This window comes from Silurus meridionalis, chromosome 10 (genome assembly GCF_014805685.1).
Source record: "Silurus meridionalis isolate SWU-2019-XX chromosome 10, ASM1480568v1, whole genome shotgun sequence".
In the NCBI taxonomy this organism is placed as follows: Eukaryota; Metazoa; Chordata; class Actinopteri; order Siluriformes; family Siluridae; genus Silurus; species Silurus meridionalis.
In genome coordinates, this window is record NC_060893.1 from 1,081,007 (window position 1) to 1,153,095 (window position 72,089).

The 72,089-nt window shown below is 40.7% G+C and overlaps 3 protein-coding genes and 1 long non-coding RNA gene across 5 annotated transcripts in view; 2 read left to right on the forward strand and 2 right to left on the reverse strand.

The window, feature by feature from the left end:
- Positions 1–4,029: 4,029 nt before the first annotated feature.
- On the reverse strand, positions 4,030–13,100 carry LOC124392667. The gene is made up of 3 exons (XR_006927192.1): positions 12,894–13,100; positions 9,539–9,655; positions 4,030–4,712 (listed from the first exon to the last, which is right to left on the reverse strand). It is a non-coding gene; the product is annotated as an uncharacterized LOC124392667 (long non-coding RNA).
- A 1,281-nt stretch (positions 13,101–14,381) lies between these two features.
- Positions 14,382–38,873, forward strand: cspg4 (chondroitin sulfate proteoglycan 4). Its single transcript, XM_046859731.1, is given in 12 exon segments — positions 14,382–14,469; positions 16,462–16,527; positions 16,530–16,624; positions 18,184–19,102; positions 19,105–21,707; positions 22,242–22,712; positions 24,907–25,083; positions 29,752–29,950; positions 32,511–32,642; positions 33,013–33,173; positions 34,637–34,820; positions 34,914–38,873. Coding segments are annotated over 12 exon segments (6,915 nt in total). The 3' UTR covers positions 36,734–38,873.
- Positions 38,874–49,712: 10,839 nt separating this feature from the next.
- Positions 49,713–65,023, reverse strand: snx33 (sorting nexin 33). The gene is made up of 2 exons (XM_046859001.1): positions 62,648–65,023; positions 49,713–52,061 (listed from the first exon to the last, which is right to left on the reverse strand). Exons 1-2 carry the CDS (start codon positions 64,053–64,055, stop codon positions 51,808–51,810), a joined length of 1,662 nt encoding a protein of 553 aa, XP_046714957.1. The 5' UTR covers positions 64,056–65,023; the 3' UTR covers positions 49,713–51,807.
- Positions 65,024–65,782: 759 nt separating this feature from the next.
- The window catches only part of snupn (snurportin 1), a 6,891-nt gene continuing 584 nt past the window's right edge, over positions 65,783–72,089 (forward strand). Inside the window, exons 1-9 of one of the 2 annotated variants that reach the window (XM_046859003.1) lie at positions 65,783–66,411; positions 67,715–67,879; positions 68,213–68,387; positions 68,837–68,941; positions 70,479–70,575; positions 70,673–70,770; positions 70,851–70,928; positions 71,023–71,103; positions 71,910–72,089. The exon at positions 71,910–72,089 is cut by the window's right edge and continues 584 nt beyond it. In XM_046859003.1, the coding sequence (XP_046714959.1) occupies positions 67,722–67,879; positions 68,213–68,387; positions 68,837–68,941; positions 70,479–70,575; positions 70,673–70,770; positions 70,851–70,928; positions 71,023–71,103; positions 71,910–72,089 (972 nt within the window). In that variant the 5' untranslated portion in view covers positions 65,783–66,411; positions 67,715–67,721. Of the gene's footprint in view, positions 66,412–66,931; positions 67,600–67,714; positions 67,880–68,212; positions 68,388–68,836; positions 68,942–70,478; positions 70,576–70,672; positions 70,771–70,850; positions 70,929–71,022; positions 71,104–71,909 lie in introns of those variants that run through there. The other variant, XM_046859002.1, reaches the window with a different exon arrangement.

The following is a 72,089-nucleotide window of genomic DNA, read 5'->3' on the forward strand; positions in this document are numbered from 1 at the left end:
TCTGGAAATGTCCTCATATCTCTAGCATGCATAAAATTTTAAGTTTGCTATGCGTCTTAGTCTAATCTAAATAGCGTGATGACATGACTAGAGTTGGACCGGATTTGAAGGGCAATCGGGTCGTTTTTTTTTTCCCCTGCTGGGAGCAATACACAGCTGTTAGCATATTTAACTAGCAGAGCTTGTTCCAGTGTAGATCTGCATTTGAGGAGGTGTTTTTAGAAAATTTGCAAATCTCTATTTCACACCCCTGCTCCCTCAGAGACGAGGAAAAGCTATGGAATGAGATTTTGACACTTTATATATCCAGAGTACTTAATAAAAACACTGCCTCACAAGCAGTTATAGAAAAAAGGGTCTCTAGATAGAGTGTGCTGGGAGCCGGAGCATACAGAGACTCCTATGTTCACGATGAGAGTCGTGTCGTCATCAGGAATGTATGAGGTTTAAAATAGAGGAAATGGCAGGCGGCACGCTCGACGTCGAGAAGGATGGGTCGCTGAAATGCCTCTGCTTCAGGCGTCAGCGACAAAGCAAACAGACAGCGACTAGTGCTGCTTTTTATACATGTGCCGAGGACCGACACCTGATTAGGGCTGATTTTAAACATGGCTGGCAGTTGTAGCATGTTGACCGAAAGCATCAGAATGGAGCTGAGGATTTTAGAAGTTGTTAGAATGTTACAGATGTTAGAAGTGCTGATTTTTAACACACAGACATGTTCGAATAGAATGGTGCGAAAAACAAAAAAACACCCACTGAGCAAAAAAGCTGCAACAACAGAAGACCATGTCAATTTCTACTTCCGTCCACCGAGAACAGGAATCCGAAGCTAAAAAGGACACAGGTTCACCAAAAAAAGACAATTCCAGATGGTAGCCTGGTCTTGTTCAACCGTCTGTCATAATGATATGACTATATTTGGAGACGCTCTCAGCTCAAGCTTGCTGACATAAGCCATTGTGGGCTTTTTCACACACATCTACGCTAATATGGTAGCATTTTAGTTCAGGAAAATAAAAGCACATGTAAAGAAAGACACTCAAATTCTATTACAAGATAAGGAGATAAGCTAAGAGCATGTTAAGAGCTTCTTTTGTATTGTTTGACATTAGATCGAGTCCCAGTGATACAATATGCCACATTGTTAAAGCCCTAATAAAGTGTAGTAAGTCACAATTGGGTGTTAATATCCCCTGATTTTACTGCTACACCACGTGCAGGCGGTTAATTAGCAGGCAAGTCAGCTGTAAAGCAAGTCCAAGGACCTGCTCAGACCTTTAATTAACGTGTGCATGTCTTCAATACAGCTGTAACCAGATGTACATACATAAGAACATAAAACACTCAATGCTGGAGCTCAACATGTGAAGTGCGAATGGGATCCATAGTCTGAACTGCATTGTGAGATGAAGTGGCAAAAAAAAGAAAAACTACAGATCTAATCATCTTGAGTACGATTTGCATTTCTGACTCTACAATAATGACACCTATTGAATCATAGGCTACGACGAAAGTTAGCATAGAAGAACAAATCGGCATTAGCGTGCACTATTGCTAAACAAATAGAGTTGAATGGCGCTTCGGCAATGTTTATGCGCGCACAACAGATGATAAATGATCAATCCGACTATATTTAGTGTTCTTTTCCATGGTATTTAAGTTTGTGAAGTTTATTGCCTTGTCAGTAGACATGCATAGGTCATAGAAGCGAACACACCGTGTGATGGTTTTCCAAAACTTCTGAATCTGTCGAAAAAAATCTCACACGCTCTTTTTGGTCAAGGACAACAACCGTCTTTGAAACCCTCTCAATGTAGGAGCACCACAGAAATCAGCACAGTTGATTCACATTAATCATCTTTTGTCTGGAACATGTTCAAAATGTACGATTTAAACCAGGCAATAGATGCATGAAATGAAATCATGAAATTTCTACCCTCTTCATAGGTTGGAGTGGAAGATCTTGAATGCGAATGATGCGAATGATGCGAATGATGCGAATGATGACTGCACTCCAGGCCTCCGCACCTCACTTAAATCAGTACCTGATTTTACCAACACCCTTGTGGCTGATGAACACAAATCTCCATAAGCGCACTCCTTAAATCTAGTAGAACATTCAATTCAAGGTTCTTCTCCTCCTTTCGAAGAAGCTTCTTATTAGGTTCTCAACAATCCTTTCTTTATTCCCTCTTAAATAGGCAACTCTTCAGGATATTTTTCCCCTTCTGAACGCAGAACACCAAATTAGATTTGACCTTTTCCTATTTATAAAAGCAGAACAACAATGTGCTAATTGTGTGATTTTTTTTATCCAAATTGACCGTTTGAATCAGCTAAGGATTCAGTTTTACTGCCAACATTATGCTTCAGCATTTTTATACAAGATAAACAAAACTAGCAGGACAGCCTGGTTATGGTATTAAACACACACACGGCTCAAGCGATGAATACGTCGACTTCTTGTTGTTATTCAAACAAGATTTTTGCGCTCGGCCTGTGCATCATAAGCAGGAAGCGTATTCAAAATGAATATCTTAGCATAGAGAAAAATGAAAGTTGGATTGTAAAGAAAGTGTTCACTGGAGAAGAAAATAAGGCTATTAAGCAAGTCCATTTGAGGTATATAACAAATTGTAAATATTGTGTTTGGACATTACCGATGTGCATGGCATACAGAGGAGCTTCAGCATGGCTGGGGTTTTTGTCATTGTAAAAATAGCATTTAATAAACCGGTTATAAAAGCGTTATTGGGTTGAGTAGCTGTCATGGGCAGTAAGAGTCACTGTTCTGCAGACAGCTAACGCCCTGGAACTCGGAGCCAGACCGTCTGGCGGTGCGAGGGGATCCCGCTTCTGGAAACGACTGTTACTCCATTACGTCTGCTACTGACTGGCTGAAAAAAGTTCTCCCCTTTTACAGTAGTTTTGAAACTGAAATTTTCTTTATGCCGTTTTCCCTCGGGATTCTTTTTTGGAGACGCAGCACTCCAGCCAGGACAAAGCCTCTTTTCTTGGAGACGTCCAGTGAGTTGTTTCTTTGCACGGTTTTCCTACTCCACCCTGTCCAGGTGAATCGCCCACTCCCTTGTAAAGGAAAAAAGCCATGAATACCTCAAAGTCTGAGTGAATGAAGTCCATATGGTACCCATAGTACCCATTTTATATCAGCGTGATATCGAGGAAAGGTCAAAAGAGGGGTGTGTCCACATTTCCACTTTCGCCTTATTATAGCTTTCTCAGTCTGATGACACAGTTAAGAGGGCATGTTTGCCTAAAGCCCAAGATTTTACGGTTTGATTTACTCTAATGTTCATGTAATAAAGGGGAAATTAGTGTTCTTCGAGTGATGTTTAGACTCTCAACAACCACATGGTCATATGGAAAGGACAAAGTAATATATGGACAAATGGACCACCGCTGAGACAAAGAACCAGACCAGAGGCTGTGCAAACACAGATCTGTGCAAACACAGATCTCCATTTAAGAGCTTTATGAAGTGTCCTTTGGCATTGTTTAGTAATGTGTAAGCCTCCGAAAGAATTCAAGCTTTCTCGAGCTCCTCACACATCTGTACAGGATTCAGGCAGAAAGACAGAAGCCTACACATCACACACTGTGTAACTTCTACACAATGCTTTATATACACCTTTTCATAAGGACGTTTAGTACCAGTGGAAAGGGTGGTTCACAATTCTCCACTCGTCATTATCTTTGATCAGCGGCAAACAATCTTTTCTATTCATTGACCCAGACCAGATGATTCTCCCACTACGACAAATCAGCATGTGAGAAGTTCCTGCAGCTGCCAGATGTTTAGCAGTTTGTAGAACTGCTGAGGAAAGGCAAACAAAATCCAAACAAGTTAAGAGATGAAGATGGATGGAGCAAAAAACGCCCAGCAAACGATTTCATAACACTTATTTTTTTATTTTATTTTTTTGACATTTGCATTGCAGATCAAAGAGTATTTTTTTATTATTTATTTAAGTATAGAATAAATTATTGACTACTTGTGTTACAGTAATTAAGTTATTCACTGTAATAGTACTGCTTCGATAAAATACAAGGTTCGCACATGAAGCGATTCTCCTGTTGCTGCCGTAGCATTTGCTGTTGTCGGTAACTGGAGCAACCATTAATATACTTTTGATTGTGAAAACAAATCAGGAGACTGATGCCCGATTCTCATTGAAAATGAACTCTTATCTCAGTCATTGTGACTCTCTTTACTTGTGAACACAGCACGATTTAGAAAGTACAAGTTTTCAGGATACAATTCAATTCAATCCATATATAGTGGAAACATGTTTCACCCACTAGCTAGCTATTTACACTATTAAAGTATGAAGATAATTAGCTGTTCGGCTTCAGCCTTGTAGGTACTGTAACGTTCAGGATATTTAAGAAGAAGCATCTTTAGCATGATAGCCAACTGTTTATTTTAAAACTTGCAAGAGTTAACATGAATTAGCATGAATTAGCATGCTAAGTAACAACAGAACTTAGCAGGATACTAAAATCCTGCATTTTACTAGACTTTTTTTTCCTGTATATACTCTTGATATTAGAGGTAGTAATGACTTCAGAGAAGGTTGTTTAAGATAATTGCTCAGAACTCAGAAGTTTAAAATGTGGAACCATAAGCCAGAACAGGGCGTATTTCCCCCCTTCCTCCATCCATCCTTTCTTTCTTCCTTTTCCGCTACCTGGGAAAAAAAAGTTATAATGAACATATTGACATGATCAAGACTTGGAAATGATCCTAATCACGATAATTCACATGATCTCTCAAATGTCAAGGCTACAATAAAATGGTGGATTATTTTCTTTTACAAAGAAATGTCACTGACCAATGAGTAGGAATTGATGAACTCGTGACTGTTTTTTATTCCCCTTCAGATTAGATCAGTGGACCATTATGTCACGTTGTTAAGCGTTAATATGTACGGTCTTCAATGATTGGACATTAAGTTTAGTTGTGCAATTGTGATTGTATTGAATGGACATTCGGTGCCACCGCAGGTGAGGACGGGGTCTTAACCAACTGGACCACAGATGCACTTTCTATCACAAGCAAATGTGTACTGTCCTCTATGCTTGGTCATTCAGATGCATTAGCTGTAATCATGTCCATGTCGTCTTTCAGTCCAGGTGCACGCATGTTAATTGTGCACTGTTTGTTTACTCAACATGGAAACAGAATCTTTGTATGCTCAATGCTTTGTATGGGCAATAAAGAGGAAAACTGATGAACTATGATCATCTCCTTGTTACGTGTCTGTCTGTTCTTCCTGAGACACGGGTTAAACTCGAATGAAGAAAAAAAAAGGCAAAGAAAAGTGTTTAATAAGCAGGCGGCGTGTGCTGGAGGCTGCTGATCCGGTTTCTCCTAATGAATGCTAATGGATTTGCCTGAATGTGCGTCCTTCTCTATCTCGTCCTCACCCTACCCCTCCTCTCTCTTACCGAACCAGGCACACCTCAACGCTTCCTATTAAGCACCCGTGAAATTAGAAATCGCAAATTAGAGACCCAGGAAGTGTTGCTGCTGCTGCTTCTCCAGCAGGCACCTGAATGGGACAGAATGCAGCAGAAAATGCAGGAGAAATGTTAATAACGTTAAAGAGCAGCGCAAATTTGTTCCATTCGTCTGTTAATTGTGTTTAACCCACGTGACATGTTGGTCTCTGCGAGAAGAGAAGTTTTAAAAAATGTACAGAAATACACAGCGAGTTGTTTTCGCATGTGCGAGTATTACAGGCAAGTTCAGTACAATACAATACAATACAATGCAAAGTCTTAAAAACGAATAAAGAAATAAGTCGCATTTCGATTCATGTCGCACAGGCAGAACGTGACTCGCTTGTGTCCGTTCACAATTGTAGCTCGGTACGCGAGGACGTCCTTAAAAGTTCTCTGGGACCGAATTCATGGTTACAGACCAAATCCTTATCTTTTTCTCATGTCTTATAGGATGAACGTGCATGATGGTTGCTAGTGCTCCACCTTTCTAGTGATTCTAGAGACCACCCCCTGATGTTTGAACACTAAAAACATATGCAACAAGGTTTTATGAGACATTTAAAATGAGACCATTTTTGAAGACTCGGTCGTAAATACTTTCGTGAGGTCCTTGGAGGAGATCGGATGTCGAAAGACTTTTCCTCCTGGAAACAATAATATGATAATAAAATATCTCTGCGTCCGAGTTAAACCAAAAAAGTCAAGGAGATATAGGTTTCAAACTAGTTTTTCTTTGAAGGAACACCTTTACGAATCAAAGTGCAATACAACGATAAAGATAGAAGTCGTGAAATGCATATTTGGAATACAGACAGCGATCCGACGGCATTTGTTTTGCAGCAGGGGCTGCATCCCTGGCGTCTGTCTTGTCTGCTTTCTTGCAAGTTTAGTGCTTTTGTTCTCGGACCATCGACCAATCAGTGCAGTAGTTTCCGGGGTGCGATTCCCCCTCCAATTCAACAGATAGGATTAAGTACAAAACTTTAAACAAAACACAGATTTCAAAAAGTACACAAAAGAACACAATTACAGTAACATGAGTAAACGTAATCGGTTACTTTTCATCTCTGCTGTCCAGTATTGGTACTTGAACCCAGGACCTTAAGATTGAAAGTTTCATGCTTTGCTAACTGGTCTAACCAGAAAATAATGAAGAAAAATGTGACCTTTAAAAAAAAGCCTTTAACATTTATCCATAGGAGAATTCTCACGAAGTTGGTAATTATAGTCTCGAAGCAATGATGTTATCTTAAAAGCATACATGCGCGATAAGTGCACTTATGTGGGTCGGGGGGGAAATAAGGGATCGGGTGTATAGCTAGTGACAGCAGACAAAACACAAACACCAGAAGACTTGACTGTGGTGTTCAAAAACCAATTGCTCGTTCCTAATCATCCACCACCGATAGAGCCGTTTCTGTTCTGAAGGGCTATCTCGGCCTTTTATATCTGTTTCTCACGTTAAACTTACGCCAGTGTTGTGAATTTAAATCAATCCCAGATTTCAATACCATGAGATACAAACTGGCAAGAAAGCCACCCAACCTGCACAGAAATCCCCTGAGAGCAGCAACGTTCATCAGAATAAACATGTGATTTTGTCAATATAAAATGTAAAACTGTGTTTATTAATGTTTTGTATGTGGACGTCTGGCAGCCATCTGCAGACGGTGCATACGTCAGTTACTAGAGAACAGAACAGCCATCTGAAAGCCATGAAGGATGCCTAGGATTTGATGAGCATGTATTTCCTACTTCATCTTTTTATTATATATATATATTTCGTGTTCTGACCATGTTTGCAAGGGCCTAGTCATGGGAATAATGAAAGACGGCCTGCAGACAGACGGACTCGGTAAATGGAAATGGGGATTTGGAAATGAGTGGCTGTTAAAGGAATGCTGGGCACCCCGGATCCCTCGCTGTGCACATGTTTAAACCATGAATCTAAATCTCCCAGCGGAGTGCTAGTGTGATTCACAGCTGTGCAAAGCTAACAGAGGTTGAAATGTAGCAGGTTGCTCTGTCACCTCTTATCACAGCCTGATAGGGTGTTTAACAATGCGCACTTTAAAGGGGAATGAGCCATGTGCAGTTCTATTGGTGTGAACTTTTTTTTAGGGAAGTATCTTACACGGCATCGGTAATCTTACGAGCCTACTTTAAGAGAACCGGGTGTGTAGCATTACTAAATAAATCCTGGATTGTGAAGACCTAATGTGGTGTTTAGTGCTTTTATTTAGCACACAGCAACTCTACAATGTCCAAACCAGTGTCCAAGCTATGTGCTTTTTGAACATCCCAGTCCACATTTAGTTCTTATTTGCTCTTATAATAACCTCCACTCTTCTGGGAAGATGTTCCACTTGATTTTGGAGCGTGCCTGTGAAGATGTGTGTTCATCAGCCACAGGGGTTTTAGAAAAGTCAGGTAGTGATGTAGCTGAGAAGGTAAGAAGACCTGGGGTGCGGTCAGTGTTCACATTCATCCCAAAAGTGTTTAATAGGGTTTAGATCAGAGCTCCATAGAAGGTCACTCAAGATCTTCCATTTCAACCCATGATGGTCTTCTAGCTCAAGTGAAGGGAATCCAAACACATTCTATACAAATGGGTGCCACATACAGCTGGAAAAGTCAGGTATCCTAGGAATCCTTATAAGTGTGTGTTTTGGTTTGACGTCACTTCTTGAACATGTGATTGAGGAGCTTTTTTTGTCTGTCAAAACTAAATCTTACAGCTCAAGCTGGCATGGAAAATCTTTTGATCCGTTTTAGATCAGACCAGTCAGATTAGACCTGAAAATCTGAAGCTTTACAATGCAGATAAGAGGATCAGTGTTACAGTACACATTCTTTTGTTTTTATTTAAGTAGGCACCAGTGCGGTAATAATTAAAGCGAACTCACTGCACGACTAGTTGTAAACATAAACCTATTTGGCAAGCTGAAGATAGCTTAGCTAACATTAGCTAGTTTCTTGTAGATGTCAGGCACGCTTTGTAGGTTTGTTAAGGCAATGTAAATGAACTATTAATTAACTAACTAGCAGGCTAAGACACACCAGACCGTTATGTTCCCTCGGGAAGTAATCCGTTTTGATCGTATGCATGTATAGTATTTTTTATTGGAGCTTTCAATGAACAAATTCCAGCTTGCTTTAAAAAAAAAAAAAGTCTCCAGGTTTGTTTTCGCAACCAGGAGGCGTGGCAGATGTCAGAGTGACGCGTTTTACTCAGTGGTCTGGAGCAGTCGCAGTCACGCTGTGTCATAAGATGAAATGCTCCAATCATGCGTTTTTGTTTTTTTTTGGTTTGGAGTTTATTTTCAGCAGTATGAGAGAGAGCCAGGCGGCTGTGAGGTCCTAATGTTTTACTAATGACTGGTTGTGCGAGTTGGAGAGAACTGGGTGCGGTGGAGAAACAGTAGCCGAGTGGAAACAGTGGCGTAAGCAGCTACTGCTATGGAGGGAGTTCCCTGAAAGTTTCAGGGAAGGTTTGGGAGCTTGGGGTGCTGCTGGAAAAGCATTTTATGAGCCTTCCTGTAGCCAGAACATAAGCAAGAGGCCTAAGCAGGGTCGCTATGCGTCCTGTGCGTTCAGCTGCAAAGCGTTACGTTCCCATTTTCTGATCAAATGAACCGTAGGTCATAGGCTGCAGGGCGTCCTAATGCTAGTTATATACACACAAACCGTAGAACAGTTTCTGAATGAAGCCACAGGCAAACTAGATAAGGCCTGAGGAAACGATTTCAGGAGATTTATTTCTTTGAAAGCGTTCAGTTGTACACTGTAGGGTTTTTACCCACTGTCAAAAAAATACTCTTTGGGAAAAAGTACAACACAAAGCCTCCATTGTCCAGTGTGATTGTACACAGTTCGATTGTGCAACACAGCTGCACTAAGACACGCTGAGTTCAGTGCAACCGGCATAGTTGCCATTATTTCCAGCTACAGGAGAGACCTAATAAAATGTAATAGGACACACGTGATTCATGTTTGGAAAATTGCTTACCTTGGGGAAACAGGGTCCAGACATTTTCCAGCATTTCCTGTGTGAAATAAAATGGCCAGCAAGCATGTGGTCCCTGATTTTAGGGGGTCACAGGGGTCAGAATGCACGCAGAAAAATCTGCAGGAATAAACATGGGTAAGTTTCAGGTTACAAGACACACACACAGTATATTACATGCAGCTCAAGTAAACACGGCTCGAGCGTCGGCCCCTGGACACTTTCACTTCTGGACAAAATATACACAATAGAGCTGTCAGTGAGTTCTAGACGCACCCCTTTTACACCCACATCAATCCAGGAAAAATCAACATTTGCTTCTCCACCCTGTTTGTTAATAATTACGGTGAATGGAGAGGCACCACCCTGCAGTCCGGTGAGGCAGAACTCTCAGCAGCCCACAGAGCAGCTCTTTGTGCTGAAGAGTCTGAAATCAGGCCTGCACTCTTTCACACAGTACGTCCCTTCTGCCTGCTGTTTTTCTTACGACGCTGAGAGGTGAGTCAGAACATATAGCCAGCGCTTTTATGATGAATGGCACGAGTCTCTCGGGGGGCCGTGCTGGACGTTGTACTGAGCCTGCTTACACAGCATGGAGTTCAGCATAAACACTGAGGAAGCAGAATGTGAAAAGCAGGAACAGTATTACAGTAGTGCAACGGGCCCACGTGTCCCCAGATTCTTTATATACGTGGTCCTGCAAAGTCAACACGAAACCTGACGCTTGCCAGAGCGCAATGTGAATTCGATTAAGGTCTGGAAGGTTTGGATTGTTGTACAAAGTAAACGGGGGAAGGGAACGAGGTTATGGAAAGGTTTTAGGTGATTTTCTCTCCAGATGGAGAGGACTTCCCCTGCACCCGTCACCTCTCACCCTGGCCATCTCACTCATCCCTCATCCCCTAATCAATCATGCAGTTTAATCCAGTGATAAAAGAAAAGAAAAAATCCTATATATCTATCTCTATTAGGGTCCGTCTAAGGACTTGACTTTGATTGGTTGGAAGGTGTCAGTTCAAACCGTTAAATGCACATGGTTTAATCAACCCCAGGATTTTTTACCTCAGTATCATGCGTTATAGTAGTGATGGGAAGATCTGATCATTTTAGTGGCTCGGTTCTTTGAATCTCGTTCATCAAAATGAACAACTCCAAATCATTTAGTTCATTTGATTCCTTAGATCAGAAATAAAATATAACATTTTCAATAAGCAGATCCCCAACACGTCTACATGCGCCAACTTCGGCCGTAGTTCCAATAATAAAAAATATGTAAATATAACTGCATAGCGTCTATGGGAGTCACGTGACAAAAGAACGAACGACTAGAAGAGTCAAGAGATGAACTACTCCATTCTGTTTCCTTTACATAACCTACAGAGATTTCCTGATGCTTTGCTTGTGCGCGTCCAGTAAAAAGAAATCGCTTATTGAGGCGACTCGTTCTTGCAAATCGCATTAAAGACTCGTTCAAAATGAAGGACTCGTTTATGAAGGACTCGTCACTACATTACACGCACCTAGCCTTGAATTTTCCATATATAATATATATTAATTCGTTCCACATGGAGAGAAGCAAAACAGGTTTTACTCTATAAAACAGCAGAGTAACATTCTTTACTTTTATCTATACACACACACACACACACACACACACACACACACACACACACACACTACAGCTGCTTTAAATAACAAACACCTAAACATCTGTAATTATTTCTAATAAAGAGGCCTAGTTGATGGTGCACTTCATTATGAACGCTTTATGGGTGAGAATAGCTGTGAATCAAGCAGCACCACCAACCCCCTCAAACGTAATTAACTGATTATCTGTTTCATGTCTGAGTTCATTACGCAGTGATGCAACTATTTTGTGTTTGCCTGAAGCTAATTCTCATTACGCACAGCGCCCTTTACCACCTCGATCAACTTTCTTTTCGCAGTACATTTTTTCCCCCTCACGAAAATAACAATTCTCCTCAAACTTATAGACACACAGGAAATATCTTCAATCTTAGCAATTCTCACTCTCAATCCTAGCGTCTTTACACTCCACATAATTCCATAGCCTGACTACCAGAACGACGAATCAGCAAACCCACGTAACTGATTTATAAACTCGGCTCTATAATTGTGTACCATTTATTTACACAAGCCACTGTTTAGAAAGTAAATGGTTAGCGACTGTTGCCATTGTAAGCCATCATATAAATGTTTTCCTCCATAAAAATATATTTTCAGCATCGTGTAACGTGAACGAAACAAAAGCCTGGAACGGCTCAAAATGGCTGACTGCTTCCTGCAGCCTTACTGCGGTCGTCTCTTGTTCCAGACATGTGTTAGGCTACCGAAAGCAGAAGTTGAGATTGAGAGGAAGAAGAAGATTCATTGAAAGTGTATACAGAAAGGCATGCAAAAGTTCCCCATAAGATCTATAAATATAAACTGGGCCATTCATCATCCTTCATAGCCCTAGCCAGAGCCAACACACACACACACACACACACACACACACACACACACACACACACACACAGTAAATAGACTGCAGTTCTTGCAGAAAATGTTGCCTCTTGTTTACAAAACTAGGATACAAGCCTATATCTACATTTTAAACACTGCCACAACATGCAAAATGCCTCCCTTTGACCATATACATGTGCACCAGAGAATGAAAAAAAAAAAAAAAAAAAACACATTCTGGAAAAAATAGGATGGAAATAAGACATGAAATGTTAATGGCAATCCATTCGATGACCAGCTTTTGCATTATCATGTGTACATTAGCTGCATACATGCTGCTTTATAGTGTGTTGCCGAGTGTTCCATAAATTCTCATTTATGGAAAATGAGTAATAATTCACAATGATGCAAAGGAATTTGGGAACTGCATTCACCGTTGGGTTACATTTGCTCAATTCAATTAGTTTTTTTTTAACACTGGACATCGTCCCAAAGGAGCTTTACAAAGATAAAGAGGTTGTAAAATGTAAAAGTTTAGTGCCTATAATTTCTAATATTTGTTCTTTATACAAGGTGGTATCAAAAAGCTTCAAGACTAATGGTGTATCTGGTGCTGTTTTGACCAAGAAGAAGGTTACCATGCCCCTGACCATGTGATTTGTTCTCTGACATTCATCATGCGCCAGTTGCTGAATGTTTTTCGGCGGTTGAGCACGTTGAAGGTCTTCCTGATCTCTCGTCGTCCTCCAGTGATGTTCTTCCGCTAGAGGACGACGCGAGAACAGGAAGACCTTCAACGTGCTCAACCGCCGAAAAAACATTCGGCAACTGCCGCATGATGAACGTCGGAGAACAAGCCACATAATTTCACTTCCGCACCCACCCTACTCACCAGATTTTGCTACTTTGGACTTCGCCTCTCTTCCAAAAGATGAAGATCTGGTTTGCCGTTTTTTCTGGCCACCTGAACGAGGGCTGGTCCACCAAACAATACTTCATTCTTGGTGCTCGCAGACTGTTGAAGAAGATGAAGACGATGAGTTGCCAGACAAGAGATGAGCAAAGCTCTCAGCAGACTCCTCTCCAGCAGAAGTTCCAATTCTATACTTTCCTGGTTATTCGCAGGCTCCACACCAGGGCACGTTCAAGAGACTCCATCCCCGTAGCACCCACACCAAGCCCTGGAGGATGTCTATGCAGCGAAGGCAATAAAACGATCAACATCATGGAAGGGGAGAAGGAGGATTCCTTTTCTATAGATACATGCAGGCTTTAAATTAGCATCCAAAATGACCACAAATTAACAAAATACACTCACTTGGTTGAGCTTAAAACTAAATTATTCCAATCCGGACAATAAACATAAAACTAGCACAAGAGGCATCCATGCTCCTTTCTAACAAACATCATCTTGCTCGGTTTTCCCTTGACCGTTATCCCTTTGGAGCAGTTTCCCAGAGAGCCCCCTGGTGTATGGAGAAGTTACTAACTTGAGAACTGCACTGTGGGGCTCCTACAAAATCTTTAGGTTGGTAATATGGGACCATCATCCCCAGCTGTACAGAATGGCCTCCAATCGAAGAGAATGTCATCCAGGGCTAGGGATGAATTGGCAAAGAGAGAAAGAGACAGACTGAGAAGTAGATCCTCATCGTTCTTGAGTTGCTCAGTAACTTCATGGATCTGTATGCAGTTCATTTTCTAACAACCCTGCTCAATGCACATGCATGACAAACTATCAGAATTATGTTTATTGTCTTTATTGGATCTACTATCAAAAATGTAGATCCAATAAAGATCTAGGTATCCTTATTGAAGATATTTCCACTTTTTAAGCTACAGTTTTATTTTACAGTGTGTGTTGTGAACATGAGTAAACCCCTATTTCCTATTCAGTGCACTGTAATGATATATTTAGCTTTAAACTTCAGTATTAATGCAATGATGTACTTCTCCTGGCACACACTGAAACCTGAATGTTTTCTAGCCATTATTTCTGTTATAGTTCCCCCTACTCAGGTTTCGGCTATCATAATTAATATATAGTATATATATTTATATACACCTGCTCATATTAGAGCAAGGGCAGTTGCCTTTTCCTGGCAGCTTAAAAAAAACAAGGCACAAGATCTCGCAGTAAAACCCCTCATATATCATATACCTCTTTACACTCACACATCAACTTCGTTCCGTTTAGCATTTCTCTCTCACTCTCTCTATCTGCTTAGGAGATGAGGAGTACAGAATCATTATTTTTCCTGCTTTATTTGATGTCCTACCGAAGCCGAAAACCCCAGCAGACATGATGTGAAAAGAGAGGTGTCGATTAGCAGCCATTAAAGTTTCATATGAAATGGCTAATCAGGTTTTTAGTAGCAAAATGGCCATGTTCGTAAGAGATGCTATTCAGATTCACTACATGAAATACTGTGATTCACCTATAAGCTGTACTTTGACCAATTATTACTGTAAGTGTTTGGAAGTTATTAAAGAAATTTTTGACATTCAGAGGATTTTTACTGTGTCTGATTAAACACCCTGATTAAATTTTTTTTGGTACATATTTTAATGCATATATATATATATATATATATATATATATATATATATATATAGAGAGAGAGAGAGAGAGAGAGAGAGAGAGAGAGAGAGAGAGAGAGTCCAAACGTCTTTATGCTGTGTTAGTACATGGAATGGAATTTCCAAGGGTCATGGTAAAGTGACTGTAGTCTGTAGAGTGTGTAGGCGGTGGTGAAACACGCATTAATCTCTATCTCTTGGCTCAGGATTTGGAAACACTTGCCTGGGAGACCTAGTACTGTTGCTCAGTTTAGTTCAAGAGTGAAAGCAATAGGAAACAATTCATTTCCTGTGTGTATAGTATTGGTAGAGGGAGAAGAGCGCAATTTATTTTTTTTTCCTGAAGAGATTTGTGCTGAGCAGGTGGCTGAATTTGCACAGAGTCAGACATCACACAGCCAAAGCCTGGGAAAATCTGTAGCACTGCTGGCAGCCAAACATCCTCCTGAGGTTATGAATCATCTAAGAATTTTCCACAACCTTTCCAATTTTCTTTTTTTTTTTTTTTTTGTGACAGATGTGTAAGATTTAATCAGCATACCAGTCATACATCCATGGTGTATCAAAGCAATTGTCTTACAATACATTAGCAGTGGATAAAGCGAAAAAAAAAAAGTTTGTGATTTTCCTTCGATTTTTTACTATTTTTTTGATGTAAATGAAAAAAATAATTTTTTTCACCTTCAACGTGATTTTCACAACCGAGTGGAAAAACAAATGGAAACGTTTTAGGATGGAAAATAAAGTAAAGAACATGTCTTTCAACAAGAACCTGGTATCTGTTCGGAAGTAATTATCGCTCATGTGCCGTCAAGGAGGTGATTCAGATGAACCTCAAATGAAGATCAGCTGTTTCTCTAAGGGTTTCATCAAGATCATCTTGAATCCCATTGTAGATATTTATTTAACAGGAAAGAAATTCCAAACATTAGATGCACAACGGAAAACCACGTATATCCTATCAGTCAACAATTGGTGAAAATGGGCCACAGTGACATCACCGAGAACCCTCCAAAATTATAGAAAGAAAGAAAGAAAGAAAGAAAGAAAGAAAGAAAGAAAGAAAGAAGGAAATCAACGAGGCTGCCAGGAATTAATGATTACAATAATAATTATGTAATTATTTACAGTTATAATGTTTACATCTGATATAACAGGTGGTTAGATCTAGACCTTTCTCAGAAAAAACATCCATGCCTCTCTAATTCACCCTCAGAACAGTGCAGTAAATTGTGTTGTGGTCTGAAGAGATTTGCACAAAAAAAAAATGGCATATTGCTCAAAAAAACAAAAAAGACTGAAGCATGGTGGTGGCAGCATCATGATGTGGGACTGCTTATTTTCAGCTGTGCCTGGGCCTTTAATCAATATCAAGGGAATCAACTACAGATCTAACCTGGCTTCTGATAGGCAGCTGAAGAGAAAGGATGAGAAATGTCACATTCCAACAGGATAACAAAGACCGAAATAACAAATCTATTACAACAAAGACCAGAACAGCTTCAGAAGATCAGTGTTTTGGAATGTTGCAGCCAAAGCCCAGATCTAAATCCTATCAAAATCTGTGGAATGACTGGAGAAGAGCTGCACACAGGATTTGAAGCATTTTTGCAAGGCAGAGTGGAATAACATTGACAAATCAAGATGCATTGAGTTGGTAGGCTTTTTACCCAAAAACATATAATAACAAGCAAAAGATGCATCAATAATGTATTAGTGAAGGTACTTATCTTGGTTTCACAAAGACCTTTTTTCAAGGGTGTGTAGACTTTTTTTTTGTCTCCACTCTTTTAGTTGCTTCCTTTCCCAACAGAATTACATAAAAGTCTTAGCAGCCATTTGCATATCATACCTCATGCTATCCTTTTTTCCATTTGCAGTTTCATACTTCGGGGATAGCTACTGCCGGATAGATGTGGTGCAGGATCTGTTAAGTTTCCATCTGTCACTCAGTTTAAGACAAGCAAACGCAGCGGGCTGCTCCTCCTAGCTGCTGGAAACAGTGACTACTTGTCTCTGGAGCTCATCAATGGCAGGTTACAGGTGAGAATCACAAAAACATTGCTAAGGCATTAACCAATATTGTAGCATTTTATAGGCACACACTCCTCAAAAAACATGGGCTAATCAGAAAATGGTGAAAATTACACTTTTAGTGGTCTTAAAAACAAATCTTGAGGAAGAAAAAAGGAGGAAATTCATTTGCATAGTCTTTTCTTTTAAAAAGATTTATAATTATTTCTAATTATCTCTTAGCACAAATCACAATATCATCCGCAAACATCATTGTCCATGGAGACTTCTGTCTGACCTCATCCTTCAACCTGTCCATCAACACTCCAAACAGGAAAGGGCTCAGAGCCGATCCTTGATGCAGTTCCATCTCCACCTTGAACCAGTCTGTGGTTCCTACTGCACACTTAACTGCTGTCACACTGTCCTCATACATGTCCTGAACCACTCTCACATACTTCTCTGACACACCAGACTTCCTCATACAATACCACAACTCCTCTCTCCACCCTGTTGTATGCTTTCTCTAAATCCACAAACACACAATGCAACTCCTTTTGACCTTCTCTATACTTCTCCATCAACATTCTAAAAGCAAATAATGTGTCTGTGGTGCTCTTCCTCGGCATGAAACCATACTGTGGTTTCATGGCTTCCACTACTCTTTCCCATAACTTCATGGTGTGACTGATCAACTTAATTCCCCTGTAGTTACTGCAGGTCTGCACATCTCCCTTATTATTAAAGATCAGTACCAGCACACTCCTTCTCCATTCCTCAGGCATCCTCTCAACTTCCAGAATCTTGTTAAACGATCTTGTTAAAAACTTCACTGCATCTCTCCTAAACATCTCCATGCCTCTACTGGAATGTCATCTGGTCCAACCGACTTTCCACTCTTCATCCTCTTAATCGCTGCTCTCACTTCCTCTTTACTAATCCTATCCACATCCTGCTTCACCATCTCCCCATCATCCAACCTTCTCCCTCTCTCTCATTTCCCTCATTCATCAGCTGCTCAAAATACTCCCTCCATCTTCTCAACACACTCTCCTCACTAGTCAACACATTTCCATCTCCACCCTTTATTGCTCTAACTTGCAGTACATCCTTCCCAGCTCGGTTCCTCTGCCTGGCCAATTGGTATATATAACTAATCAGTCCTTATGTTTATAACTGATTATCAAGTTAGCTTAAATTATAAATGTAATTAAATTCATATTTACCATGTTGTCTTAGATAACAAAACAAAAAACTTTTTTATGCCTAGTAACTTAATTCAGGGTATTTTATAAGTAATTAGAGTGAGTCTTGTATCCACCACATATGGATAACATCTCTCCTGGAGTTGAAACAACCTAAACATCTGAGTTTATATCTGTACGCACTTAAAGAAAATATTTAGACTCAAGGCCAAATAACACCACACATATGTCCAAAGCATTTCTACTTTTTTTCCCCATTGCAATAGTCCCAAAAGCCTCAAGGAAAATTCATGATTATTACATTTTTTAATTGAGTCATTCATTTTTTGGAATGTTAATATTTTTCTTTATTTTTCCTGTTTGTTTTTGTGTTTGCTTCCATAGGCAAGAATGGATATGGGATCTGGGGAAGTGGTGCTGAGCTCCTCCCCTGGTGTGCAACTCAACAATCTTTTAGATCACCATGTTTCTCTGACGCTACAAGAAAGCAAACTCATAATGAGCGTGGACGACATATTTACGACGTCCGTTGGCGTACAGGGAGAGGAGGAGTATCTCAGTATTGATATGGGTGTATTCCTTGGCGGTGTAAAAGACTTGGATGTTGAATACATCAGCACCGCTGTCCCCTTCTTCCGTGGCTGTATGAGCAGCATGAAATTTGAGTCTCATCAGTTTAATATTTTGTCGTCAGCTGCAACTGTCTGCCATGACACTGTAGCCATCTGTAGCGGTGAGTTCGAAGCAACAGATGGAGAGGCCATCAGCTTTACAAGTGCAGACTCATTTGTATCCTTCCCAACCTGGACCAGACCCAACACTGGCTCCCGCAATATGGAAATACTGATGAAAACCACCATTGAAGATGCTCTGCTTCTCTTTCACCCAGGTCAGGAGTCTGATTTTATTGCCTTGGGGATGGCAGGAGGGTACCTGAAAGGTGTGGCACAACTGGGCAGTGGCATAGTGATTCTTAACAACTTAAAAGTAAAGCTGGATGATGACCAGTGGCACAGGATTCGAATGCAGGTTGATCCCAACACTTTTGAGATAACAGTGGATAGTGAGTCTGTCTCAAAGCTTCTATTGGGATCAGAAAAACTGGACCTTGTGGGAAATCTGTACTTAGGAGGCATTCAAGGGAAAATGAAGGACGTATTCCGAGATAGCTACCTGGCATTTATGGAAGATGAGATAACATCTGAGTCATTCATTGGATGCTTAGGCGACGTCAAGATAAACCAGAAGGACAGAACCCTACAAGATGCCCTTATAACTAAAGATATCCATACTAAATGTGAAGGGAAGAGTATGACTATTCCACCTATTATGATGAAACAGCTGCAACTACAGCCCCAACACAGATAATAACAGTTTGGTACATGCCAGATGAAAGACACTGTTTTCCATCTGAGGGCATGCCAGAGATCTTTCAAAATGTCTCTAAACTCTTAAGCATCACCCCTTTGCTGGTTCCAGAGGGTGGAGAAGCATTTATTGAACTAAGCAACCTAAACCCAACCTTCAATCTAAATGCTGCAGGAATCCGGCAATCTCAAATCATTTTCACCCTTCAGAGCGATCCTTCGTATGGCCTTCTAGACATGAACATCAACACAAGGCGCACTAAGAAGTTCACTCTACTAGATGTGGCGAATAAGAAGATTAAGTATCTTCATGACGGCAATGAGAAGTACGGCGATCAAATCCAACTGGAAGTGGTGGCGCACGGTTCCAACCTCCCAGAGTGTTTGAAAAATCCCCACCAATACCGGCTCCCAGTGGAAATTCTGCCTGTCAACGACATACCCCAGCTTAGTGTTGAAGACATTGCCATCACAGCAAATGGACGCACTCTCTTAAGCCCCAACCTTGTCAAGATAGCGGATTCTGATAAGCGGTGTGACAATTTGATTGTTACGGTTACCTCAGGTCCAAGCCCTTATGGTTACTTAGAGAATTCAGAGCAACCTCATAGGAGGCTAGGAAATTTCACCTGCAGACAGCTCAAGGATGGACTCATTTACTATGTCCACCAAGGAGGCTCAGAGGATGAGCTCACTCTTAAAGTTTTAGAAGTTTCGGTCACCATTAGACTCATAGTAACTGAGCCACAGATTAGTCTGGTAACAAACACCGGACTGCGCCTCGTTCAGGGTGCCAACTCTAGCATAGGGATACAGAACCTGGCTGTATCTGTCACTCCCAAAAATGACGATATCATGTTCAATGTTACGCAGCCTTTAAGATTCGGAGAGCTACAAATTATTGGACACGATGGTGTGCCGAAGAGAGTGTCACAGTTCTATCAAACTGACCTGGAGCAGAATAGACTCATGTACACTACGAAGACGTTAGCCGATATGGAGGACAAAAAAACTGAGTATATTCATTTTAATGTGCAGCTTGGACAGTTTACACTTCCAGACAATATATTCATCATTGAGATCGTACCTGCTGAGCTAATTATGGCAAAAATCATCCCTCTTAATATTTTATCAAGGGAGCCGAAAGTTATCAAAAAATTCGAGTTAGAAGCGATCGTTAAAGGTAAGAATATCGACCCGGCTTTTATCAGATACATCGTTCTGAGGCGTCCGACAATGGGTGCATTGATGCTGCATGATAGAGAGCTGTCAGATAGAGATAGCTTCACCCAACAGGATATTGAAGCTGGATATATCAGTTACAGACCCACAATCCAAAGGGCTTTAAATGCTGATGACTATTTTCAGTTCAAGATTGTTGCAGATGATCAATACTCTCAATTATACACTTACCCAATCAGTGTAAAAGCTGACTCCAGTTTCCCGGTATTAACCAATGAGAGACTTCTGGTACTGAAAGGGAATGAAAGTACCCTTAGTAAAGAACACATTTGGGTGCAGACTCAAGAGTCCACAAACTTTGTGTACAGGATCATTGAAGACCCTATGCATGGACGTCTCATTCGGGACTCCCCTCCCGGTGTGCCAAGGTTCGAGGGTGCAGTCCGAGTTTTTAGTAATGAAGATATCCTCTTAAAAAGGCTCATCTATAAACACGATGGCTCAGAGTTCAGCCAAGATCAATTTACCTTTCAGGTCCGTGACGTAAGTGCAGGTAGCACTAATGAAAATGGGATCGAAGGAACATTTCACATAGCAATTCAATCCAGAAATGATTATGTACCTCAACGGGTCATTAATAAACCCTTCCACGTAACAAGAAGTGGCCAGCGTCTACTGACCACTGATGACATTCTATTCAGGGATGATGACTCCAGCTTTAATAACACCCAACTGGTTTATGTTCGAGAAGGCATTCTCTCTGGTAGCATAGTGTCGTCTGCAAACCCTTTACAACCCCTCTACCGTTTCACACAGGCAGACCTTAAAGATGGGAAAATTCTGTTTGTCCATCATGGTGCTGACCGGGATCTGTTTCAGCTTCACGTGTCTGATGGATTGCATAGAACCACAGCACTTCTAGAGGTGCAGGCCGGTGACCCATATCTAGACATCGTCAATAACACCATGATTATCATGGACTACGCCAGTACCAAGACTCTGGACACGAGCGTTCTGGGCACAGAGTCTAACATGGACATTAGGAGTGCTTCAGAAATTATATATGACGTAAACACCCCTCCAAGCGATGGCAAGATTATAGTCAGTGGGATTGAGGCGACTCGGTTCACTCAGGAAGACCTCAGGAAAGGTGTGGTGTCCTATGAAAACAGTGATCAGAGTCTCCGGTCCACGGATTCATTCACCTTCACCGTGCATGCGAAAAACATGACTGAGGAAGGCACTTTCAGAATTAAGATCGTCAAGCAAGGATTTTTGTCTAAACCTCAAGTCACGTCTAATAAAGTGATCATTGCATATGAGGCTGAGCATACAGTCATCGACCAGGATCATCTTAGGGTAAGAGTTTAATCCAGCTTTTTGATGTAATGTACATTTCCTTTCAAATATGCACCAAATAATGTCATTTTTTAAATATTTAAATGTTACACACTATACAATGTATAGTGTATAGCTATTGTTCATTTTTCGTAATTCGCACATTAATTTGAGTGCAAGATTTTAATCTCATGATGATAAATGTCAAGAGAACGCTTGAGCTCGTTGCTTTTGTGAAATCTTATTTGTTTATATGAATCGAATTGCCTTGTCCGTGGCATTATTCGGGTTTTTACGCTCTTCACGTGCATAATGGTTGCCATTTCTATGTCAGCTTTCCATAAAATCTGTCATATTATATATATATATATATATATATATATATATATATATATATATATATATATATATATATATATATATATATATATATATAATGGGAGATTAAACTGTCTGGACATGTGTTCATACGGAACTAAAAATATGATATTTGATATATGAGAATGTATGAGAAGGTCTTAACCATGTTAACTAACACACACTACTACCTTTTAGGTGGAGCAGGCCAACATCTCGCCTACCGAGTTAGTGTTTACTATTAAAGAACTTCCACGCTTTGGCCATGTGGTCAGTGTGATTAATGATACTGAGAGCACAGTGTCTCCTGTGATGGACTATATTCAATCTTTTACACAAGAGGACATAAACATGGGGACGATCTTATATGTTTCAGCCTCAGAACACAGTCAAGACATGTTCACTCTAGATGTCAGTAACGGTTTCACCACAATTGAGGACCTAGAGGTGCAGGTAGACATCATGCCCCGGTTTATACCTGTCCAAGTGGCCAACCTCACTGTTAGGGAAGGAGACAATGTGATTCTTACGGAAGACATTCTGAACATCACACATCCTTTCTACCGGTCCGTTCATATCGAATTCATTATGGAGAAGGAGCCTCAACATGGAGAGATCAAATATCTGGACAGGGAGGATGATGCGCTTGTGACTTTCACCTGGGATGATGTGAGTCCATTTTTATTTTCTATGTTTGTAAAAACTCATTCGGTTTGTCAGGACTGTGCAGTTTATTTTCTGTTAGGTTTCAGATTTCAGTATGTTTTTGTATTAATTAAAAAAGGTGACAAGAGAAAAGTATATGACTCGAGACATTCTCTCATCGAGACATTTGGAACAGCCGGGCGTAAAAATATAACATTTTGTAAATCTCATTTATTCGCCAAATGATAGTTATTGAGCCAGACTTTGATCGTGCCACTTGTTTGTACTGCAGAGCATTGGTGTTCTTTGTGTTCCTTCGACAAAGGGAATCAATGTCTCCTCTCTCACTCTGTTCACAGTGATCTTAGAGCTCTTGAAAAAAAAAAAAACCCTCTCAGAATATAGGCTTTGGTGAGGCTGCTAGCTGTGCGGTGCTTACCGCAGTGGTCCAGAGATCTGCTAGTGGAAAGAGTGAGAGTAAAATGACTGGTCTCTGGTGGAAAAGCACTAAGTGCTGAGCAGCATTGCGCCTCAGGGAGGTGGTTAGACACTGTTGCTAACGGTAAAGGCGCGGGGCTTGGCCTCAGCTCCATCTCTGCTCAAGAACCAGTGGAAACTCTGACCGAGATGTCCTGTCGCTCCAAGCCAAAATAAACTCGCCCATATAATCCTATAATAAAGCATTCACTGTGCACTTCCAGCTTGTCGAAGACTCCTCTGTGAGGAGCGACTGTGTAGGTCCAGATCAGGAGAAATTAGGTTTCATTCACTGGAGCAGGACAGAATAATGTGAATTGATGTGGAGCGATTTCTGAATTTATTCTGTTGTATTTTTTTTATTTAATAAGTCTCAAATCTCGAGGGCCAGCATTCGGTCATCAATCATCTCGATGTAAGGAGAGCATATCAAATATTCCTCACTGTGTAGGTCAGGAGAAACATAAACCTGAAATTAGGTGAAAATAAATAATAACCTGATAACCTGAAAATAAATGAACAGAATAATGTGACTTGTATGTGAAATGTTAAAAGAAGTGATTTCTCTCTTGAATAAATATCGTCCAAAGCGCTTATTTTTTGCACACATTTGCGATTGGTGGCATAATTGCAGCTTTGAGATCCTCCTGGTTAGATGAGGGCTGAAATGTCAGGGGTTTCCTGCGGAATCGTGCACCACCTGACACCTGGAAAACTCAACTAAACACTCAGTCGATTGATACAGTCTTCCATTCTCCATAGCGTCCTTTCGTTTTTTCTGTCTTTAAAGAGCGCTTTATTCTGTAACGCCGAAAGCTGTAGATGACAGAATTCAGGAGCACTCTTAATGAGTTCCATATTGAGAGAGAGAGAGAGAGAGAGAGAGAGAGAGAGAGAGAGAGAGAGAGAGAGAGAGAGAGAGAGAGAGAGAGAGAGATTGCAGTCTGGCTCTGCAAACAGCTGAAACATGAGAATAATGTTTTTTTAAATGAAAGAAAGGCATCATTTTCATTATCAGGCATCGTCGAGAATTTCTCCGTTCACTCATGTGGGACCAGTGGCTCTTTTCCTGCTACTGTACTGTGCGTGTTGCTCAGGGAACGAGCACCAGGGCAGTTTGAACGGTTTGTGTATTGCTCAGCAGACTCCTACTCTACTATTAGGTTTGGCATGAAACGCAACAGCCACTAAGACTGGGGATTCACTAACAGAAAGAGTCGAACGAACGTGTACATATTTTTTCTTTCCCCCCCCTTAAAAGACCAGGGTGCCAGATAAACACTCGCAATCAGAGAAAATACTAAGCTGTTCCCTTCTCGAGGAGGCAATCATCTGGAGGCCATTTCAAATCTGCTGTGTTCAATCTGCTGTTGTGGCTATCGCTTCTTTTGTAGTAGCCCCCAGGCAAAAGCAACACATCAGCATTAAATGTCTGCGATAAATGCGTATGCAGGTTTTGGGTTATATATCTGCATGAGCGCTCTGATCGTATGTTCGTATCATCGTCCAGCACGCGTTTAGATGTCTACTACCTGCTAATATCCTTTTATCGCTATTGTAATGTTCTCTTCCATGAATAGGATGTAATTTATAAGGTCCTCAGTTGTTTGTCTCACTATAATATGTTGCGTTTTTCTACAATCCGAACGTAGCCTTTATATGCACTCAATTTAAAAATGATTATCACATGTACTATTCTTGAGTCGCTGATTGGTTGGCTGCTTCTCTCGATCCCATCCAGGTGCAGCAGGGAAGCGTCTACTACTTCCACGACGGCACAGAGTCCACGGAGGACAATTTCACTTTCTCAGCCACCGCTTACGAGTTAAATCGCCGCAGCCACCCGATCACCGTGGGCGTCACCGTGATCCCGATCAACGACGAGCCACCACGGCTGAGGCACAACACGGGCCTGGAGGTACAACACTAAATACCTCAGCTCCTCTTGTTCATGGCTCCTCATAACTCCAAAACCCTTTTTAGAAGTAAAGAGTGACTCAGAAACCTCAAGGGTTCTGTAACAGATATATGGTCGGAAAATACTAACGGGGGAAAAAAAAATCTCTCTTTTTTTTTACTCCGTCTGTGGTCTCACATTAGCTTGGTAGCCGGTATTTTTGGAAAACCATGACTTTCAGGAGACAGAGATCAACCCAGCTAGTCATCATTCTCCATTACTTTCCCACAGAATGTGAAATAATGATATGCCTTTTTCCGTGCATACACACTGTATTCTCTCTCTCTCTCTCTCTCTCTCTCTCTCTCTTTCTTTCTCTGCTCTCTTCATCTCTCATGTGCTCGCTGCTCACTCGTCTGCATTGATTTAAAGCAGGAAGTTGCAGTGTTGTCTGACCTACAGCAGATGATCAGACATGATGAATAACAACGTGGTGACATAGGCTCAGGGCCCAAGATCCTGCCCAGTCAGACTCCAGCTGGTATTCATTAGAGAGCCTCGCTACACACACACACACACACACACACACACACACACTCAGCAACGTCTGCCTTGTGCACTTATTCCCTCGGCGAATGCTAAGCCTTAATCATACGCCCATCTCATCTATTTCACATGCACAAGTACAACACAACCTCGCTCTCTTTCTCTCTGTCTCACATATACATACACTCACACACTGCATGTTCTCACTCCAGCAGCCTGTGGAGTCTCTGCATTATCTCGAATCGAGGAGACCCAGTAGTTCAATCAGACGGCGATTACTAATTGCTCTAATGATGGCTTATTGAGACTGTTTTAAACAGAGCTCTTCTCCCACTGTGAGCTTAAATTCAATTTGCCGCACAGCTTCTGATCAGTGTTGTGTGCGTTATGATTTGTGTACGAATACACGGTTTTTTTTCGATCTGTTCGGACGCAATATTTATATTGTAACGCTGCCACCTAGTGGTGGAGGATGAGAACTCCACATACTGTACTGATGTTCACAAGCACTAGAAGACAAAAATTAGTAGGAAAACCTTTTAGTGAATTTTTCATCAGCGTTCTATAGCTTTTATTTATTTTTTATATGATTTAGCAGCTTCAGAGTATCACTTAGGGGTAAAGTCATCACCCCAGAATTGATGAAACTGTAATGAATGGACATTCGGTGCCACCCGGATGAGGACGGGGTTCCTGTTTGAGTCTGGTTCCTCTCAAGGTTTTCTTCCTCATGCCATCACAGGGAGTTTTCTTCCATGCCACAGTCGCCACTGGCTCGCTCATTAGGGATAAACTTACAGTTATAAGGAACAAACGGACAGGCACTTTTACTTTTACTTGCACACTAATTTATACAACTTTAAAACCTCTTTATCTCCGTAAAGCTGTTTTGAACATATATATATATATATATATATGCACAGTGAGGAGCAGTGAAGCTCCGAACCAGGACGCAGTTGTAGTGCAAGGTACAGAAACATTACATTTGACTGATATATACTAGAAAATATGGAGACTGGCAGCATGACATGGTGCATATCAGGTTTCCTGGGTGATTCACTGCAAATGCAAGTTGAAGTTCCAACATCTGTGCTAATGAACGGTATAAAAGCTCTGGAGCTTACGTTGTATCGAAAAAAAGTATTTGGACACCTGGCCTTCCACAAGGCTACATGGAGAATTTCCTGCAGCCACGCTATCTAGTAAAATGCCTGCATTAAGATGTTTAACAAGCACATATGGGATATGAGTGTGATTAAGGAGTCTATCTATCTATGCACATATATATATATATATATATAGTGAGGAAAATAAGTATTTGAACACCCTGCTATTTTGCAAGTTCTCCCACTTAGAAATCATGGAGGGTCTGAAATCGTCATCGTAGGTGCATGTCCACTGTGAGAGACATAATCTAAAAAAAAAAATCCAGAAATCACAATATATGATTTTTAAACTATTTATTTGTATGATACAGCTGCAAATAAGTATTTGAACACCTGTCTATCAGCTAGAATTCTGACCCTCAAAGACCTGTTAGTCTGCCTTTAAAATGTCCACCTCCACTACATTTATTATCCTAAATTAGATGCACCTGTTTGAGGTCGTTAGCTGCATAAAGACACCTGTCCACCCCATACAATCAGTAAGAATCCAACTACTAACATGGCCAAGACCAAAGAGCTGTCCAAAGACACTAGAGACAAAATTGTACACCTCCACAAGGCTGGAAAGGGCTACGGGGAAATTGCCAAGCAGCTTGGTGAAAAAAGGTCCACTGTTGGAGCAATCATTAGAAAATGGAAGAAGCTAAACATGACTGTCAATCTCCCTCGGACTGGGGCTCCATGCAAGATCTCACCTCGTGGGGTCTCAATGATCCTAAGGAAGGTGAGAAATCAGCCCAGAACTACAGGAGGAGCTGGTCAATGACCTGAAAAGAGCTGGGACCACCGTTTCCAAGGTTACTGTTGGTAATACACTAAGGCGTCATGGTTTGAAATCATGCATGGCACGGAAGGTTCCCCTGCTTAAACCAGCACATGTCCAGGCACGTCTTAAGTTTGCCAATGACCATTTGGATGATCCAGAGGTCATGGGAGAAAGTCATGTGGTCAGATGAGACCAAAATAGAACTTTTGGGTCATAATTCCACTAAACGTGTTTGGAGGAAGAAGAATGATGAGTACCATCCAAGAACACCATCCCTACTGTGAAGCATGGGGTGGTAGCATCATCTTTGGGGTGTTTTTCTGCACATGGGACAGGGTGACTGCACTGTATTAAGGAGAGGATGACCGGGGCCATGTATTGCGAGATTTTGGGGAACAACCTCCTTCCCTCAGTTAGAGCATTGAAGATGGGTCGAGGCTGGGTCTTCCAACATGACAATGACCCGAAGCACACAGCCAGGATAACCAAGGAGTGGCTCTGTAAGAAGCATATCGAGGTTCTGGCGTGGCCTAGCCAGTCTCCAGACCTAAACCCAATAGAAAATCTTTGGAGGGAGCTCAAACTCCGTGTTTCTCAGCAACAGGCCAGAAACCTGACTGATCTAGAGAAGATCTGTGTGGAGGAGTGGGCCAAAATCCCTCCTGCAGTGTGTGCAAACCTGGTGAAAAACTACAGGAAACATTTGACCTCTGTAATTGCAAACAAAGGCTACTGTACCAAATATTAACACTGACTTTCTCAGGTGTTCAAATACTTATTTGCAGCTGTATCATACAAATAAATAATTTAAAAATCATACATTGTGATTTCTGGATTTTTAGATTATGTCTCTCACAGTGGACATGCACCTACGATGACAATTTCAGACCCTCCATGATTTCTAAGTGGGAGAACTTGCAAAATAGCAGTGTGTTCAAATACTTATTTTCCTCACTGTATATACAGAGCCGATGAAATGTAGTTTGAATCTAATGTAGGAGGCAGTGAGTTAAGACCAGTTTAGTGCAAATGACACGGTATACAAATATAGAGGTGCCAAAATACATCAATTCTTTCATTTATTCTTTTTTATTTGTTTCTTGGCAAAACCAGAAATCTGTGTAGGAAACACGATGTTCCACCACTCCAGCTCCACTGATCCTGAGCTCAAGTTACTGTGTGTGTGTGTGTGTGTGTGTGTGTGTGTGTGTGTGTGTGTGGAGTGTCCGTGCATATTCTCCCCATATCTGTGTGGGTTTAGAATGTTCAGAATGTATTTATCTATAGAGACTTCAAAGCACTTTTGTGTTCACGTCTGCCAAATGGAAACATGGTTCATTCTGGGTTCTCTGGTTTCCTCCCAAATCTCTGAAAAACCTGCCAGTAGGTGGATTGGTGCTGGGTGTGAATAAGTGTGTGTATGTTTGCATGTCCTAAATGTCTTAGTGTCCTAATGCCTCACACTCGATGTTCCCGAAATGGGTTTTGGATCCACCGTGAATTGACCAGGATCAAATCTGGCCAGAATTTGCATGCACTAGTCTCTAATCTCTAATAGGAGAATGCACCACTTTAGGCCCACCTCCTGGCTATGCCTCTGACAGACCGATGCCGTACTCGGTGTAGGAATGAGAAAGTATACAGAGGGCAGTGGGATCAGTATTTTACATGGTGTTTAAGTGAGTAGGTGCTGTAATCGCAGCAGCCGTGTGTTGTATGGAAATAGCTTTCTTAAAAGTCCCAGGATTGTAGCGCTTGATTGCTTGTACAGGCCACGGATTCATGAATTTCTCTGCCAACCCCCTTTTTTTTCCCAATCTCTTTGGTTGTGTCTGGAAAGCAGTAGATGAAGGCAGCTAAAGAGAGAAAGGCTGAATAAATCGATATGAGCCTTTCAGTACACGCCTCTCTGTTCTCCCTACTGACTCCTGCTATTTAAGAATGTCTTTCAGGAGCTCTGCTCTCTGCTCAGGCTCTTTCAATTAATGTTCCATTCAGCTCTCCAGCCATTACAGGTCCATTAGAGCTCATCGAGGCCTGAGAGACCTAACCTCTCCTGCAATGCACTTTATCTTCAGATAACATGGCAAAGCTTCTATGTTTCACAGCAAGCAGTAAAATCCATTTTCAGGGAATTCACAGTTGGTGTTTTTGATGTTTTTGTTTTGTTTTTTGTTTTCCTGATCACCTCCTATTCTGTTTTCCGTGCAGCTTCTTATCAGCGAAGAAATGGAAATCACAAGCAAATCTTTGAGCGCGGAAGATCTGGACACCCCTCCAGACAAGCTGGTGTACAACATCGAGGGAACCAAGAATGGAATCGTCGCTCTGAAAGAGTTGCCCGACCTCGTTATTGAAAGATTCACCCAGGCTCAGATCAACAACGGCGAAGTCATTTTCATCCACAAAGGTAGTCCATTACAAATATCCTGGAGCTCGCTTGGACAAAGAGACATGATACAAAAGTCTTTTGGTCAAACTTTATAGATTCAATAAATCCAGTTGCAATAAGAATTAGAATTTTATATCCATTACGATTGAAGGATTTTTGGTCTTCTTGATGTTTTGTTTTATTTTTTTTATTAGAATTAATACAGATTTCAAATGTTTTTTTTGTTGTTGTTTTTTTGTTTTGTTTTTGAAAGAAAATCTTAAGGCACAAAATATTTACCATATACACTATATAGACAAAAGTTTGTGGACACCAAACCATAAGGATTGTATGTGCTTTTTGAACATCCCATTTCATATTTAATCCCAATTTGTTGTTATAAAAAGCTCCACTCTTCTCCACACTAGATTATGGAGATCTGTGCTCATTCAGTCATAGGGGTGTTAGTAAAGTAATAGTAAAATCAGGAATGATGTAGGTGAGGAAAGTTGTCATGTTCCACATCCAAACACTTATTGTGTGCCTCCACATTTGTAGTAACAGTGAAATTGGAATATGTAGTAAATGTTATTGTGCTGTTTTGTTTCACATCAATGCTAAAAAAATTATTGAAAGTAGACACTTAAGGACTATTTAATATTGATGAGAAGTTTGATTGCAATGTTGTTCAGGGGAATATAAACCTTCGAACCACATACCATTCCAGTCTGTGCACAAATGACTGGCATTTACAGTTCTGTGCCTGCGTTTTTTTGTCTTCTTTTTTTTAGAGATTTAGAGCATATGAATTACTATTACCTTGTACTTGTTCTGTAACTATTAATAATGTGGCCAAACATTCCTGCTGCTCTCTCTTTACCGTCCTCACGTAGTTCTAAGACAATCACTTGGTTTTGATTACAGTTCCTGTAGTTCAAACTGTTACGCCTGATCAGTGTACAGAGTCCTAAAGGTAGTGTGGAGTACAGTAGGGTGATGGTAGATGAAAAAAAATCTGCTGGTTTAGTGCATATGTTCCTGTATGTTCCCTCCTGATGGAAGGAGATTGAACAGTTTGTGACTGGGATGTGAGAAACCCCTGATGATGTTTGCTCTGCGCAGATATCTGCTGTGATAAAGGTGGCAGGTAGTTGGGTGCCAGTGATGCATTGAGCCATACCACACATATAACACGTATAAATAACACATATAACAAAATAAAGTTGTTTTCGTACGGTCAGTGATGAAGGCCTGGGACAAGCTAAATCCATGTGCTCAAGCAGGAGAGCATAATAGTGGAACATGCTTACCATGTTTAGTAGATTCTTGGTCCTGGTCCAGGACAAGGTGGTTTAAATAACTCGTTTGTTTAAATATTGAAAAACAGAAACAGCTAAGTTGTACAGGTGCAAACAAAAATAACCGTGTGAGCAGATGGCATTGGTCAACAGTGTGTGTGAGGGTTGGATGGAGAAGGAAAAAAAATAATAAATCCCACACATGCCTCGGCTGTAGGCGCAACTCCACATGGTGTCTTTTGCAGATGAGGAGATTAACTCTGGTCTCAACAGTCTGTTCACATCTGGCCACCTCATTTCCTCAGGCCATGGCGTGTTTGCGCTTGCGTACCGCACTGCTGCACAAATATGAACATTAATGAGCTATCTAGCGAGGTTCAAAAACAGAGTAGAGAACAAAACACACACAAAAAAACTAATCCTGCAGAATACAAACTTTAATAAGCGCCACATTACTCACTTATTATCGCTCAGTTTACTTACATTACAAATATTTTACAGAACATGGTTTTAGATTTTAGATTATAATTAAGTTATAAGATTACATAGCGCTAATAGGCTTCTTTAGTTCGCTTTATATGGACATTAAGATACTTCATATGTGATAAGCAGGACGGGGCTGCAGATTCTATTGGGGTTACCTTGCTATTGCATGGTTCAATTCTTGAAACGGAAGCTCGAAAGTTGATTAGTGACGGCTATATACGTATTTCTATATTAATATTATGTAAGAAAAAAATCTTTAAAATCTTTCAGAAAAGTTTTCAAGAAAGTGCTTTCCGTTTGTATTTTTTTTACTGTGAGAAAAAAATCAGAAGATGGTAAGGGAAGGAATGTTTCCAGCTGCTGAAAGCAAATCATGAACGTACCATCACAAAAACTTTAGCTATTTTATTTAGTCACATGTTGTTGAAACTTAAATCTTTCCACTAGATTTTGGAAAGTGGCTATGGGGGTTTAGTCATCATTCAGCTACAAAGCTGTGAAATGAAATCAGGTACTGATATACAGCGAGAAGGATTTGGGTTCAGCAGGCCCCATGTCTTCATGTTCGCTTTGCAGACAGGAGCATCATCATCATCATCATCATCATCATCATCATCATCATTAACCTGGAACACAGTTTGAACCTCTTTGTCTCAATGAATGAAAATTGTGATGTAACTGTACAAAAGTCAATTCACTCCCTACTTTACAAGCAGACTCAAATATTTCTTCTCGAACGAGGACACTGGAGATATCATATAATCATAAGAACATCAAAATGATGTATGTCTAACAGAACCTGTTTCTTCCATCAGGATCGGAATCTGGTGGATTCAGTTTCACGGTGACAGATGGAGACCACACATCTCCCCTCCACCGCTTCGTCGTTGCTGTCCGGCAGCTGACGATCTCCATGGAAGTAAACGGCGAGCTACTGGTCTTTCCTGGTACGTTCCTCCCGGAAAATACTGTCTCTAGATTTCCATACAGTGGAAGCTCTGGGCCTGTAGACTATACCATGAAGATGTTTTTTCAGTGGCCTGTATTTGTTATAGTAATATCAAATATATATGTCTCTAACTGTTGGAGATGACGTCTGTTATCAATATAAATATATATGAATATTTCATTCGGCCCATGGAGAAGTGTGGCTGAGAAGTCTGAGAACTTTGTGTAGTGAAGCAGCAATCAATCAATAAATAAATAGCAACAACGATGGCAATAAAAAAAAAGTCTCATAAATAAAGTGCCTGATGCAGCATCAAACCTTTTCCATTTAGCGAACGAATTCACGTATGTGTCTCGCTCTCATCTCAGGATCCAGACAAGCCATCAACAGCGATATCCTGCGAGCAGTGACCAGTGAGGATGGAGATGAGATCAGCTATTCTATCACGAAACCTCCACGTCTAGGGCGACTCATTAAGCCCAACCAGAGTGGACAATTTGAGGAAATCAAGCAATTTACACAAACCGAGGTGACTGTAAATCACATTTGTCCTGCTGTTTCAGTCTTTATAAAATGGGTTATGTCTGGGAATTAATGTTTAGTGGCCAGAGTTCAGCTGAGGACGCAATGATCTCAGAGTTTTAAAGAACAGCCCTTTAGTCCAGCTGAAAACTCTCCTGCTATACTTCTGTTCATAAAAATACCACTTTAACCATATTGTTGACAGTCTGAGCAAAATGAAAAATTACTGCCTGTTTATTTTATTTTACAAAAATATTTCTGATGTTAGAAACAATGAAGTGAATTCTGTTATATATCTAGTTTTATATTCTGAATTTCTGAATATTATATATATATCAGTGGCGGGCCGTGCATTTAGTACTTGGGCCTTCAGTGAGGACGCACCCAAATTAATCCACCTCTTAATACACCACAATCACATCACAATTATAGAAACCATCAATACAATACAAAACGCAATATAACAACACGTGGCATTACAGAGAGACATTTCACATCTGGAGGTAAAAACCATTTTACTAAAACAAAAACCCAGTTAAGACTCCAAACCTCTACACTACAACCACAACTGTGAACCTACAACATCTGGAGCAGTTCACAATCAATATTTGTGTAATAACATGACAAAAATACAAAAATACAACCTACTCCTCAGAGATCCAGACTCATAATGTGCAGCACCCCTCAGAGGCTGTAATCCAGTGGTACCGCTCGTATTCACTAGTCTGGAAGTGGAAAACAAACCCTTTCCCGGGCTGAGACATGCTAGCTAGCTTCAGGGTTGGACGACCTCCTCACCATGTCTCGCTTTTCTTCAAAATGGGTTTTTAAGTGTCCGAGACCAAATCAATTTCTCTTCCTCCGTAGGCGTAAAAAAGTCTAACTCAGATGTATTAATGTGTGCAGAGCTACACACGTGTTTTACCTGTCAAACTTTGGGTGTAACAGTTGGTCAGAGGGAAATAGCTGATGCTATTCTGGGCCAGTGAGCTGCCCTGTGAGGAGAATCTGAAATCTGATTGGTTAAAGAAACAGATCCTTTGCTAATATTCTCTAAGGTAAAATGCCAGCAGTACTGACTTTGACGGCTCTGGGCAGATAAGTTTGACATGGCAGCACATAGAGGCTGAAATCTGATTGGACAAAAAAATCGAACATCCACATACATGTACTGGAAGCAGTGCATCCGAGAGAAAAGTAGAGAAAATTTAGCTTGTACTAATAAAATTAGGTTGTATTGTACCTGACTCATTTTCTGAACCAGTATCATAGGTTAAGGAAAGGCAGTGTATTTGTGGTGTTATCAGACATATGAAGATATAATGTATATGTACTCATTGAAATCCTTCACTAAACTGATTAATGACTAAACATGATGGTGCACTGGAGATTATTGCCACTTCTGAACAACCTTTGGTTGTTGTGGTAGACTTATAATTCATTCATTTCTTTCTTTAATTATTTATTTAGCTGGATGCTGGTGCAGTGTATTATGAACACCAAATGCCATCAGAGTCCTTCTGGGTGGTAAAAGACGCTGTAGAACTTGAGCTCTCATCACCCCCAGCGGCAAAGCTCAAACACACTCTTCCTGTGACAGTGTCGTACTACGCCACCAATCAAAATGTGTCCTCGCAGCTGTGGAAGAACAAAGGTACCATACGCCATCTGTTCAATTCATATCTGAACACCTTTCCACCTGGTCTTCTCTATACTGATGATGTTTTGCTTTGAACTTACATTTCAGGTATGTCAGTGGTACAGGGACAGTCCAAGGTGTTCGACATCACCATTCTTGATGCGTCTAACCTGCTAGGCAGTGTCCCACAAGAGAAACGGGAAGGCCAGGACATCGTTTTTGAGGTTCAGCAGTTCCCTAAACATGGCCAACTCACTCTCGGAGGTGACGTTTTTCCCCGGGATTCACCCTATTTCCTGCAAGATGACATCATTAAAGGAAAGCTGGAGTACCGCCATGATGACTCGGGAGCCCTGGCGGACAGATTTTCTTTCCGTGTGCGGCTGAACCCCCGTGGTCACCCTCCTCAGGCTGTTCCAGGAGCCATAGTGCTAGAGGAGGTTTTTTCTCTCTCAATCAGACGAAGAGACTTCAGCCCCCCGGAGTTAGTCACTTTGGACCTGCTGCTGGAGGCTCTGCAAGGATCTACCACTGTACTCTCCAAGCAGCACCTCAACACTATAGACCAAGATAGTACACCAGATGAGGTCAGATTCACCATCGTGAAGGGTCCTACTAATGGGCACATTATCTACAAGGATACTGGGGAGAGGGTCTTGGAGTTCACCCAAGAGGAGGTGAATTTGGGTCAGGTGGCATTTGTGAGCGATGGGAGCTTCTCTAACAGTTTTATGGAATTCACTGTCTCTGATGGGAAACATCAGTCAGATCCGCACACAATGAACATCGGCATCCTGGCCAAGAAACTTCTGCTTAATAAGGTGCAGGAGATCCAATTCAAGCAGGGAGATGATGAGACTCCTATCATGGAGACAATGTTGAAAGCATCCACAGGAGGACCAATAGAGGAAGAAGTCATCTATAAAATTACAAATGAGCCAAAGTATGCAGTAGTGATGGTGGACAGGCAAGCTACTTCTGCGTTTACTCAAAAACAGATTAGAGAAGGGAGAGTGAGTGTCCGCTTCATCAAGTCCACATCTTCAAATGACAGTTTTTCCTTTGTAGCCCGCAGCAGAGCAGCTAACGTTTCCTCCAGCCTTAACATCACGGTAAAACCTTTAGTAAAAGTAGCCAAGGTTCCCTTACTTCCACGTGGCACTAGAGTTCTGGTGGACAGAAAGCTGTTAGATGCCACCCCGCTTGCCAACAAGACCAAAACCTCACCAACCTTCAGTGTGACCAGGCAGCCAAAGGGAGCAAGGTTTGTAAAAAGAGGAGGGCCTTCAGATGGCCAGCCTGTGGATTCCTTCACCCAGAGAGATCTAGATGAGGGGCGAGTGGCTCTAGAAGTCCTAAACTCCACTGGGGATCCAAAGGAAAAAGGTCAAGATCAAGATGAGGCTCGCTTCCTCCTTAAGGCACATGGAGTTCCCCCAGCAGAGTGCGCTCTTTCCTTCCAGACAGTACCTTATGACCCAGCAGGAATTTATGGTGCTACAGTACTTGAGGTGCCTCCTTCTGTGCCCAACTCTGACACGAGTAAAGGAGACCAGCCTGGATTGGGGGTTGACGGGAAATGGCATGGAGCAGCTCCCACCACATCCTCTCCGAGCTCCAATAGATCCCCTGTTTCAAGGCGGAACTCGATATGGGCCATCCTTATTCCCATATTAGTTATCCTCCTACTACTAATTGTGGCTGGAGTGTTAGCATACTACTTGGTCCGTCGCAACAAAACAGGAAAGCACAACGTCCAGAATGCTGCCACCAAGCCCAAAAATGGAGAGGTGGCTCAGGAAACCTTTCGAAAAACCGACCCAGCAAATAGCATCCCCATGTCCAATATGGAGTCTAAAGATCCTGAATTACTGCAGCACTGTCGGACAACAAACCCAGCCCTGAAAAAGAACCAGTACTGGGTATGAGAGCGGGAAATTGGGACTCCTTAATTAGATTGTTTAGATCATGCTGTATTGACATTTAGTGTGTATTCACACAGAGGACGTTGATTTTTCTATCTTTTTTTTTTGACACTTTCTTGAGTCATTCCTAACAGTATTATAAAGAAAAACTCATGGTTGAAAAAAAAGAAAGCCCACCTTTTTTTTGGCAAATAACTTCCAGTTCCATCAGTCGTCATCCATGTGAACACGTCTCACCCGAATCTGCCTCCGTTTTACACTGATACAGGACCAAGTCTTACGAGGACTGGATTGTGCACCTTTTCATGGTCAACAGATTCAAATAAAAGTTCTCACAAAAAAAAGACCCACTTTAGATTGGGCCCAAACATGTTTACATATTGGTTTATTCATTCGTCGGGTAAAACATCGTTATTTGCGTTTGTATAGTGTACATTACAACAAAAAATATATATTTTAATACATTTCGTTTCTGTAGGATTTTTTTTTTTCTGTTAGCAAGAAAACATGCGGAATGAATTTAGACTTAAAATGAATTTGTAATATTTAAATAGACTTTTTGGACATGAACATTGATTGTGTTTGAATTGTTATGTATTTTGAAAGTAAACCATTTGCATACACTATATTGCCAAAAGTATTGGGTCACCTGGTCAGAAGTGCGTGATTTTTGAGCATCGCATTCCACATTTGGTCCCAATGTGCTCTTCTAATTCCCTCCACTCTTCTGAGAAGATGTTCCACTAGATTTTGGAGTGTGTTTACAGATATTTGTGTTCATCAGCCACAAGGGTGTTAGTAAAATCAGGAACTATTGAGATGTAGGCGAGGAGACCTGGGGTGCAGTCGGCGTTCACATTCATGCCCAAGATGTTCACTGAAACTTATGTAAAGTAGATCTGCATGTAGAGTCTCTTTGTACACAGGAACATTGTCATGCTGGAACAGGTTTCAAATTCAAGGGTAAAGTTAATGGTACTGCATCATATCACATGACATATATATATATATATATATATATATATACGATCGTGTGCCTAGAACTTTCTGGTAACAGTTTGGGAAAGAATCAAATATGGCAATTCGTGTCCCAATACTTTTGGAAATATAGTGTATATATCTCTATATATATAAATCTTTACTGTAAAATTGACTCATCAGAACATGTTTCAGTGGGTATATAGGATTTTTTTTTCTGTAGTACCGTAAATTCCCTCAGTGCTTTGGTGATGTTGTGGAAACACTTGAGATTTGATGCATCATAGTACGATGTCTAAATAAGTAAATATAAAAAGGTATATATTAGTGCAAGCCAAAAAAAAAAAACCTGAAGTGCCTCAGCATCTCTGTAGAGTTTATGCTCATTATCCTGAACTAGTGGCTGTAATGTAATCGAGCTCATTCGAAAAAAACAAGCTGTATTTCTATATTTTAGTCGCGGAAAAATACGGAATGATGATTAATCGGATTTGTATTGTATTTGATGGAGAAAGGTTTTTTACCTTTCCAGTCGTGTTATTTAGCAGAGTCTTGAGGTATTTTCATCCAGCTGATTTGACTGCATGTATCGTTTATTCTTTGCTTAGAAATTTCCACTTCCATATTTTCTAGTATATAAAGTACCACTTCTGTCTAGAGTTTAGATAGATACCTGCTATAAAAATATGAATAGAGGTCTGTTTTTTTGCCCGATGGACTTGCTTTTTAATAAACTTGTCCAGTACACATTCCCAAACTGACCTAGGTCGAATTGTTAGTTTAATATACAATATTTTAGAAATGTTTTATTATATAAAGAGCCGTCGTCACATATTAGGCCTTCCTCGTCAAATATTTTCCTTATTCGAGCTGTAAATTTTTATTTGTCCACGCAGGACAAGTCGCATTCCTACTTTTTTTATAACTTACGCGTCAATATTAAGCAGTATTTTAAAACGATCAGTCTATATCTTTAAATCTTTGCATTATTTCTTTCCTCTGATAGAGTACGCTACTTTATCTTTAAAAGATCGTCCACATCGTTTTTTCAGCAGATGATCCCTGGGATAACTATCATCCATTAAGAAGTATTATTAGAGGTCATTTAATTAGAGAATGAAATATAACTCAGGTTTTAGGTTGATAGAATTTTTTTTTTTTTTTATCATATTCATATGATGTATCAAGAATAATTTTTTTCTCTTTCACTGCTGAGCTTCTTTGTAAATATTATCAAAACATATACATTTCTGTGGTGTGCTCATATAACTATTTTCCTTTTTTTTTTTACTCGAGTAGTATTTATTTTTGTCTTCTACGCTTTATATGCTTTTGTCAGTATTGCGGAACGAATGAAATAAAATTTAAAATTTAAAAAAAGGAAAAAAATTTATTTCGGATTCTATGGTAGTGATTTGTTTTCAATGATGTACTAATATATAAGCAGATTTTGATGCATTTAATACAATGGTACTAAATATAATTGCAAAATACTATTGCTGTTGAAGGTCAGCACATTCTACAGTTTAGTGGTTAAAGTTCTGGGTTACGGAACAGAAGGTTCCATGCTGCCACTGCTGGACCCTGGAGGAAGGGCCTTAACCATCTTCTCCAGGGTGCTTTATCATGTGCTCTGACCCTATTTTTTTTTTTTAACAATTTCACTGTGCTATAATGTGTATATGATAAGTATTTTTTTTGTTTGTTTTTCTTTCCTTGCATGCAATACACGCAGTGACCAGCAGATGGCGCATGGGACACGCGTGAATGTTTTTTTTTCCAGCGTGTGGAACAAGTAGTCATTCGTCAGCTTTTAACAAGCCTCTGAGCTGCAGTCATTCTTTCCTACAGACGGCATTTTGCTGCACTTTTTAGCATTTTGCCCCTTTTTTTTCCTCCTGGAGCTAATCCATAATAGCCAACTGGCAACTCAAAGTGTCTCAGTCTGAGGGGAAAAATAATCACGCCGAGACCCAAAAATGTGCTTTCTACCAGGGAATAAACTCAACATCTAACACCTTACTTACCTACTGCATATATATGATGGTTTAAACCATTTAAAACATGTACACACTGTAAATTTGACTTCATTACCCCCTTCAGGTGCTCCATGTCAGGGGTCTTCAACTCAGACGGACTGTAATTAAAATTATTGGTATTTTTCTATTTACCTGAAAAAAACAAAACCCCAGCATGAGCCTGTATCTAATAGTCATTTCTGTATTATATTTATTTTTCCACTTTGGTTTTAAATGTTATAAATGAGTTGTTTTTCCACTCTTTCACTGTATTCGGTTTGCAGGAAGGAAGCGATTTAACAGATTTCGAATTGGCTTTTATTTGTAATCGTAACGAATAAACTGACACGAAGTGAATATGTACATAACGTTACATAAGAGTTGCTATAAAGCGTTTCCGATGGCTTATTAGCTTTTCGAAAGACATTTGTTCGTTTTTGCCTTTTGTTTCGTTTTTTTTTATAGTTTGCACTGCTAATCAGAGCAGAAATCGCAGTGTGTTTGTGGAAGGATTTACTGTTTCAGACAGATTTAGCATCTGAAATGAGCCCATGCAGTAAAGCTTTGAAGTTGGCTGACTGCATCCAGACATGAAACTCCATACAGAGAAAAAAGGAGACGGAAGACTTGCAGAAAAGGAGTGTGTTCGAGTGCATGTGGTTGGTGTGAGAACGATTTTTACAATGCGTTTATCGATTATAAACCGGCAAAATTATTCAGTTAACCCCCTAATACCTTGCCTCTAAATGTGGAAAATTGACACATAACATGGTCATATAAATGATCACAACGTGTCCTTAAAGATTGTGGAGTTCTTCAGCAGTTCCTTAAACATCTGTCAACATCAGTAAAATGTGGCCTATAGCACTAGAACATATGAGTCTGAAGATCAGGACAGCTGGCGAACATTGAAAAGTCTTAGAGAGACTATGCATTGCTGAAGCGAGCTATAAAACATGGAGTTTTGAAGAAAGGGGGGGCATTAGGGGGCATCAGGGTCAAACACTGGGCCTGTGTTCACTCAGAAAAGGAATAAAGCCTCATTCTTTTCACTCACCACAGCAGATATTCCGCAGCCGTTCCCGAGGCTCAGAGATCACACAGATACAACCAGCAGTGTTATTCTTCAAGCGACAACATCAGCTGCCCTGTGACCAGGAAGTTAAGACAAATCATTGTGAGTGTGTGGGTGGCCTGAGGCTACTGTGACACATTGTACTGGGGTTGTGCTGGGAAATAATAATAATAATAATTAAAAAAAATCTCCTATTGTGACCAGTCTAACCACTGACTCACTCGCTGGTGTGTTGTTTTTGTTCAAAGAAAACAAAGAGTAATTTTTAATGATGTAGAAAACATAAACATACACCATTTACTTTGAATTTGTGGTAGAACACAAAGATTTTGAACATAAACTGGTCTCTTTTGTGAATTAGTTTCGAGTGTTTTTGTGTTTTTGTGTTTATGTGAAATGGAGTCCATTTGTACTTTGGATCTCGGTTTGGACACTTTCTGTATATTTTTTTCTCCAAAGGATTCAAACGTTTCTCTCCACACAGGCTGCACAGGTTCTTGTTCAGTCTCTTGTTATTTCGAGACTGGACTACTGCAGCTCTCTGATGGCAGGTCTTCCTCTAAACGCTATTCGTCCACTGCAAATTTTTTAAAACGCTTCACGACTTGTGTTCCACCTGCCCAAGTTCTTCCACACCACCCAACTCCTCCACTGGCTTCCAGTAGCTGCACATATCAGATTCAAAACACTAATGATGCCTACAAGGCCAAAAACGGACCAGCACCATCTTACCTCAGAGACCTCATTACTCCTCACACTGCACCACGCTGTCTGAGATCCTCCAGAACTGCTCCACTGGTACCACTTTCTCTCAGAATTAGAGGAAAGTATACTTTAAGGCTCTTCTCTGTTCTGGCACCGAGGTGGTGGAATGAACTTTCCCTGGATGTCCGTACAGCAGAGTCCCTGACCATCTTCAAGCGATGTTTGAAGACCTTCATCTTCCTGAAACACTTAAATTAGCACTTTCCAAGTTTGCTTTGTTTAGCTGTAGGTTGATTTATCATAAGTTTGTAATCTGGTGTACAAGTGTAGATTTATTCATTGCTAGAGCCTCAAAGCACTTGTATGTCACTGTGGATGCGGGCGTCTGCTGAATGTCGTAAATGTAAATGTAGATTAGACTAGGACAGGTCATCAGTAGGTGAATCAGACGGACATGTTGGAACCGTCTCTGTATAAGCGTAGCAGTTTTTTTTCTTTTTTTCAACCGAGCACAAGAGAGCTGTTATTTTAGGACGCCGCTCCTGGAGAGACTCTTTATTCCTCATCATACCTCAAGCAAAGACAACATTCGGGTGGTTTTCACAAACAATACGATGTAACTGCTGGACAAACAGATGTCACGCGGAGGCTCCGCTCTGTGATCAGACATCGCAAGGCATGCCCAAGTCCTTTATTACTTTTCGGCAACGGATTACAAAGACACATAAATAGTTTGGAAGCGAAAGCTTTCATGTACCGCCTTCATCTTATTTCTTTATAAATATACAAGTCTGATGTGTTCGCCGGTGTTTTTCCGTTTAAAAGGTCATGACTCGTAAAAGATCCCCAACTAGGAACAAACAGAGAAGACAATGCCCCCCACCCCCACCCCCCTTGACTAGGGATTTTTACTTTGGAATTAGTAATATATTTACAATATCAGTCCAAAGTTTGTATTTGGTTATTTTTTTCTTTATTTTTTACTATTGTCAACATTCTACATTAATAATGAAGACATTCAAACTATGAAAGACCACATATGGAAGTGTGCAGCAAACAAAAATGGGTTAAACGCCCCAGATTCTTCAAATTAGCCACTTTTGGCTTTGATGACAGATTTACAGACTCTTGGCAGCCTCGCGTAGTAGTCACCTGAAACGGTTTTCCGAGTTGTGTTGAGTGCTTGTTGGCTGCTTTTCCTTCACTCTCTGGTCCAATTTGGGGATCATCCCCAAATATCTTAACTGGATTAAATTTGGTGATTGTGGAGGCCAGGTCATCTGATGCATTACTCCCCTTTTTAAACAAATAGCTTTTACTTAACCCACAGGTGTGTTTGGAGATATTATCCTGCGTTTTGGTCCCACTAGATGCAAACCAGATAGAATGGCATGTCGCTGCGAAATGCTGTGGTAGCCATGCTGGATAAGATGCATGTCCAATTTACACTAAATCACCAATAGTAATGGAGCAAAGCACCTCTACACCTTCACACCTCCTCCTCCAAGCTTCACAGTGAGAACCACACATTCAGAAACATTTACACAATCACCCTGTATGTCTAACAAAGATACAGAACCAAAAACAAGTCAAACTAAAATCTCAGATTTTGACTCATTGGACCAAATGACTGTTTTCCACTGATCTAATGTCTGATCCAATGTTTTTCTTGGCCCAATCAAGTCCATTCTACTTGTTAATCCTCTAAAATAATGGCTGCTTTTGGCAAAATCGGTCATACAGGCCTGACTCTCTCAGTCTCCTCTGTACAGTAAATGATGTCTTGAACCCCGAGAGGCATTTATCCAAACTAATCAAAACTGTACCGCCAACAACTGCTGCATCATAGTGAAACTGTAACAGCACCACCTGCAGTGCGGGAGCATTCGTACGCAATCATTCGAAACAAAAACATCAACGAGAGAGTGCACGGTTGTAAAGTTTTGTCTCTATGTAAACACAGCAGATGTCAGCTCCACATAAAGCAAGCTGAGACCTTTATATAATATCCTCATAAACGCAGCCAGATCACTGCATAGTGTAAACAATGAGTATTTTTTCAGCTACAGATACGACCTCCATGTGAATTTTTACAACCCGTTTTTTTATCTATTCTTTCAGTCTGTGTGGCTTTGGATCAGCAGTCTAATACCTCTTCCTTCTTTTGTCTCTTTTTTTTCCATTTCTGAACAGCATTTTTATCGCATTTTCTTCCCGTTTCTCTTTTTCTCTCTCTTAAAAGCGGCTCTTTCGCAACACAGGCCTCCTATTAGGGCTTTATAATATCAACTAAAGTTTATTAGCACTGTGGATTTAACCTGAAGGTACAATGCAGATATCTGTGAACTTGTTGTGTACACATAAAACAAACCTTTAACAATAGCAATCAGACTGGTTCTTAATATTGGGATTGCTAAGAACTCCTAAAACCTGAGTGACGTCAGTATAGTTTTTGGTAGCAGTTCTGTCTCTATATAATAAATTTGAGATCTCTGTTCCTGGTTTGCCAGCTATAAATATCCGGGCCCTGAATCCCGATCAGTGTTTGAGTGCACACGCTCATTAACGCAGCCTGTAGTTAAAAAAATAGTTTCATTAAAGTGTGAAGCTTCCTGCTAATAAACTACTGATTTTTGGATCTCAAACTCTTCCCCCTTTCACCAAACGCATGCTGCAATAGTGCTCTTTTCCTCTCTGTTGTTTGTTTGCCTGAGGAATCTTCGCTAATTCATGTAGAAACTGTGACCTGTATACCCTGGAATTAAATACAAGGCAGAAATACAGATTTGACCCGAATTCACTGTGCTGTAAATTTGATTCTGGTGAATGTTTGATCTAAATCTGGAGAGTGAGAGAGAGAGAGAGCAAGAGAGAGAGAGAGAGAGAGAGAGAGAGAGAGAGAGAGACAGAGAAGAAATATTGATAGACTGCCTTTTCCCAAAACTGGAATGTTGTTTGTCGAGGTCAGAGAGAATGTGGAGAATGTGGACTTCGTGTTCTAAGGAAGTGGCTGTTGTCTCCTCTGGGATCTTATTCTGGCTCCAGGGCCGTGGGCGGCAACTAGGGAAAGGATAGAGGGAGGAGCCAAAGGAGGAGTTATAACGGATGTCTACTTTGAGGCATGACAAGGGGAAAGCTGCAGTTTTTGTGATCAGAATGAGAGCATGGAGCACTCATGTGGTCAAAAGTAAAAATCTAATGTTTTGAAATCCTGATTGTCCACCATATCTTCTATGTTAATGAAATATACAGTAAAAAAAAAATTGGGATGGGATTTGTACAAATTCCGGAAATGTTGGGACGTTTATTTTAATTTGAATAAAATGAAAACTAAATGACTTTTAAATCACATGGGCCAATATTACAATAGAACATAGAGAACATAAAGGTTTAAACTGAGAAATTTTTTATGCACTTCACTGCATTACATTATCAAAGGATTCAGAGAGACTGGAGACGAGGTCTTTGTTGGATGCCCGTGGTCTTTGGGACCTCAGACGACACTGCATCACTCATCGGAATGATTGTCTTTGACGTCACTAAATGGGCCCAGGAATACTTCCAGAAACCACTGTCGGTAGACACAATCCTTCATGCCAGCTGCAGATGCCAACTAGAGATATCATGCAAAATAAAAGCCATATGTGAACATGGTCCAGAAGCAGCATCATGTCCTGTGGGCCAAGGCTCATTTAAAATGTACTGTTTCAAAGTGAAAAAGTGTTCTATGGTCAGACAAATTTGACATTCTTGTTGGAAATCACGCCCGCTGTGTCCTCCGGGCTAAAGAGGAGTGGGATCTTCCAGCATGTTATCAGCGTTCAGTTCAAATGCCAGCATCTCTGATGGTATTGGGGTGCATAAGTGCATACAGTATGGGCATGTTTTGGTCGCATGTTTTGGAAGGCACCATGAATGCTGAAAGGTTTATATAAAAGGTTTTAGAGCAGCATATGCTCCCCTCCAGACGCCGTCTATTTCAGGGAAAGCCTTGTGTATGTTAGAAGGACGATGCAAACCACATACTGTAGCTATTACAACAGCATGGCTTCGTATTTTAAGAGTCCGGGTGCTGAATTGGGCTGATTGCAGTCCAGATCTTTTACCTATAGGCGCATTCGGTGCATCATTAAACGAAAAATATGCCAAAGACGACCACGAACTCTTCAGCAATTGGAAACCGATATCCGGCAAAGAATGGAACCAAATTCCAACAGCAAAATTCCAGAAACTAATAACCTCAATGCCCAGAACATCTTCAAACTGTTTTGAAAAGAAGAGGAGATGCTACAATATTGTAAACCTGCCCCACTGTGCCAACTTTTTTTGAGACCTGTAGCAGGCATCAAATTTGAAATGAGCTCCTTTTGTGCATAAAAGTGTAAAATTTCTCAGTTTAAACCTTTACGGTCTCTGTGTTCTATTGTAAATAAAATATTAGCTTGTGGGTTGAAAATCTTTTAGTTTTCATTTTATTCAAATGTAAAAAAATGTAACAACGTTTCCGTAATTCGGGTTGTAAAAAAGGCTTGAAAGTTCATGTTTACTTTCCTTTGCAGGATTTAATCTATGATACTTGTTGGCACTGATGTAACAGCAAATAAAATGGCGTAACTGTAGGTGGGGCTCTGTAATTACGCTCCATGAAGAAAGCCATCTGGTGCAGTCCAAAGTTCTTTTTCATGCCTGGCAAAAGCCAACGACTGATGGTATTCAAAATCCTAGCTGAGTAAATTACTCTTAATGTTTAATTTAGCAAACCTCTTAAGCATTTTGATGTGGTTACACAGAAGTTCAATCATTTTCACAGGGCCAAGTCTTTATATATTCTTTATATATTAGGGCTGTCAAAAGTATTTATTAACTAGCGATTAATGCAGCACGCATTTCTGGACCATTTTTATAAAAAAATATTAAATAAATTTAATAGAGGCGAAATGAAAACATTCAACGCAACACATTTATTCACAACGTCCTTTCTTTACTTAATATATATATATATATATATATATATATATATATATATATATAAAAATCTGAGGAATTTTTTTTTTCAATAACCCAAAATTCATTTTACTGATGCGCCGAGTCTCAAACTGAGCACAAAATCCGCCATGACGCACACATCCGACATTTAAAACCGTCTGTGTGGAAACATAGCAAAAGTTCAGTTTGGTGTCCTGATTATTTGCATCATGTAATTACTATAAAACATTTACAATAATATTTTGTCTTCATGCTCCATGATGAGTTTGGTTTCACTAATAATTAAAAGTGTTAATTTGAGGTATATTTAGAACGTACAATGAAAGGAGTGCCATTACGTTGCGATTAATCATGAAATAACTCGTGACAATCATGCGATTAATCGCGTTTAAATATTTGAATCGATTCACAGCCCTGATATATTCTGGGCGATTACAAACACACAACATGCATGTGTGTCTTTCGCCATGAGCAAACAGAGCTTGAAGGTGTGTCTCTCCACTCATGCTGCTCTGATGCTGCTGTATGTCCTGAAATTCTGGTTTTTAAAAGCTCCAGGAAATATATATTAAGCAATCAATGTAGCAAAAACTGAGGAAGATGAGCCGAATGTTTAAAACCCAGGGAAAGCAGCAGCCATTAAAGACCAGTCTTTTTTTTTTTTTTTTTTGCATGAAAGCCTCCGAAGCCTCCTCTCCTTTCTTGCCATATGGAAATATGTTTAAAGAACATGACAGTTTAGGAAAAGAATAAAAAGAGACAAAGAAATAAGACACTTTCCATATTAATAGTTTACACTACATACCCTTTTTGGATGAAAGGACAAGTTTAAGACACAGTTGTATAGAATGTGTAGAGCAGCTCTTTCTTTTGTTTTGCTTTATTGCAACATCAATTTTGATTTAATCATTATTTCCTTTTCTTTTTACAATTTTACAGGCCAGTTTTTTATTTCTTTAAGCGTTCACACCAATTATGTTTAACAACAAATCCACTTCTGTACGCTTGCACAATAAATATATTCATGTCACAGCTAAAACGGTAGATCAGACTCAGTCCTGCGGTCATGCAGACCAAGATGAGAAAGGCTTCGAAACGTTCTGGGAGAGCTGCAATATCCATTCGAACGAAGTGAAAAAATTTGGCAGATCCCAGACCTTTCTGAGATCAGGTCGTCCTTCCAAAATGAGCACGCAGGCAAGACGGGCAATTGTCTGAATAGAGTCCAAGAAGCTCAAAAAGCCTGAAGGAAATACTGTACAAAGCTCACTAGATGAAATCGAAAAACAATGGCGCCAAGAACAATACCAGCATCTCTTCACAGATCTGGTCCCTGAAGGGTCCGGGGAAGAAAGTTGAGAACGGCTAACCTGAAATGCATGTCAAGAGTTTGCTTAAAGAAATGTATTAATATCCATGAGGGTTTTTATTTGGTCAAAAAGCAATTTGCACACCAAACACTGCCCAACACCCAGGTAACTATTTCTATTACAAAGCACGTTGATGGTGGTGGTGGTGGGGTAGCATCATGCTCTGGGGTTGCTTTTAAGCAGAGGGCAAAATGCATAACACCAAATACAAGCCAATTCTTCAGGAGAGCCGTTTCTATTAATCCAGTAATATGTCTAGGGTGAAAATTTACATCCCAACTGAGCCAAAGCACAGAGCAAAATCTACAAAGGAACAGCTTGAAAAGACACATTTTGTGTTAAGGAATTGCCAAAGAAAAGCTCAGACTGCAATAGAGCAACTGGAAATATGTGGCATGACCTGAAAGTGGCGATCCACCATTTTTTGGAGAGTTGGAGAGGTTTGAGGAATGGAAGAAAACGGCAATATTAAAATGTGTGTAAAAAGTTCAAAGAGACGTATCTGAGCTAACTTCTGCGCGAGGACGATGCACCAAGTATTGAATTTTTATCTCAAAAAAAAGTTTAGAAGAATAAATTCTGGTAATGTTCATACGTGAACCTTTAGTCTGACCTAAATGTAAAAACACAGGAAATGCAGAAAAGGTTATTCCACTCTGTCTGCACTGATAATTACCAGATGGTAAAATTGTGAGTTCAGCATTGGTGAAGCACAAAATATTTCGGTCACATTCCCACAGAGTTCAGTAATGCTCACTAAACCCACATTCCATAATCAGAGTGAAGTGCTAGCTCACTGGCAGGGAATTTAATACTGGCATTTAGCATAAATATAGAACACCGTCATACTATCACAGTCTGAAATGATCTCCAATCATGACCTACATTAGCTGCCAGAAATATTCTGCATTGATGAAATATTATTATTAATAACATACAAAGAACTTGGGCATGATACCTAAAGGAAATTTTAGTCATGTGCAATCCACCACATCTGCATAAAACACAGGGTGCAGGTTATTTATTAGTACCTAGAATATTGAGTACTAGATAAGGGGCTTTTTTTTTCCTAGAAAAATCATCCATTTATGAAACAATTTCTTTGAAATACCTTTCAATTACTTCTCAGAACAAGGATATATCTTTTAGATATTGGCTGAAAAATCAAGTGTTAAATAGCTTTGCTGTAAATATCTACAATTAAAAGCGCTACACATGAAATTGAATTGCATGAATTAAAAAGCTTGTATTGTATTATATGCAAAACTTTATTAGATTGATTCTGGGATGTCTCAGCATTTGTGTTGGTTCATGAATCCATATGTGCTAAATATCATCATTATGCCGATTCTCGTAAATAACAAGACACAAAATCAAAGCCACACATATTTCAATCCTTGACTTTTAGAGATAGAGGGGAAAACAAATTAAATGCTTAAGCATGTCCCAGCTATGTATGGTTTAATTAACCTTTTCTGTTCAATAAAAATTAAGACAATTGATCTCTCACATGTTCCTTCTCTGAAGACCAAAAGCAGCATTTTGCTTTTTAATGTGTTTTGCATGTGCTCTTCTATGCATGCTGAAAAAAAAAGCAACCTGAGAGCTGAACACATCTGCACACTATATTTTCTACTCCATTATCAGGCATTTCTGCTGAAACCGCGTTCAGCAAAAGTCCAAAACTGAGAATGCAAATCAACGCAAACAGCTGTGTCGCCTCAGTCTCAACTTCTGATCTCATTTTAAAGGTATGAATATGAAGTCAGTGGGTTTGGTGTTGCAATTCTCTTTTTAACACAGCAGTATAGTCAAATGCGTACAAACACGAACAAAGGATCAGTGGAGGATTACTTGTTTTGTTTTTTTATTAAGAGTCAGCACGACTGTAGTAGAAACAAATGTTCCTTTTCTTTACAGAATTTCCAAAAGACAAAATTCATACGTACAATGTACAAAAAAAAAAAACACAGTCCAAATCATTCATGTGAAGCTTGTGTTCCCTTAAAGGTCTTATATAGCAGGGCTTGAGTACCAGCCCTCCCCTTCTTTCTTTCACTATGATCAACCAGTGGCACGCTGCCACCATTCCAGTAGACATTCATCTTCCTCTCTGTTTATTCTGCCGTCTCAGCCTTTTCCACAAAGTCACAGTTTCAGCGTTTTCTGAGCCATATCGCACCCAAATGTGGTCGCAAACATGCCGCAAGACATGGGGGGAAAAAAGGTTATTTATTTGAGCTACAAACACTGATACTTTGGTCTTACAGCAATGAAACAGCTTGCAAATGAGGGAGGGACACCTTATTTCCCCACATTGCACAAGAAAATCTCCAGTTAGGAATGTGCTTCATTGGCCAAATAGACACAAACAGTCCTGACTCACTAACGATCTTCACTCCATAACCTTCTTTTTCCTTCCGAACAGTTTTTTTTTTCCCATGTGGGTGAAATGCCGGTAATAAAATACCTTATTCGATCAGACTTCTTTCCTTCAGCTACTGTAAACTGTATCCCCTGTGCTGCAAAGCGACCAAAACGCTGAGGGGAAGAAGGGGCGTGTCTGACACCTTGAAATATATTATGTAAATAATGATATTGTGGTATGATGCCATCTTGGGCACGAAGCACTAAGATGGTAGAAGCCTCTATTTTGCCAGTTACTGAGTTCTGGCTAATAAATAAAGTTAAGAGATCAAGGTTTTAGCGCAGTCCGAGCTTGAGACAGAAATGCAACGACGACCAGAAAAAAATTTCACAAATGAAGCTACAGTTGAAACACTAACATAAAAATTACTACAAAAAGAAAAACCTCAGCCCCTAAGAATTCAACTTAAACAATCTATTACTCAGGAGCACACCAGCCCTGAGCTCGCTAACTTTCTTTCATTAAAATCTAAACACAACTTAAAAAGAATAACAAAGTAAAATAAAAAAAAAAAAAAGAAAAGAAAAAACGTACCACTACACGTGGTGGTTCTTCCGAATACTTCCTATATAACAAGTCACAACCAGGATCGATACATTTCCCATCCCATTGATTAATACAGTGTACGTTTATCAGTCCCGCAGTGTAGGAGCCAACTTTTCTAAATTCGTTCATCAATAAACGAGCATTCTTTCAGACGTTTTTTTTTAAACGAGACGATGCATTTCAATGGGTTTTATGATTAATAAAATCGCAACTGTTTCTTAGAGATTTAAGACAGTCGTCAAAAATATTAGCATTGCCTGTCTATCCCGAAAATGACTTTTAGAAATTCTCAAATTCTAAATTATGATGCTTTATCCGATGTATTGATTTTCAAATGAAGGAAAGCATTCGGAAAAGTGTTACTTCTGCTCAATCCTTTTTTCACGTTCGTGTTTCAGAAAGCACTTTTTAACCCTCCACTAAGATTCTGTCAACTCTGGATCGTCCGCTGGCAGGATTCTTAGTTTTGCACATTCTGAAGATGAACTCTCGTACAGTTCACACTGGCACCCGCTGAGCCTGCTAGCAGGGTTAGTAATAACTGGCACTCACTTTTCTCATGAAAAGCTATTCAGCCTGTTTTTGAGAAGTTCAAATCGAAAGAAAAAGAAAAAATGGAAAGTAAGGATTTTGCAAACATAATTAAATTAAATGCAACAGGTTTAACAAGACGAGATAAAATTAATTATTATTATTATACGGACGTGTTTATCAAGGCAACTGTGCGAGTCCCTGGAATCATGTGTTTTGGCCATGAAAGACAGCCAAGAAAGTGACATTTTAAGTGCATGAGCTAGAGTTTGGTCCTTGTGTGCATATATTCTATAGGTCTGACCAGCTCCTTAACCATGTCTGTCCAAGTCCAGAAAAATCTATTTTCATTTCTCAGCTGTAGGTGTCTTTGTAAACCAGGAGATAAAGACAGCAAGCAGCTCTTGTGCAGAAGCAACTAACAACTGACGAGTCGCCCCCTACAGGCTGTCGTACATGTGCAGGGTTCTCTCGAGCTGCTGCACCACACGCTGGTAGAACGTGATCTGCTGACGTAAGTAGGCCTGCATCATGTCTTTAAAGTCCACCTCCCTGCGCTGGTGGAAATGGTTCATCTCGGCCTGCAGGGCGAAGCCCACTGTCCTGCAGCGCTTCCGAATGCCGTCCGCCTCGTCCTGATCCATCTTCCCTTCGTCGCTCATACGCTGGGACTCCTTTACTTTCGCAAACGCACCTGAAGTGAAAGGGAAAAGAGACAGAGAGTCACGGGGAGTAGAAGTGAGAACGAGAAAATACTGGCACTTCCCCCCTCTCACGAATGCAACATATTGTTTTGTACAGTTCTCTTTTTAGGTCATGATGTCATCGCGATCCCTGCTGTTCAAACCTGCGTTGGGTAGGAGATAACTAGCCAGTACGTTACAAGCTAATAAACGCTAATAAATCATCTGCAGACAGTTTCTTTTTAAATCATGTATTAAATCATATAATTATATTTTCCACTGACGGAGAAACACTTTTACAGAGTTCCTGTAGGGAGGAAATCCGAGCTGTATCAGAGACACAGAACAACTTGGTTTATTGTCCTGAAAAATACGCTGCTATGAGTCAGAATGAGTTTACATAGCGGGCCGTGCTATTTACTCTAAACTCTGCCTATGAGCGTTTTTACACTTCACTTCCTGTTTTCTCTCTCCCTCGTGTTTAGTGGCTCTCGCCCTGGCAACATAAGTGCATCGTCATTTATATTCCCAGCGCTCGAGAACGCGATGCGTTAAGCGTTAATCAGAGCCTGTATCTGAATAAACACACTTCCAGCTTTAAAGCTTCATTATGTTTGTTTACTGTGTTTATTATCCATTATGTCTATGTGACCGCTAATGTGCCCACAATTTTTTCATAGTTCATTAGCAGGTAATTAAACAGTGTAATCGTCTCTTTAGGGCACTTTGGATGATGCAGAATAATGCAGTGGAGGAAAAGTGGTCCGCGACTGGCTGCTGGAGATATGAATGAGAAATGAGGACAGAGGGGTGCAGACATTTTCTCAATGCAGCATTCCTCATGAAGGAAACATGGCCTACACAGCGCGTATTTTACAGATCGAGTCCTGGAGAAGAACATTACGTCAAATGTGTTCTGATTCATGAGCTGATGGAAGCAGAAAATTAAACGATGTGTTTAACTACTCGAGCAGTTGGCAAGTGGGTTATTTGGGGGCATTTTTCTAATGAGGCGTTTATACAGTTTATATAAAGTCAGTGTTTAGCGACTTTGATTCATTTTAACAATAAGCGATGTTATAAAACTTAGTTGCCCATTCGATTTTGAGTCGTATTTAGGGAAATCCTTGAAACGAGTCATACAAGTGCTCGAATCAAACTCATATCAAAGTTCAAGTGCCGAACACCAAACGTTTCCAGTTGGATGTTAAGATGTTGGACTTCTGATCAGAGGGTAGTGAGTTCAATTCCCACCACCACTAAACTGCCACTGATTGGCCCTTGAGCAAGTCCTTTAACTTTAACTAGCTACATGAACAAAATAATCGTATGATGCTCTGGATAAGGGCGTAAATGTAATCTTCCCCAGATGACGTTTTGTGGCAAGAAACAAAATAAGGCAGATCAATCCCACTGTGTAAGTTCATTCAAATGTCCTACCAATAAACCTTATTTGGTCAAAATGTATACAGAGGATGACTATATGTGCTTGTTGAACATCCGATTCCATGCTTCTTCCACTTTAACTCTTCTAATAACCCCCACTTTTCTGGATTTATTTTAGAGCATGACTGTAGGGATTAATACTCATTCAGCTACAAGAGCATTGGTGAGATCAGGCACTGATGTTAGCCAGGAGGTCTGGTGTGCAGACGTGTTGTTTCCAGCAAGAGGAAATTTGACTGATCAGCATTAAAAAGACTTTCTATACGATTTTGTGTGTCCGTCTTTGTCACAACAGCTCGAGGAAGACTCGCAGATGGGTGTGATGTTCAGATCTCCGCATACTTTTGCGCATACATACTTCATAGCGCTAGGCAATAAAACAGTCCTGATTTTTTTTTTTTTTTTTTATCATGATTCATGATTTCCTCAATAACAATGCTGAAGAGAAGGATCTTTCAATTGGCTAATGTAATTTCTGGTCTAACTTACACTGAAACAGCCAACACATGTGGCCTGGTCACGCAGCACACGAAAGCCAAATTTTAGCATATGACAGCCATTCAGGCTGCACGTAGTGACCAACACCCATTTAGATGATGTTTAAACAGCTATAGCAGCAGGCTACAGTGAGAAAGAATGCCTAAAGTAACTGATAACGATGATGATAATGGTGTTGGGTGTTTTGTTGCTCCAAAAAAAGGCCATCATATGGCACGTCACATAAGTCAGACCAAGCTTAGTTTTATATATATATATATATATATATATATATATATATATATATATATATATATATATATATATATATATATATATATATGGTGGTTTTAAAAAGACTAGTTTTGTAACACACCAACAGGTGGCAGGATTAGGCTGCACACACAGTCACAGGAAGCACCGAACTTCATACATCAGTGTACCAACAGACATCATCCTGTGTACATCAGGAGGCGTGCAAGCGGTGTTGTTCTGACCACGTGTGCACCCAGTCACCGAGCTCTCCTCGCACGTGAGTTTCTCTCCGGAAACAACACGATCTCACTTCTGCACCTACACTACTGAGGTCCTGAGGACTTCAACAAGATGCTCGGAAAACTGAGCCTGAATCTTTTCTTGGGCTAAAAAACTATTTATTATATAGATTTTTTAAATTAAAAATTCCAACCGCGTAACGCCATTCGTACGCATATAAAAGGTGGACACCGGAAACAGGGCACGAAGAAGTTTTGCATTTCATTTGCGGACCGAACTACAAGTCTGGTGTATGGAACACGTGAAGATGGGTGACTGATAGAAGATTGATATGTCATGGCGTAACCTTTTTAGAAAATACAATATGCTGATAAGCACTATAATTAGAACGATCTCATGATTAGAACATTGACTGCAGTCTTTAAGGAGACCTTAAAGACGACCTGTGCAGCAACTTCCAGTAACGCAGCTCAGCCACTGCATCGCTTCATTTACTACAGACACACGATACAACAGTTGTTTTGGACCGTTTTTGTTTGTAATAAGAAACAACAAATTTTCACAACATGCTAATTAAACTCGTATCTAATTTGATGAGAGGCCCAGTGTCTGCTAACAGCATTTATTAGGTCCACCATGAAAATGCACAGAGAACAAATCACCAGCCTGGGCACCTGGGATAAGACTGGGTTGGGATTTGTTTGGCAACGATTCGCTTTTTTTTCCTTTTTCAAATGTTTAATTTGGAATTAATTTATTTGCCTTAATCTGTATTCATGCTCATAACTAGCTACCACTATGCTGCGTTGTTTGGTTTACCAAGTGTGATATTTTATGATTTGATGCTTCATGTTTAATAAAACACTAAAGAAATATTGGAATAGAATTGAATCACAAAATCCCAAGTAAGAAAGCAACAGAAGTTGGATTGCTCATGTCTCCTGAGGTGAGATGTGAGGAGTTGAACATAAATACTTAGTGTTGGCGAACAAAATATTTTGCTGAAATCGTCGGATTTTTCGAGGAGGAAACGAACAGGCATCACAACAGGAGGAAGATCCTGGAACGAAAGAGATGATAAAAAGCTCCGATGTGGAAACACACACTAACTGCACAGAAGAATATTTCTAATATTGGGATTTGTATAGGAACAATGACAAGGATTAAAACCTTTACCAAATATTTTTGAAGGATTAATAAAAGAAAAAAATTGGAAGCAAACCATGAAAGTCTGGCCATTAAAACAGCAACAGAAACTCTTAACTGAAACAAGCTTTTTTTCCCCTCAATGTTAACCTGCTTAACATCTACAAAAGTGCTTCAGGCAGAAACGAATACGGAAGATTTGCTGTAAAAGCATTTTTCGGACCGATCATCCAGCACAGGTGCATCACCAATAGTTTATTTCTACTAAAATCTCAGGACCTCCATTGAGCAAAACCATTTACCCCAAACTACTTCTCGTATGACTCGTATGCTAATGGAAGCATGTGGTGAAATGAATAAATGTAAATTGCAGGTTGGAATAATGGCCTCAAGTTTCACAATGACTTCATATAAAACCAGAAGGAAGAAGGAAATGGCGTGTCCACGCGAACCCTGCAGCAGGAGCTTGTCTAACCAGACACACAGGACTTCTTGTTGCAATCGGTAACTGATCTCATTGCAAGAGATCGCTTGTGCCTGATCTGAATAGGGAGTGTTTGCCCTCAGGAAAGCAGCAAAATCACCAAAAGTGTACTGGATCTCGTGGTTTTCCCACCTGTGAGAAAGTGAAAGAGCGATACAAGTGTGGTCATGAAGGAAAAGAGAAAGCGTCCGTCCGGTATCAGCATCAGACACTCGGCTGGTGGATGGATGGACGCTGGTGGGTGGATGTTTGTTATTGAGCTGCACCATCATATTCATTCGAGTTACAACAATCAGCTGTACTGAGCTGGATTTCAGGATTACAAGAAGCAGTTTCATGGATTTCCAAATTATATTCAAAATAATAATAATAATAATAATAAATAAATAAATAAATAAATAAATAAATAAATAAATAAATAAATAATAAAAATCGTACAAAAGCAAACCAGCAACCAGTTCGGTTTTATATTAAAATAGACTTTATGGACGAAGGTCTGTCGACACAAACATAAGATAATGTCCTCCACTCTTCTGGGAAGATGTTTCAACTTCGTCACAGCAGTGTTAGTGAAGACATCTACAAACGTAGGTGAGGTGAGGAGACCTGGGGTGCAGTCAGTGTTCACATTCGTCTCAAATGTGTTCCACTGTGTTTTAATCAGAGCTCTACAGCAGGCCACACAAGTACTTTCACTCCAACCCATGTCAAGCAAATCTGGGCATCGTCATGCTGGAACACGTTTGGGTCTCCTAGTCCAAGTATGTAATACTACCGCACAAAAAGCCTCCTCTACAATCTCCAGCTTTAGTGAAAGAACCACGTTTGGCTGGAAAAGTCAGGTGTCCCAATACTTTAGTTAAAATAATAAACATGCTCATGCGAAGTGCAGTGTTGCTTTCCGAGAACTGACACGCTACAATTTGCCTTATTTTTTTCTCTCAATGTATTTACGAATTTTGGCTGTAGACGTTCCAGCGTTTGAGTGGCACCATGCCCTCAGAAAGAATAAACGTCTAATGTTTAGAGGGCATGGTGCAACTCAAATGCTGGAACGTCTACAGCGGAAATTCATTAGATACATTGAGGTGTTTTTTCGTTCATATGATGACTTTTTTTCCAGGTAATTAATAGGGTCTGCTGAAATACACCCCGAAATCTGATGTTATAAGTGTTGAACTTTTCCTCAAGCACCTCGTGGAAGACTGTGGCGCTTCATCACGTGATCACGTGAGAGCGTTTCCCAATCTCTCCTTGAGAAACAGTTGAACTCTGAATGTACTGTATATAATGGCGGTCATCTGAGGTTAAATAATGGCAGTGTAAATAAAGCAGCAGTGCCAAGCACAGCAAAGTACTGTTCTCTCTCTCTCTCACACACACACACACACACACACACACACACACACACACGCACACACACACACACACACACAAACACCAGCCCTGTGCTATTGGACAGCATGTGTCACAACGTTAGGTTCCATCATTTTACTGACGAACGGCACAAGTCGAGCTCTGATCTGAGACTACAAAGCAAACTTCATCCTTCAACCCATTTATTACTCGCTGGAAACAATCCAGTCGGGAAAACAATTATCAGGTTAGAAGAAGAATGTAGCATAAATCCTAACACCGTCGACTCGGATTACACTCAGGAATTCCAGTCACTGCACTTCCTGTACTCAGTCCTGACTGTTTAATAGAGAACAGGCCACAATTCAGCATCCTGAATCCTGAGTTCGAGATCTTTCTTTATCTTACACTTTAAACTACGCACAACTGAATAGCATTGTGTCTCGACTTGCACACATTTACTACCCGTCACCACCTCACGTGAGTCGTCACGCAGAGCAATTTTCTCGATTTGACTGATCATGTTAATCGCTTTGGAATGCAAGCTTAGCGTTTTTATTTTAGACACGGTTCACGACAACGGCACAAAGTGTTAAATCTCAGCTGGAAATTGTTGTTCTAGTTCAACTTGGTTCTGACGTGCGGCACAATTTTGGCGTACAGGAAGTTCACAGGTCAGAATGCGGAACACTTGCGATGCTCACGTGAAATAACTGCGTACAACCAACCTTTCAAACCTCCGACAAGGAATTATTTTACTCTAAAATAAAAACAGTTGGGTGGCCAGTATTTCACTTCTCTGATTTAAAAAACGTTAATGTCACGCACACTTTTTAAGTGTACACTCATAAATTATATCGGGAGAAGAGACACTAATAAAAATAATAGCTGTTACATGTGCCAATGAACAGAGAGAGGAAATGCTATGCAGTGGATAACGTCTGTCATCAATGTGTATCAGAGTTTATATGTTTTTCAAAAAGATGCCTGGATCTCATTAGCTGCAGCGGAGAAGTTATTGGATCTCTGATGAAGTGTGTTTGTGTGTGTGTGTGGGTGTGTGTCTGTTTAATTTCTGTCTTCATAGGAAAGTACAGTTTAAAACACACACACACACACACACACACACACACCACCACAGGGATGGTCTATGGTCCGCTAACGTTTAAAGGCTCCACATCTGCTCACAAATGAGCAACAAAAACCAAAACCTTTACATTGAATAAACATGCACCATTCTGACATTAATCACCATTCTGTCCTACTCATACTTGATCCTGGTCGACTAACACACGTGGGTCAGTGGATTATAATCAGCACCAAGGAACGAGGAAACACAAACACTGCTTCCTGACAATACATACAACCGCTACAGCTGGATTTTGGGAGCAAGACTGAAAAAAAGAGAAAAAAAAAAATGGTTTTTTTTTTTTTTTTTAATGTGTCTAACAGACCTGCTGTGCAGTGTAGAGGAAACATTGCGAGGAATGTCAGCCTCATTGGTGAAGGACTGGAAAAACAGCCGGAGCCTTCACACAGATTTATCTGCGAGCAAATACTGACATGCAGACTAAGGGTTTGTGAAGGGCGGAACGAAGTCCAAGATCTCCAGCGCATGTTTGTTGATCTTTTATCGCTCGAGACGCCGAGATCACAAGCCTTTTTTTTTTTTTAAAGCCAAGCCATTCGTTATGGGGACAGGATGTGAGGACAAAAAAATACAAATACAAGGCTATATATGTGGACATGGTGTTCGGACGCTACACTCGCATTTCTCCCCACTACAGCATCCGTTTACATCTCGAGGTTAGAAATCAGTCAGGAATCTATTTAAAAAGAAGCGTTCTCAAATACGGAGTTCTGCAAGAGCAGGAGGTGAAGTGCTCTGTGGAGAAGAACTTATGATTTCTCGTGGAGAACTCGGGGGTTCCTGGGCGCTGTGGCAAGAGGTGTATGGTGTTATGTTTGCTCGAATCGAACACAAGTGGAAGAGCAAAAGAAACACACACACACACACACACACACACACACACACACACACACACACACACTACAGGCCTTAGAATACTGTTATTTATTCCTACTGTTGGAAAAAAGCACACTTTGTGTCTCACTTTTTATTACTGTCTCACTCCTTTTCCTTGCTGGCATTTTACAGATGGAAAGGGAGTTTGCTGGTCTCTCGGGTTGCCATCTCCTCCCTTGGTATTTAACCTTTCGTTTCCTTTTTCCTGCATGAGGCCCTTTAAAACTCAGTAATGTGTGTGTGTCTGGTCCACATCAAAGAACCAGCTCTCAGCTATCATCCTCAACGGCGGAGAAGCGAGACGAATCAAATATGCACTCTGTAGACATAAAACAGCGGTTTAGACATGACTAAACCATGCTAATCGGAGTTTCCTCAAAATTCGCTGAATAAAAAAAACTATTCCTTATTGGTTTGTTTAAACACAGTGAAACGCACGTCGTTGCTGTAACTGTAGCAGGAGACACGTGTTCTATAGTGTGAAACGGAACAGATGACATCAGGACCGATTTTACTAGTCAAATTAAAGGCGCGTTCGAGGAGATCATTTACACGGCTGTTATCCGTACACAAAACTTTGCATTGTTTGGACTAGAGTTAGCAGGCTAACTTGAGCTGTCTGCTCGAACAACTGTCATGGCAGCCCAGGATCATCTCCTCAGAATGATATGTGCGGATGTGAACAAACATTGGGGATGTGTCTGTGTAACAGTCAAGAGTAAAATAACGATTCGGTTCAGGAAAAGGTGATTCCCTTATGGAAAATTCCACCATTTTCCCACCACACAATCAATAAAAACCTTCGAAAAAACACACCATGTTTACAGTGACATCGGGCAACATGGCCGCCAAAAAACGTTGATTGGTAAAATCTATTAGAGTAATAATCCATGTTGTGAGAACATAATCGGCAACATTTTAGTTATGACTCGAGAACGTTAGCCGGTTAAACCGTTGCTAAGCTACTTGCTAACATTTGAAGTTTTCTACAGAAGAACTTTACATTCTCTGACAGGGCAAACAAAAGATACTTAGCATTTTGGTAATGGCGGCCATGACACTTCTAAATATAAATAAATAAATAAATAAATAAATAAATAAATAAAAGATCGACCAAAACAGAGTGGGAAATGACGTCATTAACACGTGATGACGTGCGCAGTACAACACTCCGCTTTGAATGGGGAGAGGTGGTTTTCCGAACACTTGTTTGTGTACCATGTAATACACAATTATGACTATATATCGACATCTTACAGACAAAACGTCAACAAAAAAAATGTTAATCATAATTATAGAAAAAAGAGAAACAACTGAACAATGGCTGACATTCTGACGATTTGCGGAAAGCCATCAGGCAGCTTGTAAAAACGCATTGTTTATCTAGCACGTGTTTTAGCACTATCCGTAACTCGTTTATCGCCGCAATACTGTATAATTCCACCCATAAATATTCTGTAAATAATCCATCATACAATTCATACTTGTACATAACTTTCATCATGACATTTGAGCATGTTCTCTCCAGACATCTATGCACAAAATAAACACGGTATATTTTATATTACTATATACACCATATATTATTACCTACTGCACCTTCTGTACATTAATCACCTTCATTCCTGTACATATGAACCTCATACCCTGTTTATCTACTGTTATTTATTGTAATGAAGCTTCTCCGTTGTGTAAATGAGATCATTGGAAGTCGCTCTGGATAATTAATGGAGGAGCCAATACCTGATGCTCCTGAGCTCCGGTTCCGATTTCAGTGCGGCCTGTACTTACAAACTTCCCCATGTACACTTATTACACCTGCGTTACGACTCCACTACGTCTGCACGAGATTTAAACGGAGGCTCAGGTTTCCTCACGCCATGACACCGGAGATGCGGCGAGAGCTTCGGGGCTATTGTGCCTCTCGCCACCTTGGACTGAAACCCAACACCGGCAGGTGCATTTCTTTTCCGTGTTGCTTAGCACAACAGCACACGGGGGGTTCAACAGTGTCGGTTACTAAGCAACAGAAACATGGAACCCCTGCCGTTTGATAGCAACGGTGCTATACAAGGGTTTCTCGGTGGAACGTGGAAAACATCCAATCACGATCGACCGAACAGACAGAACTAACAGTGCCCATCTGAGGGTCGGACCGGCGGTATAAAGCGAGATCTTCTGGAGTGAATTGCATCAAAAGATGTGTTTGTTATATTTCAGAATCCACCTCATTCTTGCACTTTATTAAAACGGTCCCAAATGTGACCCGCGCCACTCCCTCAGGGCTCCTGCTGTTCTTCAAAGAACAGGGAAGAGACCACTTACAACCTTCTAGAAACAATGTCGGAGAGAATCGGTTACAGCAGGATGATGATTAAAGGGTTAATAAAGCGTGCTCGTGAGCCACATGTGAAGACTTCGCACAGTGGAACTGCTCGAGAAATCCAGGCTTTGTAGGCCTCAATAAGAATTTCCTTAGGCAGCATTCCCAATTTTTTTTTTACTATGCTCCTGGGAACCATTTAGCTCTCCTTGAAGCACACATGGAAAAGGCAAAGGGTTATCAAAGAGGGCTTCCCGTAAAACCACGAATAGTCGAGGAAACGAAATCAAGAGGGCGGTTATAAATTTTGACGAAACGTTCGAACGTGCAGCATGGAGCAGTCGACGAGGTTTAGGTTTATAAAACTGACTTTTTTTTTATGCATATCCGTAACCTCTGTGAGGGTTTATAACAGTCCCTGAGCGACTGCTGTGCATGACTGTTGCGTGTTAGAACGTTTGCTGTGCATGCACAAACTTGCTGAATATCTGGCAAACGCTGCTCTTTTCCCCCTCCAGTGCGCTGCGGGGGGTTCGGCGGAGGGGGGGACAGCTGTTGGGTCTGAAGGAGGGATAAACGTAGGAAAAGATATTCCATAGCTGAAACTAAAAGACAGTCAAAGTTTGTTTGAATTACATGAAAAAACAACATAAAAACCAGATTTGACTCTGAATCGATATCCAGCTGCACTGAGTTTTAGGATATTTTCTGGATCTCTGTCCAGATTCTCATCCACAGAGAAAAGCAAAGATGTTTTCAAAACTTAAAGATGTCCCTGATTGATGTAATTTTGAGAAAGTTATTACTTCGCTTCATTTAAAACAATAAATAAGTTTTACGTTACCTTTCTGTAAATGAATAATATCTGGGAAGTTGGACAGCAATCCCTGGTAGAGCGAGAGTTTATCCAGCATGTGGAACAGGTCGTATTTGGGCTGCTCGGCAAACATCTCCCCGATGTTCTCGTACGTTCGGCCGGTGTGCGAGATGGCGTTGTTCAGGGCGTCGCCGCTGTACGGAGGATCCACCATGAACGCCTGGCTGATGGACTGGAAAGAACCGCCGAGGCGCTGGAACTCCTTCCGGAAGCCGCCGAGGTGCTTGCGGACGAGTTCGGATGCGACATGCATCAGCTGCATGACGCTGTCGTCCATTTTCTTGGCGAAGGACTTAAAGGTATCGATGCGCTCCTCGACGTCTTGCAGGTCCTGATGCTCTTTAGGGATGTGGAGAGTGAGCATGAAATGGGCTCCCACCATCTCGTCCTTCTCGGCGCGACGCTTTCCCAGTTTCCACTGCTTGTCGTCGATGCACATGAGGAAGTGTTCGAAGCCTTCATACTGAGACAGAACCGGGTGACTGGTCATGTGGTCCATCCATAGGATGAGCCGCCGCTTTCGCTTTTCAATGAAGTCCTCTTCGAAGCGTCCGGTGGCCTGCTTCTCCGGGAGGTGGGGGACGGAAATGACGGTAAATTTGTGCAGCAGGCGGTTGTACAACCAGTCGAAGTGCTTATAGCGCCGATACACGGGTCTGCTAGTGTGGCTGGGGGTGACTCGGTAGGAGATGTAACTCTTAATGCCCTTGAACTTGGTCTGTTTGGTGGGATCCTCGATTGAGCAGATGAAAGGCTGTGGACTCTCCTTCCACTGGGGCCCACGCGGGCCCATTTCGATGGTGTACGCCTCGGCGATCTTCGCCATCATAGGTACGTCGCCGAGCACAAAGGCCTCAACGCCTGAGCGCACGAAATTGGAAAAGCGATTGAGATTGCGGCCCACCATGCTCCCTTTCCTGGAGCTGGAGATGCTGTCCTGGCGTTCCATGTGGGGCCTGGAACGGTATTGCACGTTAGGATTATGGTTCGGTCTCTGCTGCGCGTGTCCGTTGGCACCCACGGCCCGGTGAGAATCTTCGTCCTCGACCACCGTCGAGTTGTCGTCCCAGTCGTCCCAGTCGTCGTCGTCATCGTCGTAATCCGTGGCGTTCGTACTGTGAGTGAAGAAGGCCTCTTTTCCTGGAGAACCTGCAGGACTCAGGGAGTAATCGGTCAGGTTGGAGTTGGAGCGTGGACGAACGATCTCTACGTACGAGGCGGGGAATAGGCCTCTCTCGCCACGACTGTTTTCACCCTGTAACCATCCGTCGACCGAGTTCTCATCGAAAATGACCAGCTCCTCGTTCTCCTGTATGCTGATCTCCTCTTTGTTCTCGCTCTGGAACGTGTAAAGTGCTACAGCTTTCAGTGACATTGTAACTTCTCTTGCGGTGCCAAAAAAAAAAGTACACACTCTTAACGACTTGAAGTCTCAACGATTCAACTCGTCTCGCGTTCAGGAACCCAGAGCTGAAACCCTTCAACAAAGTTTCCTCTCCACTCCATCATGCAGGGCTGAAGATCCAGGCTGGAGAAGACGAAGAACAAAAGAAAGGGAGCTCCAGGTGCTTCTTGGAAACACAAGATCTTGAACACTTGTTGAAAAAAGAGTTTTCAGGAAAACAGGAAGGAATTACGACACTGACTCAGTCCTCACCCCCAGGTCCAGGAGCTGCACCTTCACAACAGTCCTGAGCGATCACAAGCCGAGTCTGAGAAAGAAATCGAAGCAGTGAAAAAAGGGATTGTGTGTTTTTGGTCCTGGAGGTGATGGAAACACCGGCGAACTTACAAACTAGAACCCGTGGTGTCGGTGTCGGTGTCCCTGCGCCTCAGAGCGCCGCCCGGTCATTTTGTAACAAAAACAAAGATCAAAGCAATGTCGCGAGACATCAAAGAAAAGTCGCGCGTACTTCAACAACAACAACAACAACAAAAAAACACAAATAAATAAACTAAGAAACAAACAAACAGAAGGAAAGACGGCGGTGATGGTACCGGGCGCGTCCTTGTGCCTCGCGCGCACTTCTCATTCCGTCACCACTTCAACACAATAACCGCGAGCACCAGCGCTCCGCTCATAATCCACAACTTCTCACGTTTCCACGCGTCTTTCCGTGACGAGAGACACGAACAATGAATGCGGGAAGTTTTTTTTTCTCTCCTTTTTTTGGTCCCTTATTATAACCTCCTCGCTTTATAAAGGAACAAATGGAACTGGTTTGTAACTCACTGGTGCCGCCTAGTGGATCTCTTTAGGATTGAGATTTTAAAATATGTGAATAAAAAAACAAATATATGATAGATAGATAGATAGATAGATAGATAGATAGATAGATAGATAGATAGATAGATAGATAGATAGATAGATAGATAGATAGAAACCATTCATCCATTTTTTAAATATATATCTTTTGATCATTTTCCTGTTTTCCAACACTCCTTGTGTAATATTCTTATTATTGTTATTATTATTGTTATTATTATTATTATTATTATTATTATTATTATTATTATTATTGTTATTATTCCTTATAATCTCCGTGAAGGCGTTTGGTCGACCAACAAAAAAGATGGCGGCGCACTAGGGTTTTGGTTTTATCCCAAATTGAGATGTTGTTAACTATAAAGTGCATTAGGTACATGGTTAAAGGGTTTAGGTCTTTCTAGGGTAGTGCACGAACATAAGGATGCGATTTGTGATTTGAGTCTCCTCCCTTTTAATGCGACAGATGGTACAGGTTTGTAACTCGCTATCGCCATCTAGTGGATAACCATAAAGGATTTAGATTTAATAATGGGAATAAATATGAATATATAAACTATCTAGACATTTTAAACATGTCTTATTTACTTGATTGGGTTCATTTTTCAGTTTTCCAACACACTCTGTGTGGTATTCAAATACTTATAAACTCCGTGAAGGTGTTTGGTCGACCAACAAAAAGATGGCGTATCCAAATACAAATACTTATAAACTCCGTGAAGGCGTTTGGTCGACCAACAAAAAGATGGCGTATCCAAATACAAATACTTATAAACTCCGTGAAGGCGTTTGGTCGACCAACAAAAAGATGGCGTATCCAAATACAAATACTTATAAACTCCGTGAAGGCGTTTGGTCGACCAACAAAAATATGGCGGCGCAAAGGGGTGTTTTCTTTAATCCCGAATCTGGGCTTTGTTTTCCATAAAGTGCACTAGGTATAAGGTTAAAGGGTTTACATTTACAGTAGTGGACAAAAATAAGAGATGAGAGATTTAAATCTCATCCAATAGTTACTTTTTGTTACTCTCTGGCGCCGTCTAGTGTATAAACGTGTTATTGAGCTTTTAAAAATTGGAATAAAAAAATAGATATAAAACATTTATACATTTAACATTTATCAAGCATATATTCATTTTCCCTTTCTGGGCTCATTGTCTTGTTTTCCCACATCCCTTATTTATTATTAAAGGTTAGTCGTTATAAACTCCGTGAAGGCGTTTGGGCGGCCAACAACAAAGATGGCGGCGCACATGGGTTGTAGGTTTAATCCTAAATTGGGGTCTTGTTTATTATGAAGTGCACTAGGTAGTAGATTAATAGGTTAGGTTTACACCGAGGGTAGTGCACGAACATAAGGGAGGAGCGCGTTATTTGCGATTTGACTTTAGATTTCGTGTAGTACGCGTGACAACAGCAGGAGCAGTTTTTCTACATCACAGGCATCAGCGTCCATAACCCCCAGGTTTGAGTTTTAAATATGATGGTCAGCATGTTGGGTTTATTATGTGGATATGAATTATGCGCTAATAAGAAGTTCACTTGTGTAATGTTTTGATTTTGCAATAAGCAGTTCCTCGTTCTCCTGCCTATTAATCCACTGAATCACATTCAGGTTTTTATCTGAAATGAAAACATTTAGAGACACCTGATCGTCACATCTGTACGTTTCTATTCATTATATGTACAGAAAAATTAAGAAAGCAAAGCTGATATGTACCAGTAAATAATAATAATAATAATTTTCACTCTGATCACTCATTTCCAGCTGTTGGGACAGTCGTCCCTTTATTTATAAACTTTTGAACGTACAAGTAATACAGACTGCATTTATTTGTACTTTTGTAAATCTGATTAAAAACATTAGTTCACATGCAACACATTAAGAAGTTGATTTAAGTGTAAAAAATATGAATATGACACGTCCTGAGAGTCACATAGAACACAGATTTACATGGCAGAGGTAGAGCTGTAACTTCCTGCACACAGAACAGAAAAAGAACATCTGGTTTTATTTGATCTTTTTTTGTGCACTACCAAGACGTGCGAAAGGGGACGTGCGAAAGGGGACGTGTGTGAGAAGTCAGAAGGCGCTTAAGTAAATGGAATATTTGCTGTCTGTCTGAACCAAAGAAATAAAACTGTATCATATTGAAACGCGGAGCATCAGTGAATTGAAATCGAATCATCGTAGCAGGAGCATCAGTTACTGTTTCATATGAAACTTTAACGTGTCGTATCAGTGATGCGAATCGCATCGGCCTCAGTTATGGAGAAACACAACTTTATACTGTATCGCATTACAGTTCCCTTTAATCAAACGGCTCCCAGCATGACACAAGCTTCATGAAGACATTGTTTTCTGAGGCTGGAGTTGAGGAACTTTGGAGAAAGTCACACAACACTGACCTTAACCCTATTGAACACTTTTGGGATGAACTGGAAAACTGACTGAACCCCAGACGTCCTCACGTCTTCACCACCAGTCCATGATCTCAAAAATCCTCAACCTCGCACCTCAAACTGTAGTTTCCAGAGGAGAGGAACAGGAAAGCAGAGCGAGTCCAGATAAACACCCCGGGTTAGTTTGGGAGTGGGATGAGGACGGATCGGTGCGATGGTCAGGTGTTTAACTGATGTCTGTGTTTAAAAGGTCGGTTTTGCTGTTTGGAATAAAAACTTGAATAAACACTGGGTCCTTCGCAGACGAGAATGAAAACCCCTTTAACCTCCTTTAAAGTCAGTATGAATGTTTGTCTGATCTGTAGGTCTGAGATGGACGCCTTGACTGAGGCTCTGTCCTCCAGCTTCTGTGTAAGCAGAGAAGCGAACAGCACCTCGGCTCCGCATCCTCGTCTGGCGCAGTACAAGAGCAAATACAGCGCCCTGGACCAGGACGAGCGGCGGAGGAAGTTCCTGCAGGAGCAGAAGCAGTAAGTGCCGTGTTCCATGTACATAAAAACACCAATATTCACGATAGACAAAAGTATTGGGACACCAGCCGTATGTGGTTCTTCCCCAAACTGGTGTACCAAAGTTGGAAACACACGATCATCTATAGAGCTTCCAACCCTATTGAACAACTTTGGGACAAATTTGAATGCTGACTGAAGCCCAGGAACCTCCTGATCTTCTCACCTACATCACTACCTGAGTTTACTAACATGTACCAGTTTGAGGAAGAACCACATATTGTTGATGATACTGTAGTCCATGTGGTGCACCTGTAGAACAAGTTGTTTTGTAATAATAATATATTTTTGTAGGAAAAGGCTGAACTACGTGAATCACGCTCGGCGTTTGGCAGACGGAGACTGGATAGGGACAGAGAGTGACGAGGACGAGGAGAAGGAACAGAAAAAGCAGCAGCAGGATGAAGCGGAAGACGAAGGGATGGAGGTCGAGCAACGCAGAAAGTTGCCAAGGCATTACGCCAACCAGGTCGTAACCCAGTGAAGATGTAGAGTATCTGCTAGGAACGATATAGAGAAGGGTTACGCTTACGTTTAGCTTCGTATCGAAGGGAAACCCATCAGGATCGTGGGTTTTTCAGTGGTTCTGCAGCAAATACGCATTAAACAGTTTCCACATCATTCTAAAAGATTGTCTAATGACGCAGTCAGTGTTGTTTTGGTGTTAAGAAAATAAGAACACGTTTAACGATGTTTAAACACTTCCTAATCCTTCCTCATCTGCATGTCCATGCACTGGCAAGAGTTTAATTTGATACGGACGATTTATTTATTTATTTTTTCAGTTTTGGATGCAGATTTTCTGCCTGAACCACAGAAAAACACTAGACTGGTGCAAAAATACACCGTATGCTTACGTGTCATGTGATGAAAATCCCCTGCTGAAATCTACCACTTAATGAACATTTTTTTGAACAGCTGATGTTGTCGGAGTGGCTGGTGGACGTTCCTGTGAATCTTAGCGCCGACTGGCTGCTGGTGGTGTGTCCCGTCGGAAAGCGCTCGCTCATCATCGCATCTAAGGTTCGGACCGATCGCCTTCTTATCAACACGTTACTTTGTTTTGATGCGTAGAAACGTCCCGATCTGCTTTTCTCGTTTTCCACACAAGCAACCCGAGTGAAGCGAATAATCTTCATCTCGGCCACCGTTTTCGCGAATTCATGTGAATTGACGTCTATCAAGGAAATGACCCAGGACATGAACTTGTCTTATAAGGTCTTGATGAAACATCTGGTTAGTCCAGAGGTCCCCGAACACCTGGACGCAGCCCAGTACCTGCGGCGTGGTAGAATTCCTACAGGGTTGCCAGATCATTCTGGGGAAAATGTCTATAAATGTATTATTTATTCTGCCACTATCCACATTTAGATACACCTGATTTCAGAAAGCATCTGTCCCACAGTGCAGTAGCTAATTATTAATATTAATTCTTAATAAGAACAAAAACATGGACATTTTCTTCAGCGGAGGAGGTAAGAAAAGACCACGTGATGGTAATAACCAGTGTTGAACATTAATGAAGTAAATGTAATGTGTTACTGCACTTAAGTAGTTTTTTCTTGTATCTGTATTTTACGGAAGTTTTTCCATTTGTGGAGATTTTGACTGAAACTTCACTACATTTCAAACTCACTTTTTACTTTTTTTTTATTAATGAAGATAAAAACGTAACTGGTGAAACAAGCAGCGAGGCACCAATCAGGATCGAGCGCACGCTCTGTTTTACACGTGTTCTGATTGGCGCTCGGTGCATCTACTGATCACCAACATACAGTTCAGCATCAGTTCAACATCAAGCAGAACATTTAGAGAGGAATAAATGATGAAGAAACTCCAGACTCGAACTCACCACCACACACGTGACCTCGTTTACACGTTTATTTAAGGTAGTTGTAAAGGCGGTTTTGGGTTCATGATAATTGTAATAGAAATCGATCAGTGTTTGACTCAGTTGAGGGTTAAGGGCCTTGCTCAAGGGCCCAGCAGTGGCAGCTTGTTGGTGCTGGCAACTCGCCCATCCTCCTGTCCCTCCCACACACACACTCCACCAGACGGTGCTCCAGAATATTATCATAAAGAAACTGGTCTGTAATGTACCGAAGGATGGAGAACCACATTTTGAAGGAACATAATGTGTTGCCATAGAAACAATAATGTATTATAATGAGCAAGTTAATTGAAACATTGGTGTAAATGTTAATATGGTTCTGTTCTCATGGGGTATTTCTTTAAACATCTTATCTGTAACAGCGTGTCCCAGATACCGGGACACACCATGTGAGATGAGAACCTTGTTGCCTAGCTACAACACTCGTTTAGCTTTTCTCTCTGTGATTTATTCCGTATTTCTAAGTCCATTCATGACTTTTACGTTCTCAAAGAATTGAAATGCAGCCGATGTCTCTCAAGGGAGGCGGAAGCTCAGTGATAGAGACGTGGGACTTCCAATCAGAAGGTCATGAGGTCATGAATCATGTTCAATGCTACTGAAATTCTCATTCTGTTAATATTTATTGCTCTATTTTTTTGTATTTTTTTATTTTTGTGTAATTATTAGGGCTCCACTGCATCGTACACTAAAAGTGGGTACTGTGTGAATCGTTTCCCTTCTTTGCTGCCAGGAGGAAACAGACACAACTCGGCGATGGGAAAAGGTTTGTAGTACGGGACTGAACGTATTTTTACGTACAGTTTGATTTAGAAATCCTACGTATTTGGTGGTAATGAGGTCTGGATTATGAATTCCTACAGATTATACCATCCTAGACTGCATTTACAGTGAAGTGGACAGGACCTTCTACATCCTGGATGTGATGTGCTGGAGGGGGCATCCTGTGTACGACTGTTCAGTACGTCTTATTATTCTGTAATCGAGATCTCAAAGCCGTCATCGTTTTTCTGATGCGAATCTCTAAATGTTTACTGACAGTCTGAGTTCCGGTTCTACTGGCTGCAGTCGAAGGTCGACGAGGTAGAAGGACTGTCGGAGATTTGCAAACGAAACCCTGTACGTTGCCTTTTAGTACTGAAATCTGTTTTCATCGTGTTATTTTTTCACTCTAATGTAATTTAGTTTTCACCACACTTGTGCTTGTTTGCAGTTCCGTTTTGTGAGTCTGAACAGCATCAGCTGTACAGCGGAGTCCATTCAGAAGGCCCTGGCGCACGACTACAGCTTCAGCGTGAGAGCACCAGCATGTTGCGTTCATACGTGGGGTTAATAGAATTTCAGAATTTGTTCTCTAGAGGGAAAAAACACAAAAAGAAAAGAAATCCCAAATATTCAGAGAGATGGTGTATAAACGGCGATTGTGGCAAATGCTTAATGACGTGGGACAAATTAGAGGTCAGCTGATTTTACAGATCGCTAGTTTGATAGCTAGCCTTAGCCGATAAAAGAGTAATCAACCCTTTTTTTTTAATGTTTTTTTTAATGAATACTGGATAAAAACAAAAACGACTCCATGTAAATATGAATTTATGTATGAATAAATATCATTAATTCAGAAACTATAAATAATAAATATATCGTAGTGCTCGCCATGCAGCACGCAGTCTCGTGTGTAAAAACAAACAGCATGTGGCGTCGGTGATACGCCTCTAGAAGCCGCTCTCGTAATGACAGCGGAACCGGAGGCCGGAAAAACTATCGGTATGGGTTTTCGGTCGACCTCTAGCGCATATAAGTTACATATTCGTATTGATTTAGCTAAATAAAATATTACATAATTGCGTACACGTTATATATTATGTAATATTTTATTTATGCTTAATCAATACGAATAGGTAACTTTTACTGTGTTTATATTTTTTACTGTCTCTGATGCTTTTCATAATCACAGGCTTAAATGGACGAAAAAGCCCTATGAGAGTACACCATGCTTACATAACAGTCGCTATCGTTTCCTTACTTACTGTAATATATTGTGTATAAATATTCATTATTCGCTGCGTGTACGCAGTATTCACTCTGCACTCCTGCCTCCAGGTGGACGGGCTCCTGTTCTACCACCGTGAGACTCACTACACCCCAGGCAGCACTCCGCTAGTGGGATGGCTCAGACCCTACATGGTGCCGGACATCCTGGGGATCGAGGTGCCGCAGTGTCCCCTTACCACCAAGCCGGACTACGCTACTCACCAGATGCAGCAGATCCTAGAGCACAAG

What these genes read in the sequence shown, in the direction of transcription:
- snx33 (XM_046859001.1), bottom strand. Translation starts at nt 64,055, where the DNA reads ATGTCACTGAAAGCTGTAGCACTTTACACGTTCCAGAGCGAGAACAAA. An exon ending in TATTATTCATTTACAGAAAG is followed by an intron (nt 52,062 to 62,647) that starts GTAACGTAAAAC and finishes CTTTCACTTCAG; the next exon opens with GTGCGTTTGCGAAAGTAAAG.